The following is a 60,948-nucleotide window of genomic DNA, read 5'->3' as shown; positions in this document are numbered from 1 at the left end:
GAACCCACACTAACAAAGCAGAACCTTGTCTGAAAAGACGCACATTCCTAGTTAATGATGAGCAGCGACCTGGTGGGTGGTGCTGGGGAGAGAAAGGAGGGTTGCGGGGTTCAGAGATACGCCTGGAGCCTCTGAGATCAGGCAGCTGACGCAGAGCGGGGCTCCTGCAGCCCAGAGCTCCCCTCCCGCAGGCCACCCTGATTTCCTTCATTACAAGTAGCTGCCCTGGGTACTGTGCTAAGAGAAATACAGGCTGAGAAAGGCCAGCTAAGCAAGCCCCTTACCATTGCCATTTCCAAATCTCGGAAACGCCACAGTCCCCGAGTTGGTGCGTGTTTCATCTCATTGCGTAATACTACACCACTTGTGTGTAGCGGCTGTGCTATATATACACGCCAGGAGGTAACAGATGGCTCTCCCCACCCCCATCTGTCAAAACTGTGACTATATCACTTCTAACGACCAGAAGGAAGCTGCTGGGGTGGGCCAGGATTCTAAATGCTGCGGAGGTAACTCTGAGCCATGTAAAGTTGCACCATATGTTTTGGGGTTGCTGGCTGCTTATGCGCATGGGGACCGGGTTGAATGCCAGTCTGCACAACCCAGGACTGGCACTCTCCTGGCTGCGGTATGCATCGCGTGAGGGTCTGGGTGCCACTTTTTCTCTCCCTGGAGGAGAATCTGCTGGGGCCACGGTTCTCCAAGAGGGGACCCACAAGGAAAACAGGTTATCCAAAAACCTGCCCCTGATAACATCAGGCCCGTCCAAATAGTATTTCTTTTTTAAAAAAATTTTTTTTGGTTTCATTTTATTGGATAAAGATTAAGAAAGCGCCAGCGTCTGAGAGAAGGAAAGCAAGCCACGCCTGGTGGCACCCCAGCCTGGAGGGGGTCCCTGGCACACGCGGCGAGGCGCGCAGACGGGCGGGCAGACGGGCGGACGGGCGGGAGGGCGGGCGGGCGGTCTACCTGGAGGCGCTGGTCTCGGCCAGGCGGTTGTTCATGATGCCCAGCGCGCCCACGCCGCCCGAGAAGCCGTTCTGGCGCGTGTTGACGCACACGCTGCGCGGGTAGCCGTTGGCCGTCTCCGACAGCTGCTTCTGCAGCAGCGCCAGCGATACCTTGTTGGAGGCGGTGAGGTCGCGCATGGAGATGAGCTCGCCCGATAGGCGGCGGCCCTCGGCGTCGCTGTCGCAGGTCCCGGGGTCGACGCCGAGCGCAGTCAGGCGGCGGCGCAGCCGGGAGCCCGGGGTGATGGCGTTGCGCCGGGCCAGGGGCGCGCCCGGCGCCGGGCAGCAGCGCGCGCAGCAGCGGCAGCTCAGCTTGCGCAGCATCCAGTTGAGCACCTGCTTGATGAGGATGGAGATGACATTGAAGAGCGAGTAGATGCAGCACACGCCGAGCAGGATGAAGAGGAAGTTCCCCAGGCGGTACAGCCCCTGGTTCCGGTAGGCGGCGTGCTGGCTGCTCACCAGGTCCCCGAAGCCGATGGTGCTGAAGGTGACGAAGCAGAAGTAGAGCGAGTCCACGTAGTCCCAGCCCTCCACGCTGGTGTACATGGCCGAGGCGCAGCAGGACAGCAGCACGGCGAACAGGCCCAGAATCAGCAGCACGTGGTACACCGAGGGCTTCCAGCCCGCCAAGCAGTCGGCCTCCGAGAGCGCAGAGCCGCGGCCGAAGGTGGCGGGCAGCAAGCCGCTGCGGCGCAGCTGGTGCTCCCGGCAGGCGCGCATGATGAAGGCCAGCAGCGAGATGATGCGCTCCAGGAAGAGGTTGAAGAACAGGATGGTCCCAGCGCAGCCAAACAGCCCATAGGCGATGAGGAAGGCCTTCCCACCCACCGTGGCGGGGGTGGTCATGCCGAAACCTGTGGAGACAGGGCAAGGGTCAGGGAGGTCCCGGCTGGGCAGGAGGCCCTAGCTAGGGGGTGGGCGCTGTGTGCATGCAGGCGATGACATGGCTCCTGTCTGGAGTGGTATCCCTCGGGTGGAGGGGAATCAGTGTTCAGACATTTCTCTCCCTTAGTGGCACGAGACATTGTTTCTGATCTTGGCAGCCCAGAAACTGTTGGAGGAGACATGGCCCCTCCTGTTGGGGATCTATAAACCAAAATGGGTGAGGCAAGGTGGTCACTAGGAAGGACCCATCAGGACACAACAGAAACCACTGCACAGATGCAAACCACTGAGATGCCGCAAAGCAAGTGTCACCTGCTCTTCCACCCCTCCAATCGGATTTTTTAATGTAACAGTGGCACACCTGGGCCTTGTTAGGAGAGAATGCCATAAAGGCTTCATTTCATACGGGATTTCTGGGGACCAGGTAGAGTGTGTTCAGTCCCGGTAGCTATATTTGATGGTCTCTGAAAAGGGGTTTATGAAACTGACAAAGGATTCTTTGAGGAGGAGGCCACAATAGTCAGAGAGTAAACATGGCTGCCATTGAGCATCAGCTTCTTCTCACCCCAGGACCACGTCATCCTTGCTCACCTCACCAAGGGAAAGGTTTGGGTCCAATGCCGGCCTGTGCTGTGTGTGTCTGGGGTCGCTTTTGTCTTGGCAGTTCTGTTCTGTGCCTGGGCAGCTGCTTATTTGCTTTGAACTCTTATAATTAAGTCTTAACTTACCCACTTATTCAAAGCACAGTCTGTAAAGGAGATTCTTTATCAATTGATCTCTGCAGAAGGCTCTGCTCATGCCATGCAGGGCAGCACAGAGTGGCAGCTCTGCGCCTCCAACCTGAGCTCTCAGCCTGCTGCTGGCTGTAGTCTCTTGGTGGGACGCATGGTTGCCTGACTCTGGTTACAGGAGGGGGTTTCATCTCTTTGTAGGAAGAGTCGCTGCTGCTTGGAGTCTGAGCTGAAAATGAATCATCTGTCTGAGTAGCACTATGGCACCCGTCAACACCTCTGCCGCAGAGGTCAGAAGTTAATTCATACCCAGTGTCAGGAGGGCTACCGGTGCTGCTAGTGGGGTGGGGCCAGCCCCAGGAAGTGTGTGTGTGGGGTGTGTGTGTAGAGTTTTGTCTCCCTGGGCTTACTATCTCCTTAAAAGGGTCTGAGAAAATATTTTTTCAGAGTAATTCCTTAAGCCTGTGTGTTAATCATTCTCTAGATTCCTTGGAGGAAATGCCCACTTGCCTGACCGTGGTCTTGATCTTATGCCTAATGACTCAAGTTAGGAGAAATCTTATGATCATGACCCTCACGTCGAGGAAGATGGATTATATCCCTAGATTTAGAATTTGGCCACAAGAGAATGAAAAACCAAATTAGCAATGTAACCAGGAATTTGATAGAGGAATTTTGCTTCTCTTTAAAGTCAAATTCAAGTTCTTAAGTTCATTAGAAAAAAAAAATCACCTGATTTACTTCTTATGTGCAGGTTTGCTTTCAACGGTTTCAGTTACCCATGGTCAACCATGGTCTGAAAATATTAAATGGAAAATTCCACAAATAAAAAATCCATAAGTTTTAAATTATCCGCCGTTCTGAGTAATGTGGTACAATTTCATGGCATCCTGCCTAGGACGTGAATCCTCCCTTTATCCAGCACATCCACTCTGTATGCTTCCAGCCCATTAGTCACTTAAGTAGCCAGCTTGGTTATCACATCAACCAGTACTGCATGAGCATCTGTCCTCCTGGATGTCCCTGAATGATAGAACCAGAATGAGACCTGTTTCTCAGCCCCCCAGTTCTCCTTCTCTACCGAGGTAGGGCCTCTACAAGGCAGCACCACCAGATATGCAGCTGGAAGATCAACCACCACCCATTCATTCATTCCTCAGCAGACATGTACTGGTGACATAGTTTGGCAGGCCTCATACTAGGCTCAGGGATATGGTGGAAAACCAGACAGATGCAGTCCCTACCCTCACAGAGTCTCTGGGTTGCCTTCTTAGAGGTTTTGTACAGATGCTCACCCCTCTGCTGCCAGCAGCTCATCCCTGAGCCAGGGCACAACTTTTCCCTGCTGCCCCAACAGAGAACCTGGGCCAGAATTTGTCCTGGGGTCTCCTCATGGCCGTGACTGCAGGCCTAAAATGATCTCAAATGCTTGATTGGCTGTGATTGTGGCACTGTCTGCCCAGAAGTGGACAGGCAGGTCACAAGGTTCTCTGACAACACAGAGGGCACCCAAAGCAAATGTCCCTCTCACTGACCCAATTCCTGAGGTCTGAGCTCTGGGGAAGCTGAGGCCCTGGAGTCAGGCTTCCTGCTGAGGCCAGTGGGGTCTCTGCCTGGGCTGCCGCTTCCCAGAGTGGAGGAGTGGTCCCCCCAGCTCTGACAATCTGTGGGAGCCAGGCTGACTTTGGAGAGGGGCCTTGAAGCTTCAGGCAGAGAAAAGACAAACCCAGCCACCCCGAGAACCCCTCCTTCCCCAATCACACCCTGCAGAGGCGTAATCTGTCCCCGGTTTGCACCAAGCCTGCTATTTTGTTTATGCCACAATTGATCTGCCATCCCACTTTGCAAAGAGCAGACACTTGGGGGCTTTATTGTGCTACTTCGACAAAAGCTGTGAAGCTCATTTGCACAGCCTGTCTGGTGCCGCCTTCGCAAATGGGGCCCTAGTGACAGGGCCTCCAGAGTTCAGCTCAAGGAATCTGGAATTGAGATGGGGAGGCCAGCTCTGATCTGTTTCGGTGGCTCTAGGTGGAGCCTCTTTGCCAGATGCTGGACACATCAAATCCCTCCAGCCACCCTGTGAGGGAAGCATCATCAGCCCAACAATGTAGGCCAGGACATGGGCCAAGGGAGTTGAGGGTACTTGCCCATGTTATAGTTTGTAAGTGGCTGAGCTGACCCTGGAGCCCTTCCCACTGTGCTAGAAGACGGGAAGTCTTGGCTTACCACCTCAGGCACCTTGTCCTGTTCGTTCTGTAGTATCAGCTCTGAGGAGGAGAAATATAATTGACAGTCCAATCCAGGGTACTTTTGAGAGTAAAAAGACACTACTAATAATTACCCCTGAACAGCATGTAAAAACCAGGGCTGTTCCAAGTAACTGGAATGTATGATTAAAAAGCAGATTCTGCCCTAGCCTGTTTGGATAGAGCGTCAGCCTGTGGACCAAAGGGTCCCGGGTTCGATTCCAGTCAAGGGCAGGTACCTTGGTTGCAGGCTCCCCCAGGGCCTGGGCCCTGGTCAGGGCTTGTGCAGGAGGCAAACAATCAATGCGTTTCTCTCACATCAATGTTTTTCTTCTTTCCCTTTCTCTTCTACTCTCCCTAAAAACCAATGGAAAAATATCCTCAGGTGAGGATTAACCCCCTCCCCTCCCCCGCCATGCAGATTTCAAGGCAGGTCCCACTCCAGAGGTTTATTTAGGAGGTCAGGAGAGGGACCCAGGAATTTGCATCTAGCAAATGTGCCCTGATGATTCTGATGCAAATGGGCTAAAGCACTTGCATTAAAAAACAATGTTATAAGGTATCCCCAGTGCCCCTTCTGATTGGAATCTGCCCAATTTCAAATACTTTGATTGATATTTCTGTTCTTAATTTTAGATTTATTGAGATACTAGAGCCCCTATGCATGAAATTCCTACAAGAGTAGGCCTTTGCAGGCCTGGCTGCCTCAGCCCTCGCAGCCCTGGCTTCATCTGGAAGGTCGTCTTCAAGGACATCTGGATAGTCGTTCAGCTGTTTGGCTGTTTGGTTGATTTGCATATTATGCTTTTATTGTTATAGATCGTTGACATAAAATGGTAAGCTATTTAAAGTGTACATCATGATGCTTTGTTGATCTTTCCTGACTGCCCAGAGGAGGGATTAACAGCCTCACTTTAATAATCAAGCAGCCTGAAGCTCACACCCAAGGCCAGGTCAGCAGCCAGGCCTTCCAGTGCCCCTCCGTCTCCAAACAGGGAACAGAGGGAGTGTGGGTGGGCTGTGGGGTGGAGGGTGGAGGGTGGGGCTACTGTCAGGCTGCTCTGTGGCTGGAGCTCAGACACTGACTCTCAAGGAGAAAAAGGGAGGCTTCTGGCCATGCTCCATGGAGGAGGGCTGGACCTGAGAGGCTTCCCTAGGACCCTTAGGGCTGTCCATGTCATCCTTATCCAAGTCACTTTCCTGGGGAGGACAACCGGCTTGGATAAATCCAGAACCTTTGGGGAGAAGAGGGGCTGGAAGAATGGCTGGGAAGAGTCATTAAAGCATTCAGTGAGGAGTGAAAATGTGGAGGGGGGTAATAGTGGCTGATGGTGTTGAGCCCTCACTATTTCCAGGCACTTTGCCAAGACTTCATGTGTATCAATGCATTTCATCCTCACAACAACTCCGAGGCACTCACTCATTCTAAGTCACAGCTTTTCCCCTTGAATTTTCACATCCCTGAAATCGGAATGGATCTTACAATCGATGGCCTGAGAGTTTATTTGACAGCATTTAAATTTCTTAATGGTATGTAGTAGTGGTACATTTGTAATCAATAGTTTCTTAGATTTGATGAATAACACTGAGAATGATTATCATCCCCAATTGTGAGATTAATAAACACAGTCATTTAATAGGTAAAGATACTGAGGTTAAATAACTTGCCCAGATCATAGAACAAGCAAGTGGCAGAGCCCAGCTTTGAAAGTAGAGGAAGGAGCTTGCGATGTGATGAGGGAAAAGCCAAACGCACAAGAGTTGGGGAGAAAAAGAAGCAGGTTGCTTCTGGCTGGCACGGCAGTTTTTACTCTGGCTGCACAATAGAATCACCTGGGAAACAAAACTATCCCCAAGGCCCAGGTGCACCCAGACCAGCCTCTTCATACAGTGATTGGGAAAGACAGAGAGGAGAAGGTACTTATATTCAGGCCTGAGGGGTGGGTGGTGGTTTGAGAAAGGCGCGCCCCACTGGGAGAGTGCACAGGGCCGCTATGTGGGGGGTTTGGCTTGGCTGGTCCCCACGGGCAGCTCGGTGCCTGCCCCACAGACAATGTGCAGTAATTCTTGCTGATGGAGTGGGTGAGCCTGTGCAAGAAGGAGAAGGACAAGGTGGAGGGACTGCCTCCCACCTTGTACTGGGGCTGAACTTGAGCTTCACCTCCAGGAGAGTCTCCAGCTCCTCAGCCCGGCATCTAGAAACGGACAAGCACTGAAACCTCCAGCTGCAGAAGCCAAGCTCAGCAAGTCGCCATTCCTGCCGCTTGGGAAGGGCACCGGCACCCCCTTTCTTGGAGAGGTGCGAGCAGAGGAGGCTGGGAGCAGGGGCTGTGGCCTCACCCTCTGGCGCCTCCACGGGAACATGCTACTTCTCCCTCTGAAAGTGGCCTGATGACCGTCTACCTCGGGAGGCTGCTGTGAGGAGTAAAGGAGGAGTTGGTTTCCCCATGCTTCCCACAGTGCCAGGGCCATGAAAAGTGCGTAAAACACAGCAAGCTCAACCAGGAAGCTCCACGTGCGAGGCGTGGCCTTTGCATCACAGCTGAAGTGCATCACGATTTTACCTGATGCGAGGTACAGACAGGCCTTGACTAGGAATTTTGGACGACAAGGAAAGACTCCCCCAAGACAGACTCTATCATTGACTTGCTGCCCTTTCACCTCCCTTTGCCTCAGGAGGTTCCAGGTGAGTTTCCTCAGTGGTTCCAGGTGAGGGACAACATCCCCTCCGGGTTTGCCCTGAGCTGGGGGAGAGGCCCCGCTAGAGGGAGGCACCACCTTCTCCGGTCCCCAAACAGTGTGGCAGCAGGTGGGGTGCTGGCAAATGGCACTCTTGTGGGAAAGTTGCGGCCGGGCTGCTCTGTTTGTTGGTGTTTGTGGATTGGTCTAAGTTGCACACGAGATGGACAGACAGCTCCCCGAGGGCTGCGTGCACGGTTCCCTTTGCTCAGAGCCGGTGCGGGGCTGGGCTGGTACTGGACGCTCCATGACTCAGGCCGAAGAGGCAGCGGCCAGCAAGGCCTTGGAGAAAGCGGGGCCCTCCCCATTTTCCTGTTTGCTTCTGGCTTGTTCGGTGGGGCCTTTGGCAGGATGTGCTCTGTTTGAGGAGGGCAGGAGGGCAGGTGGGGGTGGCTGAGAGGGCAGGGATCTAGGAGGAGACTGAAGCCCACAGGCTGCAGGTGGGTGAGTTCTTACATCAGAAAAGTTTGGGTAAATGGTGAGCAATGGGCAAGTGATCTTGAGAATTGCCTTTGGGCCGTGGCACTGCTTTCCTCGCCAAAGGGGTGACTTGATCCAGCCCCGAGACTCTGCACTTCATCTGTGTGATTAAGGCTTTCTCTCCTCCCCACAAATCATTCAGCAAAATGAGTTATTAAAAGCTGGGTAACCACTCCTGCCTCCGGGGCGGCTCCTCCTGAGTGACCTCCCGGGAGCAGCTGTCAGGCCCTGGGAGCTGGAGCTGGCAGGAGGGTGACTCACTGACAGAGCCCAGCCTTGCCCTGTCCCCTCCTCCCTCAGATCTGTCCCTGTCTCTCTGTGACTAATTCAGAAGTGAGATCACCGCCCCCCGCCCCTCCTCCCCCCTCCGCCCCTCACAAAAAGAGCAGAGCCCTAGCCTCAGCCCAGAACTGTGGTAGAGACTAAATTCAGGGCCAGGGAAGACAGGGGAGGCACTAACTGAAAGCCTGCTCTGTGTCAGGCACTGTGGCGACGGGGGGGAGCAGGACAGGCAGAGCCCCAGCCTGCACAGCCCCGTGTCCAGCAGACGTGTACCACGAACGGTCTCTCCTCCACGTCTGTGCACCTGCCATTCCCGCCTTTCAAGGTCTGCGACAGCTTGACATCCTTTCCCTTCTCTCTGCATCCACGCATCCCCTAGCAGCACGTTCGTTTAGTCATGTGCTGCTCGCGGTGGCCCGGTACCAGTGACTACTGACCCAGGGCACCATTTAAGCCTTTGCGTTTTTCTGTGTTGTCACACAGCCCAGGTCTCAGATGTCCTCTCAGCCTCTGTAATGCAGGCGCCTAGGGGACAGCTGCTAAATTCCTGACAGAAGTGGCAGTTTGTCTAGTGGTCACCAGCAGGCACTGTACCAGAAACTTGTTTCATCTTAGTTTTAATGAATTCACCTAACGTATTCTTGATGCCTGCAATGTGCCAGGAAAGGGCTGGGAAAGGAACACGGTGATGTGTGACATTGTCCATGCCCCGCAACCACATGAACACACCTGACGTTGAATAAAATTGGGTGTACCGCCCTAGCCAGTTTGGCTCAGTGGATAGAGCATTGGCCCATGGACTGAAGGGCCCCAGGTTTGATTCCGGTCAAGGGCACATACCTCGATTGCAGGCTCAAAACCAATCAGTGTGTCTCTCGCATTGCTGTCTGTCTGTCTCTCTCTCTACCTCCCTCCCTCCCTCCTCCTCCCTTCCCTTCCACTCTCTCTAAAAATCAATGGAAAAATATCCTCGGGTGAAGATTAACAAAACAAAACAAAAATTGAGTGTATGGACTCACTACCACAAGGGAGCCGGGGCACCACGGGGAGCTGCGGGGCATCTCAGCCAGCGGGCAGCAGAAAGGACTTAGTCAGAATTTGGGCTTGAGTTAGGCCACTCTGGGGAGGGCTCAAGGAAGCAAGGCTGTGCTGTGGATTGGGTGCTGCAGGGAGCAGGGATATTTCTGGGATTGGGTCTCTTGGTATTTCTTACCTAGGAGGTGGGAATAACGGATAGGAGGTGACAAGGCCAAAGCTGTGATTGGAGAGGAAACAGGAGTCGCTCACCTTAACCAGATAGGGGTGCTGGGTCATTTTTGTGTGTGGTTTGGAAAATGTTCTTCTTGGTCTTTGTTCAGAGATGGTTATGGGTGAGTGGTCTTGTTTCCATCTCACTCGGTCATGGTCATAAAGTAGTACTGTCTGATGCAGGTTGCCGTGTGCTGGAGGGGTGACGTGCCACATCTGAGCACCCCAGCCCTGCTGTGAGTGCCAGGCCCATGCCCTGCTCTCTGGGGCTGCTTTCAACTTCTCAAAATGGTTCTGCGCTCAGCATTCCAGCACAGCCTTTTATTGGATGCCACTCATTATTGCTTTTCAAAGAAACTCCTTCCAATCTTCTACTTTATTTGGCTCTAACTGTGCATGTGTGTGAACACACAGGTATTTAATTCATAGGTGGAGCATGCCTCTAGGTTGTGGAAATATAGGTGATTCTTATTTTAATTATCTTCTGTATGTTGTTATGAATATTTCACACTTCCTGTGGTGCAAATGGGGCAGTTACTACTTTTAAAACCAAAACTTCTCCCCCAACAAGCATTGTTTTTGTTTTTTTTTTAAATTTATAAATAAAAATGAATGCGGCAAGGTCCCTGTTCTCAAGAGAATGATACCCTATGAAAACGACAGCATAGGAGACATCACAGGAAGCCAAGACACAAGAGAAAAGGTCTGGGAGGGCTTCCCAGAGGAGGTGCCACTGGCCAAATAATAAAGATGCCTTAGCCAAGCAGGTGGAGGTGGTGGGGGAGGGTCTGTGGGTTCTGGATTGGGATGTAGAGTCAGGATCACATGGATAAGGTGTCCCAGGGATGTCTTCACACAACAAATATTTACGTGCCAGGCACTGGCTCTCCCCATTAAAGGCCATGAACGAGAGCCCGGAGACCCTCAGCAATAAGGATGCTATTTCTATATTAAGTCCGGTCATCAGGAAATAGCAATGATGGACCCTATTATCCTTGCTCTCCACTGCGACTGAAATGCTTTCACTGTGATTGAATGTTTAACCTCCTGCCTTTGGGAAGGAATGGTAGAAACACCCCTTTGAAGATGATGTCTGTGTCTTTTGCAAAACCAAAGGAAAAAAATCATTTCCCATGTCCCTTACTTAAAGATGCACTAGATTCATTTCTTCTTGAATTCAGGATCTGAAGTGTTGGTTTTCTAGGAGCACTTGTGCCCTGGCTCCCACACACTGAGTGCCAGGGTTTGCTGGCTCCGTGGACACGCAGAGCCAAGGTATTGTGAGCAATTGCTATCGGACTGTGTCCCGGCAGCTGGTACATTTCTCATCAATTTTCGATTATTTTTTGGCTTCCGTAATTTGTCCCTCCCCCTTCTTTCTCCTGTTCACAACGTCTGTTGAATGCCTGCTATGTGCAAGCACTAGACTAGGTGACCACCCTGGCCTCTTTGAGCATACAGTTTGGCTTATTCTAGTTTTATCACTTAAATCTGTTCACATCCTTTGTGGAAGTAAGCTGGCTTTTAGTCACATGTACTAAGCAACAGCAATTTCCAGAAATCTTCAAGTTAGCATAGTCCCACCAAATATATGGAATCTCTTTCTCCAAGGTGGCCTTTAAAATGCAGACTGGCCCTCCTTTGCCAAGGAAGGTTCTGACATGTGTCAGTCTGAAGGCAGAGGGATGGCCTCCAGGGCCTCTTGTTCCCCCAAATGCGTAAGTTAAAGCCCTAACCCTGCAGTAGCTTGGAATGTGGCTGTAGCTGATAGGGCTTGCAAGGAGGTGACTGAGGTAAAATGAGGTCGTGCAAGTAGGCCCTGCCTATGCCTGGTATCCTTATAAGGAGAGTAGGACACAGACACGCACAGAGGGAAGACCATGTGAAGACACAGAAGACAGCCCACCTACACGTCAAGAAGAGAGGCCTAAACACCCCAATCCTGCTGCACCTTGAGCTTGGACTTCTGGCCCCCAGAATTGTGAGCCAGAAGCCCCCGGGCTGTGCACTCCTTCGTGGCGGCCGAGGGAATTGATGCGCCCGTGCTCGGCTGCAGAGGCCTGCATGCTTCCCCTTGCGCATCCTGTGTTTTACAGCAGCGGTGGCAGCAGGAAGCTCAGATGCAAAGCTTGGTTTCTGAGCTGTGATCAGGAGGCTGTGTTTATATTTATCCTGCTAACTGCAGGGGACTATTTATATACAGAGAAATAACCTCCCAGGCAAGATGGGGGCAGCCAAGGAACCAGCTGCTTCCGCCAGACCTGCTGGGCTCCTTCAGCCAGGCGCACACGCTCAGGCCCTGCTCAGGCCCCTGGTCTTCAGGTGCCCTCCCCTCAGGTGTCTCTGATGCCAGCTCTCCTCACCCCCACCGGGGGCTTGGGCTCCAGGGGTGGAGTCTAGTCTTCTTAGCACAGGGGACTGCCCAGAGCTGACTGCTTTTCACAAGCTCTCCAGGATGTGCACGGCCCCAGGAGCAGTGCTTTTGTCCACGAGTCACAATTCTAGTCTCACTCAGATCCAACACAATCCTGGGTATTTAGTAGGTGCTCGATAAACAGAATAAGTGGTGTTGGGTGTTTTTTTTTTAAATAAAATCACAGTAGTCTCCCCTTGTCCATGGCTTTGCTTCGAGTGGTTTCAGTTACCCACAGCCAACCACAGTCTGAAAATATTAAGAGGGAAATTCCAGAAATAATAGATAAGTTTTAAATTGCATGTACTTCTGAGTAGCATGATGAAATGTCATACCATCCTATTCTGTCCGGCCCAGGATGTGAATCATCCCTTTGTCCAGCATATCCAGGCTGTGTATGCTACCTGCCCACTTTATAGCCCTCTGGGTTACCAGATGGACTGTCATGGTATCGAGGTGCTTGGGTTCAAATAACCCTTATTTTACTTAATAATGGCCCTGAAGTACAAGAGTAGTGATGCTGGCAATTCAGACCTGCCAAAGAGAAGCTGTAAAGTGCTTCCTTTAACTGAAAAAATATGTATGTATGTATGGGAAAAATCATAGAGTACATATGGTTGGTACTGTCTGCTGTTTCAGGCATCCCCTGGATCTTGGAACTTATCCCACGCAATAAGGGGACTACTATAGACTCAGACCTTTATAACTGTAAGGTGCCTCTGCCACTGTCCTCCCTTCCTGCTCCGCTTCCTGGGAGGTCTGAGGGGAGGGTCTTCTGGGGGTGGGGCCAGCCACCCTGGGCTTGTTCTGGAGTCTTGCAGCCGGACGGAGCTTTCAGAAGCCTACGGGAGGTTTCAGCTGGACCCTGGCCTCATTGCACACGTTCTCGTTTTATCAGAGAAATCACTGCTGCACAGCGACTCTTGAGGGCCTCAGCAGGGACAGTGTGTAAGCTGAGAGCAGCAACGTCAGGGGGTGGCATCCAGGCTCCTGCTGCCTGCAAAGCACTCAGGTGTGGGGGGAGCAGTGCTAGCCACAGTGACCAGCAGAAAAGACAGGGAAGCTCGCCGGTTTTCAGCGCTGGCGAGTGGAAACACTTCATACCCCTGGGCGGGTGAATGCTCGGGTCAGTCTGCGCCCTGAAATGTGGATGTGATGCCATTAAAGGCATTACTTGAGGCGGGGACTTTAACTTCCTTGATCAGGTGTGTCAATGTGACTGCGGGGAAGAGCTGCCTGGGCACTGTGTCGCAGACCCTGGCGCAGCCACCACCGCAGCGGAGAGCAACCCCCACAACAAGCACAGATGACAACTGCCTTTAGCTCTGATCGCTACCCTGTGCTGCTTTCCTTACTAGGCTTCTATGGGATTTATGGCTTTAAAGGTAATTTTCACACACAGTTTATTGCCTCCCAATTATCTAGGAGGCAGCTGCTATTATCTTTAGTTTTCAGATGCACAGTCTGAGCCTCTGAATGGCATGGTCCAAGGCAAGAAAGTAGGGTGTGTGTGTGTGTGTGTGTGTGTGTGTGTGTGTGTGTGTGTGTGTCAGAATTTGGGTGGTGGCCTCACAGTCGCTGACCCTCCCTCTGCAGGTCTCTGATCTCTGACAGCACTGTCCAGGGCTCTCAGAGTGGAAGCCTGTCAGAAGCTCAGCTGTCCTGCTACGTGCTCCTGCCCCGTAGCTGGACAGACACCCCAAAAGGCAATGGGGTGTATTCCCCCAGGTGTGGGTTCTGTTGGCTCTTTGGGAAAAAAGGACATGGGCGATCAGAGTGGTCATGAGGCTGTGGATGCTGCCCATGGACTGGTCTCCTGGGAGCTGGGCCTGCAAGCTGGGCTGGGGTGGGTCCTCCCTCCTGCTCCTCCCTGCAGCTGTGATTCTAGAGGTCTGTAGAAGGGTGTGTAACATCTTTAAAGTCTTTATTTCCCATCTCTCTGCCAATGAGGGAAGCACCATCCACCCAGCTTCGATTCTCAGAGCAGCTTCTGCTGATGATGGGAGGGGGGCGGGGGTTCTTTCCACCACGAAGGCAGGAAGATGCCCCTGGGAGCAGGGGACCCCCAGATGTGGTGCCAGGTCCCTGGGGCCTGCCTTCCCTCAGCTCTGGGTGGCAATGAAAGGCCAAGCAACATTCTAGAAACACCACCACTAATTTCACCTCTCCTTTTGGACTGCCTTTCCCTTTTAGACGAAAGCAAAGACTGATCTTCACCCTGACAGGCTCACAGACATGCCAGGCCTTCCCTGTACTGCCCCATCCCCACCCAACTCCCCCTTAACACTCACATGATGTCTCAGGGATCAGCTAGGCCAAAGGAGTTCTCACGGTACCAGTTCCTAGGGTAGTCTCAGCCTGTGCCTCAGCCTCGTAACCCGGGGGAGCCCTGGCGCCTCTGTGCGGGCCTCCACCTGTCAGCTCCGAGTGCCAGGGACTCTCCTTTCTCTTCCCAGCCCCACCTTCCCAGGCCCTCGAGATGGCCAGCGCCATTGTCCCAGTGTTCTCACTGAACACATCAGTTCTGTGCGCTTTTCTGCCTGCCCAGCTCATAGATTGCAAAAGTTAGAATTTCATGAGATACATTTTAAATGCCGTTTCTTGGCAGACATGGGCCCAGCATGAGCGCTCTGTAATTTTCCAGCTTCCTGAATGGCCCCCCTGGACCTAACACGTATCACGCACCAAACATAACCCACCTTCGTTCCACCCCCCAGACAACCAGTGACTCACTCACACAGTCTTCACCAGGCCTCTCCTTGGAGGTCCCTGGGCTAAGGCTGAGGGGGATGCAGTCGTCCTCCTGACAAACTACAGCACATCTCCCAGGCTACTGTGCTTCCAAACACAGGGATGCTTGGGAAAGCTTATGTGTACGTCATATGTCAATATAGGAAAAGAGCCCTAACCAGTTTGGCTCAGTGGATAGAGCGTCAGCCTGCGGACTAAAGGGTCCCAGGTTCGATTCCGGTCAAGGGCATGAACCTTGGTTGGGGTACATCCCCAGTAGGGTGTGTGCAGGAGGCAGCTGATGGATGTTTCTCTCTCATCGATGTTTCTAACTCTCTATCCCTCTCCCTTCCTCTCTGTAAAAAATCAATAGAATATATTTAAAAAAGAATACATAGGAAAAGAAAGATCCCAAATTTTGTCCAGAAAAAAAAGACTCGAAGGCAAACTCTCCGTAGTAGTTCTACTTTACTGGTGGAAATATGTGGGAGTTTTTTCTTTTACTTCTTTGTGCTTCCTTCTTTTCAGGTGTTCTATAATAAGTAGATATTATTTTAATGAATTAAAGACAATTCCTTTTGTCATTATTTGTTAGGGCCGGGTCTAACAGGCTGGTGGGGAGGGAAGTCACACAGGTGTGGTCAGATCATCACAGGCAGAACCGAACGAGGAAGGAGGGTCAGTGAAGCCTGAACTGTCAGGGTGGGCTCTGCAGAGGAAGTGGTCCTTGACTGCTACCTGGACTTGGGTTGAGGGAGGGGAGAGGACAGGAGAGGGCATTCTGGGCGGAGGGAGGTACTGCTGTAGTGAAGACTCAGAGATGCACGGTACCAGGTTCTGTTTGACTCGAGATGAGGGTGCAGCAAAGGGGAGTGCTGACCACACTCAGTCGTGGAGAGTTTGGGTCCAGCTTGTAGAATCCTGGAGGAGACCGGGCAGGCTGCTGCCAGAGGATGGACCCCGTGGGAGGCCTGGATATAGCTCAGTGTCCTTCTCCAACTCAGTCATTTGGAACCTTTTATGTCTCTAAATTTCTCATTCAGACAGCGCCAACTATGCCGTGGGGGGTGGAACGCTCACTAGCTCGTCCATCTGAGAAAGCCCTTTAACTTCTCTTTGCCTCAGTTACCTCATATGTAAAGTAAGGATATGAATTGTACCTACTTCCACAGGATGGTGAGGAGTAAATGAGATAAAGTGTGTACAGTGCTTCACAAAGGGCTTGGACATGTTGACCACTTGACCTGTGAGAGAACAAGGAACAGAATTCCTAAAGATAGGGGATAAGGAAGATGGGAGGAAGGGAAGGTGGTAGAATAAAAATGCCTCGATTTCATGAAAATTCCTTTGCTTTCTTTGGGTAAGTAATTTGCTCAGGAGGCCAGCTGGCTTATCTACATGCTCTCTTGAAGAGGAACCCACACCACATTCATCTCCCAGAGAAAGAGACCACTAGGGACAGGGAAAGCTGTAAAGGAAGCAAGAACTTAAGTGCCATCCTGGCCGGTTTGGCTCAGTGGATAGAGTGTTGGCCTGCAGACTGAAGGGTCCCCAGGTTCGAATGTGATCAAGGGCAGATGCCTGGGTTGTGGGCTTGATCCCCAGTAGGGGGCGTGCAGGAGACAGCCAATCAATGATTCTCTTGCATCATTGATGTTTCTATCTCTCCCTCTCCCTTCCTCTCTGAAATCAATTATGTTTATGAACTCAAGTGCCCCCAGAACATCCCCTCCCCCATTCTAAAACTTCTAATGGCTTCCCAGGGCCTAGAGCTATGGGGCCGTGATAATGTGGACTCCTACAACTCTGCAATGATTGCAAAGGTGTCTGAATCTATTTGTTCACTGAGCATTGTTCTCAGCCCTAATAACTTTCTCCTACATTCTTGTGCTATTAGTTTCCAAATATATGTAAATGTAAAACCATTAATGCATTTAAAAGTGGTAGTGAGTTAATTCAGAAGACTTTCTATCAATATGCATTTTTCCTATTAATGGATACCGAAAGTGGTATATGTGACTTCCATCATATGGATTCTGTAAAAACATTTCTAGCATTTAAAGTGCTCCTCACATTTTTTTTTTAAAGTTTGCTCTGAAAGAAGTAGAGCTTTTTTTTTTTTAAATATATATTTTATTGATTTTTTACAGAGAGGAAGGGAGAGAGATAGAGTTAGAAACATCGATGAGAGAGAATCATCGATCAGCTGCCTCCTGCACATCTCCCACTGGGGATATGCCCGCAACCCAGTTACATGCCCCCGACTGGAACTGAACCTGGGACCTCTCAGTCCACAGGCCGACGCTCTATCCACTGAGCCAAACCGGTTTCGGCAAGAAGTAGAGCTTTTATTTATTTATTTTTTTTTATTGATTTCAGAGAGGAAGGAAGACGGAGAGATAGAAATATCAGTGAGAGAGAATCATTGATTGGCTGCCTCCTGCACACCCCACACTGGGGATCAAGCCTGCAACCCAGACATGCGCCCTGACTGGGAATCGAACCGTGACCTCCTGATTCATAGCTCTCCGCTCAACCACTGAGCCACGCCAGCCGGGCGGTCCTCACATTTTAAAAGATTGGTAGATTTCTGGTTTAAGATAATCATCTAATCACCTGAATTTATCTGCTCTCCCCCTAAGACCCTATGAAAATGACGCTAAAGGGATATAAATGTGTAAACCAGCAACAACACTGAGAATGGGGAGGGAGGTTTCCAGTGGATAAGGAATTTCAACATGATTTGTGGAAGGTGGACAGCCGGGGAATGAGTGGTGAGTGATGAGGGAGAATGCAGCTCAGGGAAGGTGACAGCTGAGGAAGGGAAGGAGAAGAAGAACCCTGGGAAACACCCACTGACCTACAGAGAAACACGAGTCCACAGCCCCACCTATGCACACTGATCTTCTATTTTTAATTCTTTAATGGGAATGGACAGCCACAGTTCAGACATCTGGGGGAAGCTTGCCACCCTCTCTCTCCTGGTTCTCCTTCTAGCTTAGCCACTCCTTCATCTTTCAGACACTAAGGTTCAGTCTTCAGATCTCTTCTCTTCTGGGTCCCCTGATCACTCCCTGGAATCAGGGGTTCAGTCTGGCTGTACATTGGAGTTATCTGAAGAGTTTAACAAAACACTAGTTTCTAAGCCCCACCACCAGAGAGTATGATGCAATTGGATTGTTGGAGGGTGGGGGGAGGGGAGAACGGCCTGAGCATGAAGACTTTTTAAAACTCTCCCGGTAATTTTAATATGCAGCCAGGGCTGAGAACCACTGTCTTAGCTGACCTTTGGCAGGGCTTTAAATAACACTTAGGAGTGGGTCTCTCCTCTGCCTGCACATTAGAATAATCTGAAGAACTTTAAAAAATATCAATTCCTAGGTCTGATCCCCAGAGATTCTGATTGAATAGGCTTAGGGTCAAGTCTGAACATTGATTTTTTCTCTCTCTAAGTTTCTTAAGTGATTGTAGTACCACTGCAGCCAGGGTTAATAACTAGTGGTTTATCCTATATAATAAAATGTTAATATGCAAATTGACGGAATGGCAAAACGACCGGTCACTATGACACGCACTGACCACCAGGGGGCAGACACTCAATGTAGGAGCGTCAGTGTGATCCCACAGGGGGAGTGCCACTCAGCCAGAAGCCAAGCTCACTGCTGCCTCTGAAGAAGTGCTAAGGATGTGTGACTGACGGCTTAGGCCCGTTCCCCACGGGGAGTGGGCCTAAGCCATCAGTTGGACATCTCCTGAGGGCTCCCGGACTGTGAGAGGGCGCAGGCTAGATTGAGGGTCCCCCCCCCCCCGCACTAATTTCATGTACAGGGCCTCTAGTAGGCTAATAAGTTCCAAATATGTATCTCAGCCTCTCCCTTGAGTTCTAGACTTGCATATCTAACTATCCAACAGACATCTAACTTGAAGTCTAAGTTGGATAACATGTCAAAATTATATTTTTCAAAACTAAGTTCTTGATTCTCATCTCTCTCCCCCAGCCACCCTCCTCCTTGATTCTACTACAGTCTTCCTCATCTCAGTAAATGGCAAATCCATCCTTTCAGTGGCTAATGTAAAAAGTCTTAGAGTCCTTTTAGTCTTTTTTCCCTCATATCCTGTATCTGATCCATTAGCAAATCCTACCAATCTACTTTCAAAACATATCCAGAATCTAACCACTTACTTTTGCTTCAGGCCATGAGGCTATAGCTGGATCTAGACTTCCCTCCTACCATAAACATCTAGGAAATTGGATAAAATCTACTAAACAATTATTTTCAGATACTGGAAAACTAGTAGTTTAGGATTATGATACGTGAGAGAAGGGAAACAAACAATGTGAGACCTTTGATTGCCCTGGTTTTATGCCTAGAGGCAATTTTCAGGTAGCAATGGAGGGAGGAGTACCCAGAGTGGGGCAGTTTCACTGAGTTGAGGAGACAGATTTAAGTTAAAGGAGGACAAGGCAGCGATAGCAAAGGCAGTAACCAGAGAGGAAGGAACCATCAAGAGAAAGAGCTCCTGAAATTTGCGTCAGGGGTTCTCTTGAATCTTTGGCTGAATAACAGTCTGTGCGGGTATAGGGTGAAGCTCCTCAAGACCAAGGAAAAAAACAACTTCCAGGAAAGAACAATTGCTATAGTTGTAAGCCAAACAATTCACAGATCCAGAAACCACCCAAGTTTCAACCTGCCAGGGTGCCAAGGTTTCAATAAATACACTGAATAGTAGAGACCCCAGAAAGGTTATGCCTGAATAGTGTGGCTAAATAGTTCCAGAGAAAGGCTCCTTTAGACCAGCCTATAAAAAGCTTAAAACCAAGCCTGGAAAATGTCAAACTTACCTACTAGTATGAGGAACCTAAGTTTCTGCCAGAACAAAGTCCAACCCTTTTTGATGGAGTACAACATAATCAAGAACCAACAATGTAAAATTTACAGTGTCTCTAATAAATTATCAAACTAGCAAAGAAGCAAGAAGGCGTAATCTACAAACAAAAGGAAAAAAAATTGGTCAATGGAAACAGACCCAGAAATGCTAGTGATCAGGAAATTAACAGCAAAGACATTTAAACAGCTGTTACAAATATGTTAAATATACTCAAGGATATAAAGGAAAAGATAAAGAAAATGAGGAAAGAAATGAACAAAATGAAAAAGAACTAAGTGGAACTTGCAGAGATAAAAAAAAATACAATATCTGAAATTAAAATGTCACTGGATAAGATTAACTGTAGCTTAGACACTGCAGAAAAAAAAGACTGAATTTGAAGACATAGCAATAACAATTATCCAAACTAAAGCACAGTGAGGGAAAAAAAAGTCTGAAAAAGAGAAAAAGAAAGAAAGAAAGAAAGCAAAGAGCATCAGTTACCTGTGAGACAATATCAGGTGGTCTAACATATGTGTAATTAAAGTCCAAAAATAGATGGTGGTGTAACAATAAAGATATATGAAAAAAAATGGTAACATTTATAAACACAGATCCAGGAAGTTCAGTAATTCCATAGTAGGATAAACACAACGAAAATACCAAAGAACATTGAAATCAAATTGCTGAAAATCAAGGATGAAAAGAAAATCTTAAAAGCAACCAGAGAAAGCCTTGACTGGGTAGCTCAGTTGATTAGAGCATCATCCCAATATACTAAGGTTGTGGGTTTGATTCCTGGTCAGGGCACATACAAGAATCCACCAAAGAATGCATGAATGAGTAGAACAACAAACTGATGTTTCTTGCTCTCACTCTCTCTCTCCAGAGGGGGAAAAAGGGGCACATTACTTATATACAAAGACAAAAATCATAGACTTTTTGTCAGGAACTATGCAAGCCAGGGGGGAGAAATCTCTGGCCCCTATCCCTTGCCCCCTCTGCCCAATCACTCTGCATTATAAACATTCAACATCCTGAGTTCCCACATAAACAAATGAACAAACATTTACTGACCCTCCGCCTATTATATGAGGGTCCTCCCCATGACCCTGTGAGGCAGACGTCATTGTCAGAGTTATATATAGCTGCTAACATGCCAAATTCTGCTCTTTGTTCAAAGTGTGTATGCCAGTAGCTATAAAACACAATGATAAATATCATAGCTCTTGAGCCACTTAGAGCTCATGAAGAAATAATACACACTGGCAATCCTTTTGAATGAGTTTGGAATCACACTGCAGTTCAGAGCTGAATATACAAACTAAGTACACACTCCTCAAGGATTTCTACCCAGAGAGACATGTAAGCTCCCCACAAAGTGGAGGGACAGCTGGTAGTGGGCTGATTTAAATGTTCGAGGTGAACAGCCAAAACAAGGGATTTCACAATTATCTGGATGTTTCCAGGCAGTCTAGAGACCAACAATTTAGACTAACTAGATGCCTAATTTAATGGTGTAACTAAATAGTGACTAATCAGCCAGAATGCTCTTCTAAAGCACTCATCATCACATTACACTTCTGCTCAAGAACATATAATAGCTAAGCTTATTGCTCCTAATGGCCAAGTCCAAATGTTTCTGTCTGGCTTGCAAGGCCCTCTGATCTGACCTAAACCTACCAAAGCAGTTTTACGTGTCCTCAGCTCAGGGTCCAGCTTTGCCATTCACTTTGTGGCCTGGGCCAAATTACTAATTAATAATAATAATAAAAAAAGCTAGCTCACTTTAGAGTGCTTATGAAATGCTTATGAAATGTAGACTAAGCACCTACATTCATTGTCTCATAATTCTCCCAACGACCATGTGAGATAGGCACTCTTATTATTCCCACTTTATAGGTGTTAAAATGGAAGCTTTGGAAGTTCATTCATTTGTTCAGTAAACATCAGGTGCTGGGCTAGGCCGTGGGAATATAACAGTGACTGAGAGAGACAAGAACCCTGCTTTGGTAGAGCAGGAAGTGGCCAATCAGACAACAAACAAATAAACAAATGCATGAGCCAGATGGTTCATGTAAGTGAGATGGACAGTGGCTGGAGGTGAGTGGGGGACATTGCTATAGTCATGGTGGTCAGGGAAGGCTCCTCAAGATGTGGCATTTTAGCCATAGACATTGAAGCTTGAATGCAGTTAAGAAGTGAGTCTAAGAGTCAGGGAGCCGTGCTCCAAGGAGTAAGAACAGCAAGTACAAATGCCCTGGGGTCTAATAAGTCCAGTTTAGCTGAAGTGAGCTGAGCGAAACAGAGCAGTGCCAGTGAGGCTGAAAAGGAGCAGGGCCAGATGATGCAGGACCTTGCAGGCTGTGGTGAAGAGCCAGATTTCCTGCAATGGGAAGTCATGGAAGGGTTTCAAGTTAAGGAAGGACTTGATCTGATTGACACATTGAAAGATCATTTAGGCTGCTGTATGGAGAAGAGGTCATCAAGACGCAGAGAGGAAGCTGGGGGTTGATTAAGAGACTGACCCAGTTACCCCAGCAACAGACGATGGTGGTGGCTGGAGTAGACCAGTTGCCATAGGCATGGGCACAAGTGGATGGAATTAGAATGTATTTTGAAGATTGAACTGAGAGAATTTGATGATGGATATGGGAGATTAGGGAGGAAGAGGTATCAAGGCAGTTCCTCAAGTGCTATTTATTGAGGCGAGGAAGACTGTGATAGGATAGAGTCAAGAGTTCTATTCTGATCTTTTAAGTTTTGACAGGTATTAGACATCTACATGAAGATGCCAAGGAGGCAGTTGGACCTGTGGTCTTGAGGCTTAGTATGGTGGTGGATCGGGGTTTTTTCACCTGGAAGTCATCAGCAGACAGATGGATTTAAAGTCACGGGGTGAAGGGATCAGCTGTATACACCTAATATATACAGCTTTGGCATAAGGATTATTTTGAACTGAAGGCAGTGGAGAAACACCAGACACTCTTCCCCTATCTGCCCCTACTCTTCCCCTATCAGCCTAAATGTAGGGTATACATTTCCTTTTGTGAAGATGTCCCCTTCCCTTCAACTGTACCAGAAACTCTTAATCACCAGAGACACTTCTATCACCTGAAACTGCATAAGATTAAGTCTGCAAAACAAATGTTACTAAAATAACCTTTATCTTCCGTTAGCTTCCCTATATATTTATCTTCTACAATTCACCACTCCTAAAAGCCCAAGCCCCTTTTCCTTTGTCTTATAACTTCTGCACAATTTATTGCTCTTCGTTAAGCTGGTGTATAAGCCCCTGGCCTAATTGCTTTTTTGGGTATTCAATTCTTTTCTATAAAGGCCCATCCTTCCAATATACATACATAATAAGCCCTTTTCCTGTTACTCTGGCTTTTGTCAATTTAATTTGCAGGACCCCAGAAACAGAACCTAAGAGGGTAGAGAAAAAAAGTTTTTCCTCTCCTACCCAAGGAAAGAGTCTGAGGAATAAACATGGGGCCCTTCAACAATGAGGTCACACAGAGGAGGGAATCCAGGAAGGGAAACTGAGGCCAGCAGCTGGGGAGGATAAAGCAGAGTAAGATGTCCCAGAAGCCAAGAGAAAAGTGGATTTTAAGAAGGAGGAATGGTCAGTTGTATCAAATGTTACTGAGCTGCTGAGAAGGTAAGATCAGGAAGTCACCCCTGAATTTGCAGGAAGGAGGCCATTAGGGGCCTTACAGGAGCAGACTCAGTGGAAAGGTGGGGTTGGCTCTTGATTGACGCGGATCCAGGAGAGAAGGGAGGGGAGGAAGGGAGAAGTTGACTACTCCTATGAGAAGATTTTCTGTAAAAGAGAGCAGAGAAATGGAGAGGTAGTGGAGGATGATGCAGAGGTCAAGAGAGGGTGCTATGAAGAAGAAAGAAAATACAGTATGTTTGCATAATAATGGAGGGCAAATTAACAACGAATGGGAGTGGGCAATGACAAGAACAAAGTCCTTGAGAAAGTTAGAGGGGATGCGAGCCAGTGCAGCAGGCATTTGGGAGTGGATAATTCATCTGCCATCATGAGAGAAACCACTCCACATGATGAGTGGATTTGGGGGGGTGAAGATAAGAGTCCCTGTCTGATTACCTTTATTTTCTCAATGAAGTATGATTAGAGAATGAGGGGTATGGGAGGCTGGAAGTGGGAAGAGGGGACACACCGTAAGAAATGTAAAAGGAGGGCCTGACAGCTGGAGCGGTCACTGATTTAAATTCGGACCAGTCAGCATCTTTGCATGGTTTTTCTCCAGCCACATTCAGTAGCTTGAGTGCAGGGGAGGAAACGGTGGAAAGCTGGCATTCTGATGGTGGCAGAGTAGGGAGAGAGGTATCGCACAGGAAGGTAAGGGTCCTTGCAGAGGAAATACAGTAAATCTCAGCTGGGTTGGAAAAGAAGTAAGGACCCAGAGATGCTGGAAACAGTAGTAGGAAAACGCAGGTCTTGTGGCTCAAGGATATTACATTGGAGAGCTGGAGGGATGAGAGGTGGGTGGTCAGAAGGAGAGGCGTTTGGAGTCAAAAACTTTGAAGGCAGTGCAGTTACTGGTCATAGCAAGGGCATAGGTAGAACCAAGTACCTCCTGGAGTGGCACCAAGAATAACATTGTGGATGAGATGGTCAAGGAATGTAAGCTTGGGGTCTTGGGTGGGCCATGCTTGGGAGGCTGGAGGGCGGTGGAGGGGAAGGCAAGGAGCCCGACTTCTTCAGAATGAGCAGCAGACATACCTGGCAACCCCACTCATCAATGACAGAGCTGAAATTCAAACCCAGGACCAGGCCCTCAGCACCTCTTCCCAACCCCTACATCACATGGCAATTTGTCTCCATGATGCAGATGTATTTATTTTAATTTTAAACAATTATTTATTGATTAATTTTAGGGAGAGGCAGGGAGAGAAACCTTGATGTGTTGTTCCATTTATTCATGCATTCATTGTTTGACTTCTTTTATGTGCCCTGACTGGAGATCGAACCTGCAACTTCAGTGTGTCAGGACGATCCTCTAACCAGCTGAGCTACCCGGCCAGGGCTGTATTTATTCTTAAAGTGGAGATATGAACAATACCCACCTGCCTGGCTGAACAATGTGATTCAAAGGGCTTTGTAAGGCGCTTTACATTAGGCACACAGTCCAGCTGCCCTACCAGCTCCAGCCAGTACAGGGCACTCTACCGACTTGAGCTTCTGTCATACTCGATTCTAAATTGCCCACTGGGTTAGGGGTAGTGCTTACTAATTTGACCACCAGCCCCTGTCATTAGGGACTGTGCTGCCTTAGGGATTTGGGGTTTGTGTGAAGCTGGCAATGCCAGTCAGGGGACTTCAGGCAGCAGCTGGCTTTCTGGCACACATTGCATGTTGCAGCTCACTTTGAATGCACTCGGATGCTGGGTTACTTACAGAAGCCTGGGGTGAATTCTTTCGCAAATTGAAGCTTTTTTTTACAAAGTGAATAATTTGTAAATGGGGATTTTCTTAAACTGGAGCCTAGGGAGAATTGGGAATCTGGGAGACAAACATTCATTACCACAAAAATTCCTGGAGCCCCCTGGCTGTGCCAAGCCATGTGCCAGGCACTGGGAGATACGGCAGAAAAGAGCAGAGCCAGGCTCCCAGATGCAGGGAGGGCCAGGTTCTGCAGTCCCACTCCAGGGCCCACAAAGGAGGGTCCTCTTTCCTGCCTGCTTGCCCGGGTTTCCAAGCCTCCCTCGGAGCGGGCTCATGTGCCATCTCAGCTTTCCTTCCTCCATCTTCATTTAAAAATAGAGTCCAATAATCAAAACCTGCATGGTCTCCAAAATGCGCCCTGCCCCTATAGGAAATGCCAACCAACTCAGCATGGGCAGCAGTTTGTGTTTTCCGTTCCCTCTGGGCCTGGGCTGCCCCTGCAGCATTTCTGGCAGGTCCTGGTGTTAGCAGCTCAGAATTCAGAACACTTGGCAGCCAGGAATGAGAGCGTGGCCATTTGGAAAGGACTAGGGAGAAGTCACACAGAGTGAGATTCAGGGTTTGTGTTTATCTCTAACTGTAACTTTCCAGAAAGCTGGGACACCCAATTCCAATAAAAGCCTCCCCGAGTATTTTTGGAGGCATTGTGATGGTGCTGGGTTGTGTGGGAGGAGGTGGTGGTTTTTCCTGGTTTGTGGAACTGTGTTTAGTTACTGATAAAACTTTGGTCCAATTTGTGAGCCAACATCTGTTTTCTAAAGGGTGGGCCATGGACAGGTGAGGGACAAGGCGGAACTACTGGGCTAAGGGGTAGACCTCAGCAGGCTCTTTAGGGGCGGGGGCTGCCGCCAAGGCCAGGCCCAGATGGGGAATCTGAGTTGGTGGGAGAGCTGGGACCAGAAGCCTGGCCTTTCCCAGGACTTTTCCCAGCACTCCTGGGCGATAGGGGCTGAGGCTCAGAATCCTCTGCTTTGGTTTCACTGCCAGGATCCTGCCGGGCCCGGCAGGGTGGGAAAAAGACCAAGCTGACTCAGAGAGCCACGGAGACAGCAGTGTCCGCCAGGGGAGCCCCAGCCAGAATGAGCTGGCTGCCTGCTGTGCACCTGCCAGCCATTGAGAGATCGTTAAACCAGGTCCAGCGGAGGGGCCGGTGCACAGCCAGCCCCTCTGGCTCCAGGGGCCTGGAGGGAGAGCAAGGAGCTGGGAGGTTCTTGGAGCCTGGCCTGGGCCCAGCCTTTTCCATCCCCCACCCCCACCCCCCAGCAGTCACACTCATTTATTTATTCCATCCATTCAACATACATTGATCAATCACCACTTCGTGCCAAGCACTATGCCCCATGATTTACAGAAACTACCTCTTTGCTTTCATGATCTGCATCCACAGACACAGGGCCCTCTTCATAAGTAGTCATTCAGTGCACAGCTGCTGCCATTATGGCTATTACTGTTATTAATCGTGGCAGTGATAAACACTGCTGAGACATAGCTCCTGATCTGGAAGAGGAAGAAAGGAAAGGAATTTCTGACACTATGTGCGGGGTCCTGGGCCAGCTTTTGACATATCTCACCCCACTGAACAGAGGCTTATATAATGGCCAGGGAAAATGGCACAGAAGCAAACACGTAGCATTAAGTCTGGGGGCAGTAAGAGGGACTTCACAGATGGTCTCATTCTAGTGGCCCCATTTGAGCTGGGCCTTGAAGATCAAGTTCACTCAGTAGAAGATGGAGAGAGGGGGAAGGGCATTCCAGGTGGAGAGAACAGCATGAGCAATGGCCTGGAGGCTTAACATGCCAGGAGTTTAGGTGGGGACTGAGGTGGTGACTGGGAGGGGTTGGGGTGAAGTGGGGCAGAGGGTGAGGGGGGATGGCCAGCAGGTAAGTGACTAGAGAGGGTAGTGCACTGGCAGGTGCTTGGTGTCATGCATTCCCCTAACATCCAGGCAGTTGTGTCTCCAGGACATGACCTTGGGCAGAGTCTCTCATAAACCAGCTGGCTGTTGGGAGGCCCGGGCCTGAGCGGGAGTGTCCCCAGACTTTCCTGGCTTATTTGGGTTTCTGTTTCTGCCTCTCCTTGCCCACTGCTGCTATCCCAGATGCAAGGCTAAGAGCCCTCCAGTCATGGGGCCCCCTCTCTGGGCAGCAGCTTGGTGCAAGGGGCCTCCAAAACTCGCTCCAACACGGGTTCCAGAGCTCCAGTGAGCTGCATAGAGCACATGCCTTTCCACCCTCTCCTTCTGCCTGGCGGCCTCCCTCACGGAGAGGTGAGGGTGTGAAGGATAGAAAGAAGGCAGCCTCCAGTTCAGTCTAGCCACTGGGGCTGCAAGGGGCACAGCACAGCCAAATCCAAGTTTCTAAGCTGTGCTTGAGACCTTGTTTCACACCCTCAGGTTCCCTGCCCTTTCTCCCAGCAGATCTGACTGGGATGTGATTCTGCTCCCTTTGTGGTAATGCTCAGGGGCAGCAGAAAGGATTCTGAGCATCCTGAATCCTCTATCCTGGCATTGACTCACTTGCTGTGTGACCCCAGGCAAGTCACTTAACCTCTCTGAGTCTCTCTCTTCATCTGTGAAATGGAATAATAGCATCCTCATTAGTTTTGGGGAGGTTCCTGAGTAAACATGAGTGAAAACACAGTACAGTAAACTGGCAAGCAGGTCCCACACGTGTGGGGAGATGATCAGTGAGGTCACTGATGCTTCGGTCACCCCTCCTGAACCCTAAAACAAAGGCCTTGCCACTGGCATGGTGGAGTATGGAGCAGGAAGATGCTGGCACCTGATCTACCCCCAGAGACCTCTGACTGGGAATGCTTTCTGCACCCATCAGGGGAGCTGTGTTAGCCCAGAGTGAAGCATGCAGGGTGATGCCAGGGCCTGGGGGCCTAGAGCAGCACCGTGGCTCCCACCACAATATGGCTGTTTGCCGCAGTGCCATCCTCCAACGACCTCCACTGCCGTCCTGACACCAGATCCACCTCCGAGGTGTGTGGTGGGACCTGGCCCCAGCCACCTCTGGCTTCTCTGCTGGTCTCAGCTCCACAACCTCCCCCTAAGTCCAAGCACACCAAGAGGCCCCAGCCCACCCAGAAACCAAGACAGGGTGCTGTTCTGGGGATGGGGGGCAAGAGAAGCACTGGGGGTTTAACCCACCACTCCATCACTCATTCAATATTTGCCAAATATGTTCTTTAAAAAGATTAAAGAGACACATGTGAGAAATTATTAAAAGATTCTAGTTGAGGAACCAGAGAAAATGCATTTTCCAAAGCACCCTCCCAGTCCAGTTATGTAACAGAGTAGGACACAACATGCCCCAGAGACAGTGGCCAATCAGAATGAGGCAGATGCCACACTGCAGGGGTGGCTGAGACCCAGAGGGCTGGGCACAGAGTGCGGTGGCCAGGGAGCCGCAGGGGATGAGCTATGCCCCGGTCCCTCCTGTGCAGCGAGGTAGCTCAGGGTTCACCAGGGGGTCCAGCCCAGCTCTGAGCAGCTAACGCTTACCGAGGGCTTGCCAAGCACTGTGCACAGATTAGCTCATTCATACTTAAAGTTACCCCATGGGGCCGGAAACACTGTTATCCTCACTTTACAGAGGAAACCCACATTACAGGTGCATCCGCTCGACAGGAGCACATGTAAGTGGCCGAGTTGGGACTGGAACCCAAGCCCAGGGAGGAGGTGACACTCACAGACAGGGTCCAGAGCATCCTCCACCAAAGTCACAGGTGGCTGACAGAGGAGGCCTAGATTCCCCTAAGGAAGAGCTAGACCTGGTGGCTGGCTAGGGAATGACAGGGTTTAGGATAGAACGTCTGGGGCCAGAGCCAGAAAGGAAGGGTGGCAGCCAAGAGCTGGCTGGAGGTGTGGGCCAATGGACTTCAGTTCTCTCTCCCCTCTCTCCCAGCACCTCCCCTGTACCGTGCAAAGGTTTTCTCCATCCCGTGGAAAGTCTTATGACCTCATAGTCTCAAGACTCTCTCCTTCCCAACCTTCCTTGCATAAAAATCCTGCCACTGCCTCAGGTGAGGTCAGAGGTCAAGATTGTTCTGGGTGCTCACCTCAGTGTCCACCCACCCACCCCTTCCGGTTTGCTGACTGGCAGCCCCTGTCCCAACCCTGGATCCTGAGAAAGTCATTGGAGCGGGGTAGAGGCAAAGGGAGGACCAGAAGTCTGAGGGAGACCCTGGGCAGGGGGTGACCACAGGGGCACATGGCCTTTTGCTCTGTCTCCCAGCTCCTCTAAGTCTGAGGCAGCCATACTATGGCAAGGAGTCCCACTATAATTGTTGGGGGGGTGGGGGCACTGACCTTCACCTTTGAACAGACCTAAGGCCCTGGCCGGGTGGCTCAGTTGACTGGAGCGTTGTTCTATACACCAAACGATTATGGGTTTGACTCCCAGTCAGGGCACATACCTAGGCTGTGGGCTCAATCCCCAGTAGTGGGTATGCACGAAGCAGCTGATTGATGTTTCTCTCTCATCACTGATGTTTCTATCTCTCTATCCCTCTCCTTTCCTTTCTCTCTCAAATCAATAAAAAACATACTTAAAAAGAAAATGGAGAACCCAAGAAACATTTAGCTGTATAACTGTCCAGTCTCTGCTAGGCTTTGTAAAGGTATAGGCTCAGCTCGGGAGAGAGACCAAGCAGTTCCATTGACTCAGCAATTTCACTGCTGGAAATTCAGCCCAAGGAGATACTGCAAAAAGAAAAGGCCATCTGCATAAAGATGATCACTGTGGCATTACTAAAAATAGCCCCAAACAGGGAACCACCCAGCCCCTCAGCAACAGGGGTAGTAAATGATAGCACAGCAGCCAAATGGAACACATATCACGCACCCACTAACACTGGTATGTGAAGGCTATGTGGAAACAGGGAAACACTGATGATAACACCTTGGAACAGATCAGTTAGTTCCCTTCCTTCTCCCCACAAAAGGTGTGACAAAGAACTGCAGAGGAACCTGCAAAGATGAAGAGTTGGGTTAGGGCAGTTGGATCACGAGTGGCTTGCTGTCTTATTCTTTGAATAAATAATTATCAAGTGTTTACCATGGGCTGGGTCCAGTGCTGGGAGCTGAGGATGGAGCAATGAATGAGAATGCATTTCCTGCTCTCCATCTAGAGCTTCAAATCTACTGCTTTTCCCTAAGTGTCCTTAAAAGTTGTCATAGCATCATCCTATCTAATAATAGACAAACATGGTAATTGACCATACCTTCACTACACCTCCCATGGGCTAATCAGCACGATATGCAAATTAACTGCCAACAAAGATGGTGGCTAATTTGCATACTGCAGGCAGGGTGGGACAGCACCATTCCACCTGCCCCACTGCCATCTGGGCCTGCTATTTGTGACCTGGGGCGGTGGGGCGGGACAGCGCCATCCTGCCTGCCCTGCTGCCATCCGGGCCTGCTATCTGCGGACGACCTTCTGGATGAAGCCGGGGCTGCGAGGGAAGCCCAGGTCCCGGGCGCCTCCCAGCAGCTAGAGGGAAGGAAGGCCTACTCTTGCACAAATTTCGTGCATCGGGCCTCTAGTCTTTTAATAAAAAATAGTTGATGAGATTAATATAAGCGAGGAAAGGTGTTGCTCTCCTTCTGGGCAATGTATTTCATTCCTGGTATCAGAACCACTTCTGTCTGGATTACATTCATGTTAGATGAAAGTCTAATGCAAATGTGGTAGTGATATTCCGGTCTTATAATGTTTCCTTTGAAGCGAAAAAAAATTTTTTTTAATCCATGTTAAAAAAAGAGGAAAAAAGTTAGGACTTGTTACTAATCTCACAATTGAATAATTAAGTGTGCCTAATTTTGAAAGCTGCAAGCTAAATTATGCAGTGCTGAAAGTGACAAGTCTCATACCTATACCATCTCGTCTATAGAGCCATGGTTTTAGCTTTATAGCTGAAATATGCTGCCAGAAATCCTAATAAAAAGAAGTAAAAAGATTTCTGTTTATATCAAGCTGCCATTTGAGAAAGACTTTTAAATATGTTCCTCCCTGTGTGTAAATCTGACAGCAGTTGCATAATTAAAACCCCAGTGGGGAGTTTCTTTTTAATCTTTTCAAAGTAAACCAATAAAACATCCTTTAGGATGTCGAGTGATGGATTAATACTCTTTGAATTGTTTAAATATCTTTGAGCTAGAGCACTGCCTCCAAGAATATTGCTTACTACTAAGAAGATACAAGCCACCATCTTTATCTTCAGGAGTTCATGTAGTCACAAGGCACACAGCTAACGACATGCCAATGGCCACACATGCATCTATGACAAGTTACTTTGTTAAATGGAGGGGTGAATAAATGGATACATTCACATTAAAACAAACTTGATTTCAACCCCTTCGGAATATGTGGCGTAGCGTAAGTGGGATAAATAATAATTACCTAGGGTTTCAGTTCAGTGTAAGCAATCAATATGAGTAATTTAGACCACAAAATTGGTTTTATTTTCCTCTATTCAGATTGAGCTATACAGCCTCAGCGACTATTGAACAATCACAGGCAAATTTTCTCACAGGGTCTGTGTTGTATGGACACACGTTTGTGTCTACATGGTTGCAAGCTGCCTAGCTCTGGATATGGGACCCTGTTCACACCGAATGTCAGGACAAACATTCTATCCCATCATGATGTTCCATTTAACCCTCGGTACATACAGCCACACTTGAACTTTCCCTCTATGTCTCCCTCTAGCTGAAGGCCCAATTCTGCCCCCAAACACACACACACACACACACACACACACACACACACACACACACACACACACACTGAGAGCAAGTGGCTTCTGTCCTTGGATCAGAGTTTACTAGAATGTTTCCCACTTGTTAGCATTCCAGTCTCTGATGACCTTTTCGGTGGGATCTTGCCTTCCCAGCTGTCTAAGACCTGCCAGATGCTTCTAGTCAGACTGACCTTTAAGATAAGCCTGTTCCTTCAAGTTTTCTCTGGACTTAATTAGTTGGCAGCCTGATCAACAGAGCGTCCTCCTGCCCAGCCCTGCCCTGATGGCTCAAGAAAGGGCACACCCACACCCACACATCCATTATTTTTATTGTTGTTGCTAATCCTCACCTGAGGATATTTTCTCCATTGATTTTAGAGAAAGTGAAGGGAGGGAGGGACAAGGAGAGAGAGAGAGAGAGGAGAGAGAGAGAGAGAGAGAGAGAGAGAGAGAGAGAGAGAGAGAGAGAGAGAGATGTGAGAGATTGGTTGCCTCCTGCACATGCCCCAACTGGGGCTGGGGTTCGAACCTGCAATCCAGGTACATGCCCTTGATCGGGAATCAAACTGTGACCCTTCAGTGCCCAGGGTCAACACTCTAACCATGGAGCACACCGGCCAGGGCCACACATCCATTATTAAATACTTCAGTCTTAAACAAGAATGTGCAACCCAATGATATGCATGAAATTGGTAGAACAAACACTACTTAACTTGGATTCTGGACCCAGCTGAACACACAATTAACTGTGATCTGAGACAAGTGCCCTCACATTCTGGGCTATATGGGACTGGACCAAAGGTCCCCTCCTTGTTCTAATCATCGATTTAATGGCCCATGTTGGAATATGCTTTCACCTTTGCCTGGTAGAATAAGCTTTAATTATTCAAAACATAGCACCAGGTCTAACATACACAATACATCATGTTTATGTAATGAAGGAAAGAAGGGTTTTTCTATACTAAAGTCTAGATCAGTGATGGCGAACCTTTTGAGCTCGGCGTGTCAGCATTTTGAAAAACCCTAACTTAACTTTGGTGCCGTGTCACATATAGAAATTTTTTGATATTTGCAACCATAGTAAAACAAAGACTTATATTTTTGATATTTATTTTATATATTTAAATGCCATTTAACAAAGAAAATGAGTTCGCGTGTCACCTCTGACACGCCTGTCATAGGTTTGCCATCACTGGTCTAGATGAATCATTTAGCTGGGTCTGCACAACACACACTCAAAATGTTCACACGGCTGCATGGACCATTCATGCTGTTATAGTCACTAATCAAATAAAACTGAGTGCACGTTAATTTCTCTCTTCACTGGGCAAGGTAGCAGATAGAGGATCCTGTGCCCATTTTGGACTGAGTTTTGGCTCCCAGAGCCGCTGAATCCATAAAAGCACCAGTAATAGTAATCATTGTCTCTGAAGACTCAGGGCATTTAAGGGGAAGGAACGATGTGAGCAGAAAAGAAAGTGACATAAGTAGGTCTTTACTTAAATCGCATCCAAGTATATTTTGCAAGAGAAAGCTGAAATGACAATCATGCTACTTTGGGATTCAGCAGAACCTATCTCACCAATATGAACCACTGCCCCAGATCATGCTACTCGTGCTGCTATCTTGGCAATCCCTGCAAGGGGCTCATGCAGTGCTGAGCTGTCCACAAGCAGGTTCTGGTCCCTGAGTGCAGCTCCTCTCAGAGATGAATGTTTTCCTGTAGCAGATTTTGGAAAACAATGTTGGGTCATTCGTAGCACAGCCATACGCTTCTGTGTAGCCCTCCTACACTGCTTGCCTACGTCCAAAAGACACAAATCGAGAAAGAGAACATAGTTCTTTTCCACTTGCCTAAAGAACAGCCATTCCTGCCAGTAGATTAAAGGCTGGGGCTTGGAACAATTTGCCAAAACACTGACTTGATTTTTTGTGCAGAAAGCTTGAGAGAAGCTTTTGAAGCTATAGCTGGGCAGTGAATGAAGAAATTGATGGGAGCTTATCAAAGAAGCCGAGACAGCAGGTCCCAGGAATGGGGCCCGGTCTGTATGAACTCACAGCCCATAGGGAAAGAGGATCCTGCTAACCTTTTCCTTTGTCACTGGGAGAGAAAGGCTGTGGCCTCCCAATATGTGCACAGGTGTGTGTCCCGGTGGAGGAGAGCAAAAGGTGTGTTTACAAAAGGAGGAGCACAAATCAATAATGAGCTATGAACACATGATGTCATCCTTCAGGACGAAGCATCCTCAGTACTTTTAAAGCACTTAAAAAAACACTCTAGTTGCTATAGCAACTTGATGCAGCTCTTTAAAGGGGATTTTTTTGAGGGGGTCATTTTATATCTTCAATCTCCATAACAACATGATATGGCTTTTAAAGGGTATTTTTATCCAATTTGTGTGTTGGAATTGGGCCATATTTGCCTTTTTTAGTTTAAAATAATCAGATCAAGCATGACACATGAAAAATCATTGAAGGAAAGGAAGCCCTTTAGTAAACGATACATACACACTGAGCGCGACATCTCCAGCTGCTCACATCCTGCGCATGGATGCCGTCTTTCTGCCTCCCAGCAGCCATCAGTGATGGCTTACGCTGGTCAGTTAGTCCGTGCTCCCCAGCCTAGGCTGGCATACCAAGCCAAACCAGAACCCACCCATGGAAGGCGTGTCTATGAAATCCCTCACGTATCAGCCCAGTGAATCCAGCCCCCTCCTCCAAAACTACTAGAGGTCCAAACAGCCCAGTGCCTTCTCCCACTCTGGGACTCCAAGCAGGATTGGACACACACACAATTTTGCCAAAATGAAAGCGTGTGTTTAATCTGCACCCTGTACAGTAACTGGGAAGGAGGTCTGTTTCATGTGACACCCAGGGGCCAGGGAGATGGGGGAAATGGGGAAAGTGGGTGAAAGGAGAAGAGACGGTGGGGTGGAATGGGGAGCAGTGGTGGCTCCCGGATCTCTACAGAAGAAGCTCAGAGGAGGGGGGAGTGGGAAAAGTAGGGGGCCTCAAGGAGTACTTACAAAACATTTTTTGTAAGGTGGTGAAACCATGAGCTGTTTATACCAAAAAGAAAGAAGGAGCTTGGCCAGCATGGCTCAGTGGTTGAGCATCAACCTATGAACCAGGAAGTCTCAGTTTGATTCCCGGTCAGGGCACATGCCAGGGTTGCAGGCTTGATCCCCAGTGTGGGGCATGCAGGAGACAGCCAATCAATGATTCTCTCTCATCATTGATGTTTCTATCTCTCTCTCCCTCTCTGAAATCAATAAAAATATATTTTGTAAAAAAAGAGAGAGAAGGGATGATGGCAAGTATAGAGATACTACCCCCTACCCCCCACACACCCTGCCCAAGTTACCCCTTGGTGCTGCTATTGGTTGGAAAAAGTGTCAAGGTAGCAAAGATGAGAAGTAGAGAAATTGGAGGGAAAGTTGGGGGTGGGAGGAGGGCGTGCAGAGGAGGGAGAGAAAACCAAGGGTGGCCGGGAACAAGAGGAGCTGAAGTCTGGCCTCCAAGTCGCCCAGCTTTTCTGTGAGGAGGGGGCAGTGTGGACTCGAGGAAAAGCAGGTGGGAAGGGGATCTAGGAAAGAGATTCTGGGGAGAGTGGTCGCATTGCTTGGATAAAAGGGCTAGAGCAGTGGTTCTCAACCTTCCTAATGCCACCACCCTTTAATACAGTTCCTCATGTTGAGGTGACCCCCAACCATAAAATTATTTTCGTTGCTACTTCATAACTGTAATTTTGCTACTGTGATGAATCGTCATGTAAATATCTGATATGCAGGATGTATTTTCATTGTTACAAATTGAACACAATTAAAGCATAGTGATTAATCACAAAAACAATACGTAATTATATATGTGTTTTCCGATGGTCTTAGGCGACCCCTGTGAAAGGGTCGTTCGACCCCCAAAGGGGTCGCGACCCACAGGTTGGCGACCCACAGGTTGAGAACCGCTGGGCTAGAGGCTGCTGAGGGGAGAACGCGTGGAAAAAGGGAGAGAGAAGAGGAGAGTAAAACGCTGAATGGAGAGAAGGGGCTTTCCAAATTACTTATATGGAGAAACTGAGGCGGCGGGAGGGGCGGGGGGGGGGGGCGGTGAGAAATAGAAAGGAAGCAGAAGGCCCAGGTGCTCACAGGGCCTTTATAGAGGAAAAACGAGTCGCACAGAGGTTCAGGCATGGAGCTGGCAGGTGCTGGCGCGCAGGCGGCCCCCGGGTCTGCCAGTGCCGGGGTGAGGATTCCACCCCATCCGGCCACGCTGCCAGGAGAGTCTTCGCTGGGTAAGCTCCAGGGAGGGGCCTCCCGCACCAGAAGCCAGTTAAGAGAGAGAAGAGGCCGAAGGAGGGGCCCGGGCGAAGAAGAGAGGGCGAGAAGAAAGTAGGCAATGGGGCATTCGGAGAGACGGGGTAGCTGCTGGACGCGGACTCAGCCGCCCAGCATGGGAAGGGGCAGCAGGTGAAAGGCGCGGAGAGGGAACGCGTGCGGGCGTGCTGCTCACCTATGGTGGATACCACGGTGCCCACGAAGTAGAAAGCGCCGGGGAAGTCCCAGCGCGGGCGCAGCGCGTCGGCTCGGACGCCGGCGGCCAGCGCGGCCTCGTAGTGCCGAAGGAAGGCGCGCAGCTCCGGCTCCGCCACTCCGTGCGCCGCGCTGAAGTTGCGCAGGGTGGCGCCCCAGCGCGCCCGCGCCTCCGCCTCGCCCGGGCTCTCCAGCGCCGAGAAGACTGTGGCGCCCGCCACCAGGTAGAGGCCGATGAGCGCCGCCAGCAGCACGAAGCGCCCCGTGTCCTCGTTGAGGTGCGAGCGGCGGCAACAGCAGCAGCAGCAGGAGGGACGCGGCAGGCGGCGGCGGCAGCGGCGGGGCGGGGGCCGGGGGCTGCGGGAGGACATGGTCCGGAGCTCAGCCCCGGGGCCGGGGCGGTGCTCGGGGCCCGGGCCGCGGCATCCCCCCCGTGGGAGCAGAAACGTGAGGATGGTGGCCGGGGGTCCGGGGCTGCTGCGGAGCCCCTCACAGTCTCTCCAGAGCCTGGACGGCGGGCGCCTCCGCCTCCTCCTCGGCGCTCAGGCCGCACACAGGTCCCGCAGCCCTTCCGGAGCCCGGGCTGGGGCGCTCGTCTTCTTGCCCCGACGACTCGCTGGCCCCCGCGGTTCCTCGCCCGCCGCCCTCGGGCGCAGGACTCTGCAGCTAGGTCCCCGCCGCCCTGTGGCCGGTGGCCGCGGGGCCCGGGGCCGCATACTCCCCCCCAGTCAGGCCGCGGGCTGCGGCGGGGCGGGCTGTGCGCCCGGGCGCCTAGGACTGGGACTTGGCAGCAGGGTGCGAACAGAACCCCTGGGGGCGTCCCATCAGGCGTTCCCGGGTCCGCAGCTCCCAGGCGCGGGCTGCGCGGGCAGTCCAGCCCCCGCCCCCGGGCCTGAGCTAGCGGCGTCGGCTTCTCAGCCTCAGCACCGAGCTGTGTCCTGGGAAGCGCTCCCTTTCCAGCTCCAGCCAGAGAACCGCCCGGCACGGAGAGGCGGAGTCACCAGCGCCTGGGGCGGGGTGTTGGGTGGGGGTGGGGGGAGTAAGGAAGAGAGGAAAGGGGTGGGGAGTTGCGCTGCTGCGATGCCTCCCGCCTCCCTGTCGCTCTGGAGGCACTAATGCGGGGCATCAAAGCAGGTGTCGCGACTGCGGTGCTTGCTACCACCCCGCCGGGGGCGCCTCGTCTCCAGAATTCCTCCCTTATCTCCAAGCTGCTGCCAAACTTTGCTCAATTTGATGATGCCCTGCGGTCTCAGGGGCTGGGGGGGTCTCCTCATACCGCGTCTCTCGGGCTCCAGTCCGAAGTTTAAGTTTCCTCCCGCTCGCTTCTCCTTCCTGGATCCGTCCGCAGTGTCAGGTCTCGGAGGGTCCCTTTGGGGGAAATGATTCCGTTTGGGAAGGAGTCGGGGCGACCGAGGAATGAGGGCATCTCCTCCCTCTCTCCACCGAGCGGGGTGGCCGGCGTCAGCACCGCGGACAGCGCATCGGTGCCGCAGCCGCGGGGCGGCGGCTCCAGGGCTGCGGCGACCCACGGTGCCTGGAGAGGCCAGTCACCCTGCTGCGCTGTGTTCCCCAAATGCTCTCTCTTCCTTTCTGCCTCTTATCTCCCCCCAGTCGGGGGCAGGTGCAGTCACTGAAGCAGCGTGCTGACAGGGCGGGGATGCTGAGGAATAGAGACAGGGTAGGAGTCAAGCACGAATAGGGGACCCAGGTGCCACGGAGGAGGAAGCGTCCAGGCCCCGCCCTGCTGCTTGGACCTCCTCTCCCACCCCAGCTCCCAGGACCCAACAGCCCGGGGTCGGGAGCCTGGATAAGAACCTGGCTGCGGCAGGGTGTTAGAGGGAACTCATTAACTGCCCCCCACCCCCCTCATCCTGTGCCTACAGGTGAGGGATGTGCTCTTGGGGGGCGGGAGGCATCATCGCTCCCTATGCACTGCGGCTACTGGAGAAACGAGGGTGCTCTGTGCTATTACTGCAAGAGCTTCTCTGCGGGTGGGTTGCATGCTGGGTCACAAAGTTCTGTGGTGAGGAACACCTCTTTTCTGTCCGTTCTCCTTCCACAAGAGAGGGAGACCCTGATGGTGATAAGACTACACAGATGCCAGAAGATAAAAGATAATAATGGTGCCCTAGCTGGTTTGTCTCAGAGACAGAGCTCTCCGCAGACTGAAGGGCCCCGGGTTCAATTCTGGTCAAGGTCACGAACCTCAGTTGCAGGCTCAATCCCTGGCTCTGGTTGGGGCTCATGTGGAAGGCAACTAATGGATGTGTCTCTCTCACATTGATGTTTCTCTCTCTGTCTGTCTCTCCCCCTCCCTTCCACTCTCTCTAAAAACCAATGGAAATTCTTGGGTGAGGATTAACAAAAACAAAACAAAAAGATAATAATGGTGACTGCTTAGATACCCTAGGTGGGTGAACTTCGGCAAAATGCAAACCTGGCCTACCACTCCAAATACCTGGCTGTCTGGGCTCCACCCTAAAAAACACTCAAGCTAAGGTCGAGCCAGACTGGCAACAGTGTCAGTCCCCTAAGGATCAGGGTGCTCACAGTGGTCCCACCACTCACTGGGCCCTCTGACCCCATGCCCCAAGTGCAGACACGGGGGTAGAGGAAGGAGGAGCTGGCTGAAAGCTGAACGGCATCTCACTTGGAACACTGATTTTCTCAAACCAGGACACACTGGAGTCTTGGATCATCCTAGAAGTGTTTCCAGTGTGTAGATGGAGCCAACTGCTCCTGTGTCAGGGAGGGGACCGATAGGGAGAGATTCCACCATCACTATAGTCAGAATCAGGCATCTTGGCACTGGGTGGCATGTGGCTAGTTTTGCAATGATTTTTCTTAGAAAGGGGCAGAGGAACCTTTGTGTGAGGAGGAGAACACCTCATCTTATACAAGCACAAGTTATTTCCACTGCAGCAGACTATTGTTACTATTGGCAAAATGTACTTCAATCTTCTATCTATCTATCTATCTATCTATCTATCTATCTATCTATCTATCTATCCATCTATCTATCCATCTATCTATCTTATCTATCTCTCCCCCACCCCAAGACTTTGGCTCCCCTAGGCTCTCACTGGTATCATCCCAGCCAGTTCCCCCATCCATGCATACCCCCATCTCTACAAGCTCCTTCAGCAGGGAGGATGGCCCAGACATGGGCCTCTGAGGCCAGATTCCACTTGACTGGCCAACCTCTGACAGAAGCCCTGAGAAATGTCATTCTAGGAGCTTGCCCTGGAGTCTCTGATGCAGCTGAAGGACACTGTCAGACCTCCCAGACTCCCAGGGCAGGGACAGAGTGCTTCCCTGCAGTGTTCTGTGCCTCTAGACCAGCTCCTTGCCCAGTTGGCAGGGACCTGTCTCATTCCCCAGCTTGTTATTCTAGCCTGATTAGCGTCAAACCTCTGGCATCAATTTCCACTCTGAATGACCTAATCAATTTTTATAATAGCAAAATGATGAGTTCCCTGCACATACGCATAGGTCCTTTGGGGAACCAGCCCCATGATGAATGACACTTTTGCCCACTGAAGCAACATTTAAGTCACTGGATTCCAGCCGGCTATCCTAATGCCTTTGCTTCAGCCCTGCATTGCTACTATAGCTTCCTAAGGATAGGGCCTTGCTACCTCAGGCCTCTCCCCACATAGGTCCATCTTGCCTGCACCTTCCAGTCTTTGCTGTGATTATGCCCATTTGATCTGATTAAGTGACTAATGCCCCTAGACCAGTGGTCAGCAAACTGCGGCTCGCGAGCCACATGCGGCTCTTTGGCCCCTTGAGTGTGGCTCTTCCACAAAATACTGACTTCTGTGCATGGGCCACGAAGTTTCAATCGCACTGTACGTGCACGCCCGCACGTGGTATTTTGTGGAAGAGCCACACTCAAGGGGCCAAAGAGCCGCATGTGGCTCACGAGCCGCAGTTTGCCGACCATGGACCTAGACCACAGTCTCTAATGGCTCCCCCAAAGCTATAAAAAATTTAGTCCTGTAACACTTGAGGTTGTGATTCCCAACAAATTATTCCAGCTTCACCTTCTACCTCTTACTTATCCCCCAGGTACTCCATACTCAGCCCAATCACCGGCCATTTGCTTCTCTTATTGCCCTTGATAGAATGCCATCTTCTTTCTCCTCCTCTTCAAGTATACAGCTCAACTTAGGCTAGACCTTTTTGCCAGTAAGCTTTTTCTTTGTGGGATATCTTGACCCAATCACTTTGATACCATCACTGCAACCCTAAGACCATTTAATTCTGCCATGCCTTCGAGAACTTTAGGCAAGATGTGCGTTCTCCCTCGGGGAGCATGCCCATGCCTTTCTCTTCCCCCTCTGCTTCCCCGACAGGCACACATCTCCTAAACTCTAAGGGACCTCTTGAGACTTGCAATCGGGAGCAATGGGCAGCGGCAGCTCTTTCCAGGCTAACCCCCTGAACCTGTTCCCAAGGCCCCCTTTTCTCTGACTCTCCAGTGAACCAACAGCAGCCCCACCTTGACTCACTTCTTTCCCATAACATTTCTAGAGCCACAGCAGCCCTGCCTAGTCTCTCTTTCCTGTTGCTTCTTCTCTCCTAGGCCCTTCCTTGTTTCATTGTCTTCAGCTTTAATAAACATATACCCCCCCGGCCCCCGCCAAGAAAAAATAACTTCAGACAAGACACCTAAAATATAGCCTCCCTCTCTCTCTCTCATAAAAGAAAATATAATGGCAGAAGTCTTAACCAGGAAAACAGTAAGGTAAAATGCATTCAACTGGCAATTTTACTCCTAGATATATACACAACATAAATCAAAATATACATCACACAAAAATTTATACATGTATGTTCATTGCAACATTATTCATAACTAGAGGCCCGATGCACAGATTGGTGCACCGGTGGGGTCCCTTGCACGGGTGCGTGATCGGGGCTGGGGAGGGACCATGCGAGGGCTCCAGGCTGTGTCCAGCCCATTTTGCCCAGTCCTGATTGGCTGGACCCCAGCAGCAAGCTAACCTACAGGTCAGAGCATCTGCCCCCTGGTGGTCGGTGTGTGTCATAGCAACCAGTCGAACAGCTGGACACTTAGCATATTAGGCTTTTATTATATAGGATTGCCCCAAAGTGGAAACAACCATATGTCCATCAATTGATGAATGGATAAGTACAATGTGATATAACAATGATTTTCAACCAGTGTGCCACAAGAATTTTTAAAACTTGCAACTATTAGGGGCACTGACCTCTTTTTCTGTTAGACTGTCAAATAAAAAAATTAAAACAGCCAACACAACAATCGCCATCTGGTGTGAATGAATCAAAATTATACCTATTTTTTTGGTCAGATCAGCAAAAAATATAACATATATGTGTGTGTCTGTATGTGTGTATGTTTATTTATTTATTTTTAATGTTTTTTATTTATTTTTTTTTAAGGGAGAGAAATATCCATGATCAAGAGAGAAACATCAATTGGCTGCCTCCTGCATGCCCCCCAGTGGGGATCTAGCCCACAGCCTGGGCATGTGTCCTGACAGGGAATTGAATGGGCAACCTCTCAGTACATGGGATGATGTTCAAACAATTGAGCCACACTGGCCAGGGCAAAAAATGTCATATATTTTTTGGTGTGCCACAGAATTTTAGTAATTAGTTTATGTGTGCCATGAGATGAAAAAGTTAAAAATTGCTCTGATATAACCATATAATAAAATATTCAGCAATAAAAAGGAATGAAGTACTTACAGATACATGCTACAACATGAGTGACTCTTGAAAGCATTATACTAAGTGAAATAAGCCAGTCACAAAAGATGACATATTATATGATTTCCTTTGTATGCGATGTCAAGAATAAGAAAATCCATAAAAACAGAAGTAACTTATTAATTGCTAAGGGCTGGAGAGTTGAGGAGGAATGGGAGTGACTACTAATAGTTATGAGTTTTCTTTTGAGGGTGATAAAAATATTCTAAAATTGATTGTGGTGATGATCGCACAGCTCTGTGAATATGTTAAAAAGCATCAAATTGTATGGCTAAATGGATGAATTGTATGGCTTGTGAATGATATATCAATGAAGCTGTTAAAAAAAAAAAAACAAATACAAATGTGAGCAAATCTTTTTTTGGGGAAAAAAAGAAAATAGAAAATAATTTATCCCCCCCAAAATGATTTCTTTAAAATAGAAATATAGAAACAATTTAATTGTGCTAAAGAGAACATTGATAATGAAACTAAAGGACTTGGCTCCAGAAACTACTTTCTCTCAAAAATTAATCTGTGTTGGTAAAATTTTGATGGAAAATTATGCATTCCAGGTAGCAGATGTCCTGAGTGCTTCTAAACTCTTTGATCTTCCATATGTCAGAACTTCACTAATATTCATTGTTTGCATTATTCATTAGCAATTAGTTGTGTAACAAGATATAATAATTTATATAAATGTCATATATATTATATATATAATAATAAAAGCATGATATGCTAATTACACTGGACATTTCGGACGTCCTTCCCAACAAAGCCGCAGCAGTAGGGGCCAAGGCAGAGGCAGTTAGGGGTGATCAGGCAGGCAGGTGAGCAGTTAGGGGCAATCAGGCAGGCAGGCATGCTAGTGGTTAGGGGCAATCAGGCAGGCAAGGCAAGTGAGCAGTTAGGAACCAGCAGTCCCAAATTGAGAGAGGGATGTCCGACTGCTGGTCGGACCAGGAGTCGGACATCCCCCAAGGGGTCCCAGATTGCAAGAGGATCCCTGGGCTGAGGGATCCCCCCTCCGGTACACAAATTTCATGCACCGGGCCTCTAGTATATGTGTGTGTGTGTGTGTGTGTGTGTGTGTGTGTGTGTGTGTGTGTAGATAGATAGATAGATCTATCTATCTATCTGGAGAAGTTGATTATTTCTATCCTGTGAAGGGTCACTTGAGTTGCCTTCTCAGTTGTGAAAATGCAGAAATCCTCCTTTTCCATTCTCCTGAAATCAGGGTTTCATAAGACCTTTTATGTCTTCTGTGATTTGGCAAAAATTTCCTCACACCATGTTTTACAGAGCTGAGAGCTGGTGGCTGAGGAGGAGTAAACCAGCTTTTCCTGGGGCCTTCTGGGACAGAAGGAAAAGATGTCTGATCTGTCTTCCTTGAATTCAAATTGGTGCATATTTTTTTTTTGAGGTCAGAGCACTTAGCTGAGGAAAGATATGGGCAGTGTCTAACTCAGCCCCAGAGCTGGAAGAAAGGTCCCTTGGAAAGAAATTATTGAAGCAGAGGAGTCTGACTTGAAGCGAAGCTCAGACAAGTGTCTACCTGCTTCGGTGGCACAGGATGTAACTCATGCTGGGTGGCCCGTAGGTCCATCTCCCTGGCACTGTGTGGGATTTGAAAATAAGAGCTGAGCCTAGACTTATGACCTGAGAGCAGAGCAGCCTTGGTGCCTAAGGTTGCCCTTCATGGAAAAGTTCATCTGAACAGCCGTAGATAAGCGATGACACAAACAGTGCAGAGGCGGTTCCTATAACAGGGTGGCCTTGCTCCTTCTCTCTCCTTTTGACATTTAGAGGAGGTGGTTCCTTTGGACTGAATACAACTCTATTTCCTTATCCTCTATCTAGATGTTCTACACATTATTAAAAGTGGGTATGCAAGCCTCCAATTATTATTGTAAAACTGTCTATATCTCCCCTCAAATCTCTCAGTGTTGATTAATATATATATATATATATTTTTTAAACATATTTTTATTGATTTCAGAGAGGAAGGGAGAGATAGAAACATCAATGATGAGAGACTCATTGATTGGCTGCCTCCTGCATGCCCCCGACTGGGGATCGAGCCTGCAATCTGGGCATGTGCCCTGACTGGGAATTGAACCGTGACCTCCTGGTTCATAGGTCGATGCTCAACCGCTGAGCCACACAGGCCGGGCAATTAAATATATGTTGGGGCTCTGTTATTTGGTGCATATCCTATATAGTAAAAGCCTAATATGCAAATCGACTGAATAGCAGAACAACCGGTGGAATGACCGGTCACTGTGACGTGCACTGACCACCAGGGGGCAGACACTGAACACAAGAGCTGCCCCCAGCCTGCAGGCCCCACGTCAGCCAAGGCAGGGGCCCCCCAATTGCCCCGCCAGTTGCCCCACAGATAGACCCTGATCGCCAGCCAGGCCTAGGGACCCTACCTGTGCAAGAATTTCATGCACTGGACCTCTAGTGTTTTTATAATGATGAGGTGACTTTGAGGATAGAAGCCACATTGATGAAATGAGCTTGCATAACAAAGGAAAGTCCACCTTTAGTCTTCTTTTATGGGAGAAAACAAACCTTCATGTATTTAACCCATTGTTGCCACTAATATCCCAAATATTCAGAAGTTCCAGCTTGAAATCAGTCTGCTGTAAGAATATAGACCTTCACATGTGGTGAAACAGGCCTGATTCCTTCTATCTATTTCCTTTTTTCCCCTCCCAATCCTGAATATCCCCTCTTCTCTCAGGTATCTTATGTTTTGTGGTCTCTTTATGGCTGACTTTGCTGTAAAGTCAATTCTTCCATGTTCTTGCAATTGAGAGAACTAAAATGTCAGCAACTATTCTAATTCAAAAACACTAGGTTATCAGAAATAAAAGCAAAAACAAAGCAGAGAAGGAGGGCACGAGTAGAAAAATGCTTTGGGGTTGCCCCAGCTAATGTCTCATTGTTCCCGTGAGTCAGCGGTCTAAGAATATTGAACTGAACTTTCGAGATGAGAGCATTTGTTGCAGCGAGGCCACTCTAAGAAAGAGGACTAAGCCCAAGAGGAGAGAGGAATGGAAGGCGGCATTGGAAACCAGGCAGTTTTGGGAAGCAATTGTTCTCATAACCAAACCATTCTTCATATTATTAACTTGTCTGCAGGTTGCAAAACACAGGCAAAGACAAGAGATTTGTTCATTAGACATCAATTAAACCCCTGGGCTGAAGATGGGTCACAGTACAGATCACACTGAGCTTAAAGCACTGACAGGAAAATGTGTTAACTCTTTCCCTTGCTGTGGCCCAGAGATGAGCCTTGGTCAGTAGGGATATTAGAGGGTGGGGGGGAGTGAGGGTGGTGTCCAGAGAAATAGGATTAATAGAGACAGGTGTGGGGATGGGGTGGGGAGAAGACTCTTGGGGACCCCTTCCAGGTGTTACATAAGTAAATGGGGTTCTGGGGAAACGGTGTTCCTTGTGGAGATAAATTCTTCTCTGCAGATAAACATGAGAGTGTGGTCAGCCCACTTTGATTTCTCCCTCTCTCCCTCCTTCCCTTTCTTCCTCCCTCCCTTCCTTCCTTCCTTCCTTCCTTCCTTCCTTCCTTCCTTCCTTCCTTCCTTCCTTCCTTCCTTCCTTCCTTCCTTCATTTCATCTATGTGACAAATATTTCTAAACATTTACTTGGTGCCAGGCAATATGCTATTAAAGATCCTGACTCATTTCAAATTGCCTTTATTTTAGGATGGGGCAGGAAGGAGGGCGGGAGTGCATTGAGGGCCGTCAGAATCTCAGATAAGGAAGCTTAGGCCCCTCAGCCAGGCAGTCAGAGCTGCTCACATCCTCAGTGCATTTGCAATCTTTTTTTCTTTTTTTGCATTTGCATTTGCAATTTTCACCAACCCAAATGCCCACGGACTAGCTGGACTTGAAGTAGACTGTATTCTACCTCCATGTGGTCCTAGGCCTTCTCCACCCAATATCTGGGCACTGGGCCTGGGAACTTGCAGGCTCACTAGACTTCTCAGGTGAGTCTCCTGCACCATGGCATTTGTGGGCTTGGGCCCTGGGATCAATTGAAATGGGCCTTACAGGGTTAGAGTCTGAAAAAATACTTGGCCATTTTCCTGTGCTGTGAGGAAGGTACATGAAATGCAAAGCGAGGGCCCGTTTTACCTCTCACTTGCTATGTGACCTTGGCTAGCCTCCCTCCCCCCTCCCTTCCTTCATGCCACCTATGGGTTATTGCTTGAGCCAGATGTACCAATAAATTCCACCTTCTTTGCTGCAGAATCATAATTATGACCAAGTAACCTGGATGCTCAGCTCAGGGGCAACGGGGGGATGTCATTCAAACCTTTCTTATGATTGACTCAATGAGACACCTCTTCAGAGTTTGAAGAAAACATCTTTTTTATCCCATACTCTCCTCCCCTGTTGTCAGGGGGGTTCCTGGAGGCCCCAGAACCTGGGATTTTGGCTCTCCCAGGATTACAGCCATGAGTGTGCATCTGCATCAGCTCTAGGGCCCCTGAGGAGGGCGGCCTGCAGCCCCAGGGAGTGGTAGTTTCCAGACCCTTCTGCTCAGCATTTAGCTCACTGCCTTGTAATAGAACAATTGAGATGTGAGAGAAAAGTGAGAACGAAAAAGGGAAAGGGAGGGACCAGCTCTAGAAAAGTTTGCCAGAAAGTTCCAGTCTCGCCCTAAGCGGTTTGGCTCAGTGGACAGAGCGTCAGCCTGTGGACTCAAGGGTCCCAGGTTTTATTCCAGTCAAAAGCATGTTCCTTGGTTGCGGGCACATACCCAGTAGGGAGTGTGCAGGAGCAGAAATCTCATCCATGTTTCTAACTCTCTATCCCTCTCCCTTCCTCTCTGTAAAAATCAATTATATATTTAAAGACTGGAATATATATATATATATAAAGTTCCAGTCTCTTCCCTGCTTGTTGAACAGGAAGGAATGTGCTGAATAAATGCCCTCTTGCAGGTTGGTTACAATCTGGGAGGTGTTTTCTCATTATATGAGTCCTCATTATGCTATATGTAAAAAGCACAATATACTATAGCCTGAGAGTAAAAGGCCAGCGAAGCACTGGCTGGATTCACCTGGGGAACTGTGGCTGCCCTTGACATTTCTTCTGAGCAGATTTTACCAGGAGTAAAGCCCAGGGGGGGGCTGGGGAGGCCCCATGAAAATGCCAAGATTCCCGTGACTCTCTCCTCTTCTCCCTGCCCTGCACAGAAACTATATTTCAAGGGGCTCATTTGCTCATTTCTTTTCCCAACAAGTATTATGGGGCACCAATCACATGCCAGGTATGCTGCTGGGTGCTGGCTATAAGAGCCAAATTGTTCCTGCCTTCACAGAGCTTTGGGCCTTTGGGGAATAATAAAAATCACACAAGTATAAAAGAAAAACAAACATGTGACAATAGCTATGAGGGAGAACTGCATGGTTCTGTGAAAATGCAGATAGGGGAGCTGGGCAGGGCCAAGATGTACGGGCACTGACCAGGAGTCGGGTGTGTGAGTGCCAGAGAGAAGCTGTCTAGCCCTGGTGTGTCATCTGTAATACAGCCATCATCTGCCTTGCTAAAGACCAGATTTGAACTGATAGCAATAAAAAAAAGTCATCATGTCCTAGTTGGTTTGGCTCAGTGGATAGAGCATCAGCCTGCGGACTGAAGGGTCTCGGGTTCAATTCTGGTCAAGGATACATGCTTGGGTTGTGGGCTCAATCCCCAGTGGGGGTTGTGTAGGAGGCAGCTGATCAATGATTCTCTCATCATTGATATTTCTCTCTCTCTTTCCCTCTCCCTTCCTCTTTGAAATCATTAAAAATACATCTATTTTTAAAAAATAAAAGTCATCATTAGGATTGTTCATAGTTAGACTATGACTAAAATAAATTTTCAAACCCTGTCATGCACACGGGCTCATTGGTTCATCATAAAAACCTCCCGGAGAGGGGCTTCCTTTTGGTGGAATGTGCCCTGCCCGGCTGGTGAGTGGCCTAGGGGACTGAGCTGTTGGTCATTTCTGCTGGTGAGGGAGAGGGAATGTGCTGGACATTTTTTTTTAATGTGTGGGTTGTATTTATTCCTCTTGTTACTTGGATTATACTTGTTACTCTTGAGTAGAGTGCCCCATCCCTGGAAACATCAGGAAACACTAGACGGTAGAGCCATTGAAGACATCACTGTGGCCATTTCAGCAGAGAATAACAAGACAAGCCCCAATTAGTGGAGTTGCTTATGTTGACTGCACTTCAAACAACTGACTCAAACTCTCATCTTCAGCCCCAAGAGACCGTGAGGCACACTGCTATGTGGAAATTGCAGCAACCTCCTTCACCCCAAGATGTGACAACCATCCTTGTAATGAGAGAATTCTCAGCTGAGAAACTTAAGACGTGCTTTGCAAAAATGGATTGGGGAACCAGTTAGTCTATGAAAAGTTCTGTAAATATTTCCCCTGATGAATAAGGAAATCCCCACTCACTCATATTACAAAAGAGAATTTCAACCGCATCGCAGACAAATTATGTGAATAATTTGGTGTAAGCTAACATTCTCTTAGAACATGCTATATTGCTGGCACTATTCTAAATGCTTTATGTAGATTAATGCATTTAGTCCTTATAACAACCCTATAAGGTGGATATTCCTGTTGCCCAGATTTTATAGATGAGGAAATTAAGGCACAGAGAGGTGAGGCAATTTGTCCAACGTTACACAACTAGCAAATGGCTGAGCTAGAACTTGAACCTACGTAGCTTGGCTCAAGTCCATCCAACAAATGGGGCCCACGGGGCTGTGGTTAGTGGACAGGCAATCAATGGGAACGTGCGATTTTGGCTGAAACATTCCCAGTGGGGGACACAGCACACAGAGGAAAATCTGCATTGAACAGGATCTCACAGGAAGTTAATTTGTGATTGTAAAAGGTTTTCTGCTGTGCAGTTGCGTGTTTTCCCTCAGAGAGGAGATAGTCTGCATGGACTATTTTCATACATTTGTGAACTGACCAGGTGGGCCAGGGTAAGGGTTGGGAGCTGGTGGGGAATGGAGTGAAGCTTAGTGGGCTGGGCAGAGTGAAGGTACAGGCATTGAGGACATCACACTGGAGTCAACATAAGCAACGTCACTACCTGGGGCTTGTCTTTGTTGTTCTCTGCTGAAATGGCCACAGTGATGTCTTCAATGCCTGTACCTTCTAGTGTTTTCACTGTTCAATTCCCACCCCAGCCCCCATACAACTATAGTCTTCATCTGCCTCCTGCCCTTTCCACCAGCATGCCAGACAGATTCCTCCCACATGACAGAAAGACTGCAAATCACCTCCTTTGTCCTCTAGAGAGAAGTGCCCTGTTTCTTAGGCAAAGAGCTAGACAGTGATGGTTAATTAAATTTTCAAGTAAGTAGACAGTGGCTTCCTTGGTTCCTGATTTTGGGGTGGGGGGGTGGGGGGGGAGGTGTCAGCACTAATTATTTAAAAAGAGCGTTGTAGAGACTCAGCAAGTAAGTTGGATGCTTGCCTGGCTTGGGCCCAGACAAAGGCCTGGTACCCACATTCTCCTTGCCCCAGCCCCATTCCCACATCCTTACTTCCTCAGATGCTCAGAAGAAGGGCACTGGAACTCCTCCCCTTTACATACTGTTGATGTTGGTCAGGGGCTGAGGGCTGGGATGGGGGCAGGGGGACAACTACCTGACCCCCAGGCAGTTCCCCACCCCAAGATCCTGAGCTCTGTGAGAAAAGCTCTTTTTTTTTTCTTTCTTTTTTTCTTAATTTAAATTCTTTATTGTTCAAAGTATTACATAAGTCTCCTTTTTCCCCCATTGACCTCTCCCTGGCCGCCCCCACCCCCAGCACATGCCCTCGTCGTCCCCGCCCCCCCATTTGTGTCCATTGGTTATGCTCATATGCATGCATACAAGTCCTTTGGTTGATCTGAAAAGCTCTTTAGGCCCAGAGACGTGGCTCAGTGGTTGAGCTTCAACTTATGAACCAGGAGGTCACAGTTTGATTCCCAGTCAGGGCACATGCCCAGGTTGCAGGCTTGATCCTCAGGAAGGGGCGTGCAGAAGGTGGCCGATCAATGATTCTCTTGCATCAATGATGTTTCTACCTCTGTCTCCCTTTCTGAAATCAATAAAAATATGTTTAGAAAAACACACACAACAAAACAGAAGAAAAAGAAAAGCTCTTTAGGATGGCAAGCCCCGAGGGTTTTGTGCCATGTGGCTTCCCCTGCCCTGGAGACACTCAGGCTCTCATCTCTAAAGCCGTCTGTATCTCCCCACAGAGGTGCCCTTCCTACAGAAGGTGGGCCACAGCAGGCACACAGTGCCTACAAAGAGGACTCCCTTTTGATTGGTTCATTGATTGTGCGTGTCAGTGTCAGGCGTGGGCAGGTGTGCAGGAGACCCCTGTCCCATCATTACCCTATCCCTCAGGCCTCCAAACACTCTGCCAGGTGCAGGGCAGGATAAAGACCCAGAGAAGATGGAATTCCGTGTGTGTGTGTGTGTTAGGGGAGAGGGGCTGGGGACATCCATTCATCAACCCAGTCAGACCCGCGCAGCCTCCTCTCTGGCCCCTCACTGCTCTCTGTCCCTCGGGCCTGGGGTATGGACAGATGAGGGCCAGTTTTTCCAAAGGGAAAGAGAGAGCAGGGTCCATCAGAACCTTCCTTCCCACTCTCCACGGAATCAGGGGTCTCTGGCCAGTGGAGGACCTGCCAATCATGCCGACCAGGAGTCTGTGTTGCACTTCTGAAGAGGCAAAGCAGGTGACTGCCTATGGGGTACGATTAAGGCGTAGGAAAGGGTCTGTGCCACCCTCAGTCTATGCCTCTTTTGTTCCTGATATCCCATCAGTAGCAGCTCTCACCTTTGGGTTTAATGGTTTAAATGTTTATGGGAAGAGGAGAGTGTAACACTTGAAGACCCCTGTCTTCGGCATTGTGTTTCTCCTAGGGCAGAAAGGCCCTAAGAGGCACACATCTCCCCCCCCAGGCCTGGAGCAGGGGGGCGTGGAGGCCCCTCGATCGATTGGGGCTGGTCTGTAGGAGACTAACTTATTTTGCTGTGAGTGGCACCGCAGTGCATGAGGAGCAGAGAGGCAGGGGAAAGCGCTAGGCTTGTTGTGAGTGGCTGCTGTGAATTTTAATTCAATCCCGTTTAGCTGGCTTATTGAATCAATGTTGGGGAAACACAGTGCTCTCCTGGGAGGAGAGGTGTTTGTTATAAATAGAAGGTATTGTCTCTGCCAGGCAGTGGGGGGACGTCCTGTCACTCAGCAGAGCTCAAGGCAGTCTGGAGCCCAGCCGTGGGCTGCAGGGCTGCCAGTTACTGCTTTCGCTTGCTTGTCCCAAGAGAAAGAGCCCTTCCTCCATTCAGGGCTCACCACCAGGGGCCCAAGCAAGCCCAGCACCCTCTCTGGGCCCTTAGCCCCTTCTCTGCATTCTCAGGGGGCACTTGATAGGGTTCTACCCCTGCCCATGAACTGACAGGAATCAGAGATTAGCACTCTCCACTCAAACCCTGAACAAGAGTGCCTCCCCTGACACGCCACCGTGTTCTATATTTATTTATTTAGTTAGTTTTAATATATATTTACTGATTTCAGAGAGGAAGGGAGAGGGGGAGAGAGAGAGAAACATCAGTGATGAGAGAGAATCATTGATCGGCTGCCTCCTAAATGCCCCTTGCTGGGGATCAAGCCCACAACCTGGACATGTGCCCTTGACTGGAATCAAACCCGGGACCCTTCAGTCCCCAGGCCGATGCTCTAGCCCCTGAGACAAACCAGCTAGGGCCATGTTCTAGATTTTAAATAGCTTTATTGAGATATAATCTACAAACCATGCAACTCACCCATTTAAGTTTATGATTCAACGTTTTTTAGTATATTCACAGATACATGCAACCATCACCACAATTTTAAAACATTTTATCACCCCCAAAAGAAACATTGTACCTTTTAGCTTTTACCTGCCACCCACCCCCACCCCCCATCTCCGCAGCACTCTCTCTATAGATTTGTCTAATATGGGCATTTTGTGTGAATGGAATTGTATAACATGTGGTCTTTCTGCCTGGCTTCCTTCACCTGCAATAAGTTTTCAAGGTTCATCTCTGTGGTAGCATGTGTCAGTGCTTCATTCCTTCCTACGGCCAAATAATATTCCATTGCCGGATACACTACATTTTGTTTAATTTGTCACTTGATGGACAATTAGGTTGTCTCTACCTTTTGGCTATTATGATCAATTCTTTTTGTGCGTGGACATGTGTTTTTATTTTTGTTGGCAATATATCCAGGTGTGGAATTACTGGGTCAGGTGGCAACTTTATGTTCAGTTGTTTGGGGAACCCCACCATGTTCTTAACAATTGTTGTCCATAGTTAAACGAGGGCCTGCTAAGCAATCATTCAAGAAATACTTATTTGGCTTTTACTCTGTTCCGAGCACTGTTCTGGAAGCTGGGGAAACAGCACTGAGCAGAGGTCAGTGGGAGCTTTGCCACTGTAAGGACTTTGGCTATTACTCTGAATGGAATATAGAGAACTTGGAGGTTTTCCCCCCAAAAAAGTTATATCGAGGTATAATTTACAAACAACAATCTGTACACATATCAAGTGTACAACGTCACGACATCTAACATGTGTATGTGCCCATGACATGATCACCACAGATAGTGAGCGTCATCTCCCAGAGTTTCCCTGTGCCCCTTTGTAATTCCTCCCTCCTTTCCCTTCCTCTCCACCCATCCCCAGGCAACCACTGGTCAAACTACAAATTAGACACATTTTCTAGAATGAAACAGTGTGCTCTTTAGTGTGGCTTCTTTCACTTAGCATAATTATTTTGAGGTTAATTTATATTGTTGCTTGTACTAATAGTTTATGCTTTTTTATTGCTGGATATATATGGCTTGTCCATTGAAAGGATGTATGACAATTTGTTTATCCATCCCCAGTTGATGGACATTTGGGGTATTTCCAGTTTGGAGCTATTATAAATAAGGCTGCTATGAACATATGTGCACAAAATAAGGCTGCTATGAATATATGAATATTTGTGTGTGTGTGAGCGCACAAGTCTTTGAATGGACATATGCTTTGGTTTCTCTAGAGTAAACGCCTAGGAGTGGACTGGGTCTTATAGTTTAACTTACCAGAAACTAACAAGCAGTTTTCTAAAGTGATTGTACCATTCCCTACACCCCCACCAGCAGCGTATGAGTGGTCCAATCACTTCACATCCTTTCCAACACTTGGGATGGTCAGTCTCTTTTACCCATTCTAGTAGGGATGTAATGATAGCTCATAGTGGTTTTAATTTGAATTTCTCAAAGGCTAGTGATGTTGAGCATCTTTTTATGTGTTTATTTGCCATCTGTGTCTTCTTTGGAGAAGTGTCGGTTCAAATCTTTTTTTTTTTTAAATTTTTTTTTATTCCTCACCTGAGGATATTTTTCCATGATTTTTACAGAGAGTGACAGGGAGGGAGAGGGCGGGGGATTGAGCCTTCAACGGGGTACGGGCCCTTGAGCAGAACTGAACCAAGGACCCTTCAGTCCACAGGCCGAAGCTCTATCCACTGAGCCAAACCGGCCAGGGCTGTTCAAATCTTTTGCCAATTTAAAAAAAAAAAAAATGTGTCGCTTGTTTTCTTACTATTGAGTTTTGAAAGTTCATTCTATATACCAGATATAAGGCTTTTATCAGATATATATAAATATTTTCTCCCAACCTGTGGCTTATCTTTTCATTCTTTTACGTGTCTTTCAAACAGAGGAAAATTTTTATTTTGATGAAATCTAATTCTTTTGTTTCTTTCTTTTTTGGGTCATGTTTTTGGTGTTAGAGAAAACTTTGCCTAACCCAAGGCACGAGATTTTCTCCTACAAAGTTTCTAGTTTTTGATGTACATTTAAGTGTGTGGTCAACTTTGAGTTAGTTGGTGTGTTTTTTATATGGTGAGAGGTATGGAGTGAAGTTCATTCTTTTGCGCCATTTGTTGAAAAGACTGTTCTTTCTCCTCTGCATTACCTTTGCACTTTTGTTAAAAATTGCTTGTCCTTATACATTTAGGTTTATTTCCGGACTTCCTATTCTGTGCCATTGATCTATTTGTCTATCTTTATGCCAATACCACCCTGTCCAGATAAACTTTATAGTGAACTTGAAGTCAGGCAGCTTTCCTCCAACTTTCTCAAAGTTGTTTTGGTTATTCCATGTAAATTTGAGAATTAGCTTGTCTATTTCTACAAAAGAACCTCCCAGGATTTTGATTGGAATTTCATTGACTCCATAGAAAGATTTGGGAGAATTGACATCTTAACAACACTGAGTCCTATGAGCCATGAACACAGTGTATCCCTCCATTCGTTTGGGTCTTTGATTGCTCTCATCCATGTTTTGTAGTTTTCAATGTGCAGGTCTCTGCAGGGTATCTGTGCTCTCACGTATCTTAACATGGGATGGTCGCCGACTAGGTAAGCTCCAGGTATGTAGCAATAGTTATTCTGGCTGACTGATAGAGCAGAACACCTCTGGGGCCACTTGCTAGGAATAAACATGTGATATCAGCAGCTGCCCATTTTCCTTGCCAGAGAGCACTCTGGGGCTGCCGCTTGGGGATTGATGAGCCTTTCTGGCTGCCATCCTGCAGAACTGCAAGATCAGCCTAAATTCCTTGGAGCTTCATACCCAACCCAAGCCTGGCGCTCTGATCCCCAGAAGCAGGGCTGAGCCTGTCTTGCAGAAAGCCTGCGCCTTCCTCACAGTCAGCTTTGTGCACATCTTTCCTGACACGGGCTCGTCACCTCAGATCTGCATGTGTCCACTGAGTCATTTTCTTGGAGACGACTCTAAGATTTTCCAGGAAAACACCCACAGATGAGGAATAGCCAGATCAGTGCCGTTGATGCCAAAAGCCAAGAAGTAGTGGTGTCAGAGCGAGTCTGGAGCCCAGAAGAACTTCTGGGGATTCTTCCACCGGATGTTTCTAAGATGAATTAGTTCCCCTCACCCAGGCCCCATCAGCTCATGCTGGGTTAAAGCCATAGATGCCAGGCTGGCCTCCTTGCCTCTAGACTCTCAACTGAAAATAATTTCTGCATGGAGTGGGCTAGTTTTATCCTTATACTTCTTATGTGCATGAAATTGATCTTCTGCTCAAGAACCATCTGTGACTCCCCAGTACCCTCAGGGCAAGGTCCAAACTTCTTGGCCTGGTAGTCAAGGAAGCTCAACATCTGGTCCTTCCCCATGTGCCCCAAATACTCTGTTCTAGCTAGACCAGTGTTCTCACTGGCCCCGGCATGCTCCCACCTCTAAGCCTTTGCTCATGTGTGCCTGTCCTGCCTTGTCCCTACACTCAACTGCCCAAATCTCATCTTTCCTTAAAGATCAGTAGACAGGGCTTGGGCTGACTCTATCGCCCCAGCCGCAGACCCTGCTCAGCCTTCTGCAGGTCAAGCCATCAGCATTTGAGCTTCCCATATGCAGGCTCTGCGGGGGTTGGGCTTGCACCCTCTCCAAGGTTGTACTGCCTGGACTGGGATTTTCTCTGAGTGTGAAGCTGCAAGAAGCTGCTTCAATTTTCCTCCTACTCTCTTTTGATTCCTGAACGTCCATGCGAAAAGTGTCAGCCATAGGTGCGAAGGCTGATTAAGTCTGGGGCTGGTGCTAATACAGCACCGCGGCTAGATGATACTGGATTAAATGAGTGCTGCGGTCCTCTGCCGACTCGACACCAGGAGGAGCAGGTGACAGCCTCGGATCTTCTGGAGAGCACTGCCCGCCCAGGTGTGAGCCCCTCTTTCAGCTTTCCTACCTGGAAAGCAATCCCTAGCCATTCTTGCCAACCTATTCACTCACTAAGCCAGAGAACATATCTTGTTATGAGGGATTTGAGCATGATTTTCTGCTCTCAACGGGCCTCCCACATCAAGTCCAATAACTGTCACCTGAACCCCACCAACGAGAGGGCAGCGGGTCTTTTTGGTAGAGTAAGGCACTGCCCTCTCTATGCTCCTGGTCTAAGTGCCTACTGGTAGCTGTGAGGGTGGTGAGTTATAATCTCCATTTACAAATAAAAACACTGACACAGCTCCGCCCAAGTCCACCAGCTTCCTCTTCAACCAGATGGCTCTTCAAGCCCTTCTATGTAGATATCCCTGAGCCACCTCCAAACCTCAGTGTACATGAGTTTATCTGGCCTTTCCCCGGGTGGGAGACAGGTTGCAGGCCTGTTCTAGTTGCTGGGTTTCTGCATCTCAAGCTCTGGGCACAGAGGTGATGTTAAGTTCGTCACCTATGTCCTGAGCTTTTGTGTACCTGGGAGCAGGTGTGCAGTGAACAGCCGCAGGCCACCGCTGTTCGCCCCTCTCGGGAAGCTGGTAGACTTTGCATCGTGCATCTGGCACTGGCTTAAGGAGCTATGTGGGGGATAGATGCCAAGTGCTGCATTTGGCTTGAGGTCTCCCAGCCTGGAAGAGCTACTGGCATGCGTCCTCCCTGCTGCCTCGCCCTGAGTGTGACCTGAGAGTCAAGTGTCTTTACTGGGCGTTTCATTTGTTTCCAATTCTTACACTATTATTATGAATGATGCAGCAAGGGTTATCTTTGTGCATGCTGTCTGTCTTTGAAATGGCCTCAGTGAAGCCAGACAAAGACAGGAGGGATGTTCAGAATCCAACTGAATTTAAATATATTCGAGAGGTGTGGCCCTGCCAGTTTGGAAGAGCATGAAAAGAATTCAAAACAGCATTACAGGAGTTTCGGCGGAATTGAGGAAGGAATAGGGGTGGGGGCTCAAACCAAACTTGGTAATTAGGGAAGGTGTAATCCAGGGCCCACAAGCTGAGACCACCCTGTTAGGAGGGTGTGAACTGGGAATCGCAGTTTAAGCAAAGCTACTGTATAATTGGGCTCAAATTGTCCCTATTGTCATGAGAAAAATCTCCTTAGGAGTCTATAGCTCCAGATCTCATGTTCCAGCCCCAAATGTGGTCTAGGGGTAACCTCAGCCTAGCAAGAAAGCCATCCCAGTTTGCATGGAATGGTAAAATCATTGTTCCTTTAGTGAGTTAGAGTTTTTAACCCAGGAAATTCTTAGAATTAAGTATGACCATGAAAAAGCAAATCAAAATCATGCATTAGTAACCTTCTTTTATTATAAAGTTTAGACATAGCCTATGTCAGGGGTGGGCAACCTTTTTGTAAGTGCGTGCCAAAGCCAGCAAAATCTCTGACTCAAAATTCTTCTGCGTGCCAACCCTAATTTTTTGAGAACATGTTACGCCTACTTGATATCTCTTAAGGTGTACATATATGAAGAACCTTGAAGAAATAATAAAATTCATTCGAGCGACAAAAACACAGTATATGATGATGAAAATACATTTATTTTTTAATGTATACATGTACACTGATAGTCCGACAGAAAACTTTATGACTCCGTTTGATATTATCAGTGGGACTTTTGCTGCTGCATCACTGATGACGAGATTTTACATCAGGTTTATATTTCGTGACCTTCAGAGATATGCACGAGCTACTACTTTCATCCGTCAGGCTACTCCTATTACGAGACTTAACAAAATTCATCACTGAGAACAAAGCTTCACAAGCGTATGTGGATGAAACCAAAACACTGGTCAGATCTAGGAAGGCAGGGAGAGTTAAGGCAGAGGCATAGAAATTGCTCTTCCCCTCTCTCGTCAATCCATGTCTATGGTCTTTAAGATAACTTGTTATGTAAAATTATTTATTTATCTAAGAGGCAGCTACACTGAATTTATCTGAAAAATAAAAAAGTCAATATTAAGAAAAAAATTGTAAATGGAAGATTATAAGAGAGGGTTTCGTGTGCCAGCAAAAGTTACTGGCGTGCCATGTTTGGCACGCGTGCCAGGGGTTGCCCACCCCTAGCCTATGTATATTTGTGGGTTTCTTTTGTTTGTTTGTTTTAAATATATTTTTATTGATTTCAGAGAGGAAGGGAGAGGGAAAGATAGAAACATCAATAATGAGAATCATTAATCAGCTGCCTCCTACACACGCCCCCCTGGGGATTGAGCCACAACCTGGATGTATGCCTCCCGACCAGAATTGAACCCAGGACCCAACATAAGCTAAAAATCAACCACTTTTTATTTGATTTTTAAAGTGTTTGCTTAGCGTACTGATAGATTAGCCCATGAGTCAAATCCCCTGCCCATCCCCTACAGTAGCTTTAAAAAAGTGACCGTGTTAATGTTGCCCCTCTTCCATCAGGCGAACAAGTGTGTGTGTGTGGGGGGGGGGCTGCTCATTTCAAGGGGAGGAGCGCGTGGGACTGGAAGTGCTGCTGTGGGCCGCCAGCTTGCCCTGACAGTCCCTTTGAAGCTATTCAGGTTTTTATTAGCTATTTCCTCCAGGTCCTTCCAGGCTCCATCCATCACCCAGTGCCAACGTTCCATTTTTAGGCTTTTATTATGTAGCCCCTTTCACGCAGGCACCTTAATCTAAATCAGGTAGCTATTGCTGCACAGTAAACCATCTGTAAACACAGTAGTTTAAAGCAATGACCACACATTTTTCTCATGAGCCTTTCATGTAGGCCGGACTTGGAGGGACAGCACATCTCCTCTGCACTTTGTGTCAGCTGAAGGCTGACATGAAACCCCCTGGAGGCTTACTCACTCTCATGTCTGGCAATGCATCCCATCCCGGCTGCAATGCATCCCCACTGATTCATCCATACTGTCTCCCTGTGGCCTGGGCTTCCAAGGCCGAGTTCCAAGGCCAGTGAACAGAGAGAGAAGCAGATGGAAGCAACATTGCCTTTCCTGGCCTAGCCTCATCCGTCACACAGTGTCACTTTCTCCACATTCTGTGATGAGGTCCTCACTGAGGCCCCCCCGATTTCAAAGGCAGGGGAGGAAATAGACTCCAGCTCTCGGAGCAGCCATACGGTTCCCGAAGACCATGTGGGACCAGAGATGTTGCTGTGACTGTTTTTGGAAACTGTAATCTTACCCATTTCTGCCCGGGTCTGTCATTGGCTATGGGCTACCCCAGGGGGATGCAAACTTTCAGCTGGGAAAAGTAAGGACCAGGGCTGTCTGCCTAAGATAGTCACTGGTGGGGGCTGTTCAAGTAAAGGCACATGGAAGCTGGGGACGGGGTGCACAGAAACTCCTAAGAGTAGGTCTAGGAACCCTGAGAAGTGCTGTTTCAGGATGATAATAATACAAACAACCGATGGATCAGAAGTCGAGGTGAATTATATGCCTATCCCTTACCTCATGTGATCACAGGCATCTCAGCCTTTCAAGGAACACTAAGTGACAGGACATGTGAACCCAAGATCAGCTAGAGGCTCATTTGTAACCAAGAGCTGGCCTGACCTGGCATGTCCATCTCTTAAATCGGGTGGTCTCTGACCACTGAAGGGATGGACCAGTGGCCCTCCCTTAAATCATACTGTTACTCAACCATGACTGCTTTTGATCCGACATAAGCTAAAAATCAATCACTTTTGCCCTAGCTGGTTTGGCTCAGTGGATAGAGCGTCAGCCTGAGGACTGAAAGGTCCCAGGTTCGATTCCGTTCAAGGGCATGTACCTTGGTTGTGGGTACATCCTCAGTAAGGGGTGTGCAGGAGGCAGCTGATCAATGTTTCTAACTCTCTATCCCTCTCCCTTTCTCTATGTAAAAAAATCAATAAAATATATTTTTTTTAAAAATCAACCACTTTTTTTTTTACTCATGGTCCTACATGCAAGCAAAATGAAGTCTTTGTCCACTGTACATGTTGTTTCAATAAGGTTTTGATAATAGCTAACAAGATACAGATATGTTTTCTTATGTTGATCTCACAATAACTACTATGTAGAGTGGGTCTTACCCCCATTGTACAGATGAGGAAAGTGAGGCCCAGCAAACAGTTTGTCTAAAGTCAGTCAGCCAGTAGCAGACACAGCTGGGACTGGAAGCCAGATTGGACTGGACCAGAAGCTGTGAGGATCCAAGGCAGAGGAGAGAAGGGGGCCAATAGTGTCAGAGGGAGGGTGGGAGGACTCAGCAGGTGTAACATCATTAGGCTGCGAGCAGCCCCAGGATTTGACAGAAAAGCTGCTCCAATTTACCCTCCAGGCCTCATGTGTGCTGCACAGTGGTTGGTGCTCTGAAAATAGAAGGAAAAAAATCTAGAGCAGTGATTCTCCATCTTGGGTGTGCCTCAAGGGCTTGTTGAAGCACAGGTTGCTGGGCCCCATCCCCACAGTTTCTGACTCAGTAGGTTTGGGATGAGGCATGAGATTTGTAATTAAAACAAGTTCCCAGCTGCTGCTGCTGCTGCTGCTGCTGCTGCTGCTGCTGCTGCTACTGATGCTGATGCTGATGATGCTGGTATGTGGTCCTCACTTTGCAAACCACTGACTTACTGTGTGTCTCGGGACAGGATATGCACCTTTACATGAGCATAGAGAGCTTTGCTAGATGGGAGTAAGAAGAGGCTGCTGTGATAAAGAGACCCAAGGAGAAATCAATGGCTTAAAGAACACAGACATTTCTCCCATAGTGACAGCTGCAGTGGGTGCTGTGGGGCACCCAATCCCTCCTTCAGGACTGAGGTGCCATTTCCCCAGTTTCCTGAGGAGGCGTTGGTTGTTGAGGGCTCATAGGTCCCTCTCTGGGAATTGCCCTTGGTCAAAGGAAGCTGCCTCATGCAAGCTACACCCCTTGCAGGGGCAGCTTGCATGTAAGAAGGACTGGTAGATATGGAGGACAGAGTCCTGCCCGCCTGTCCCAGTCTAGA

General features: G+C 48.6%; 1 protein-coding gene across 1 annotated transcript; it reads right to left on the bottom strand.

Annotated features, from left to right (window-relative positions):
• Positions 1-923: 923 nt before the first annotated feature.
• KCNK12 (potassium two pore domain channel subfamily K member 12) lies at positions 924-37,359 on the bottom strand. The gene is made up of 2 exons (XM_036334649.1): positions 36,376-37,359; positions 924-1,867 (listed from the first exon to the last, which is right to left on the bottom strand). Exons 1-2 carry the CDS (start codon positions 36,764-36,766, stop codon positions 966-968), a joined length of 1,293 nt encoding a protein of 430 aa, XP_036190542.1. The 5' UTR covers positions 36,767-37,359; the 3' UTR covers positions 924-965.
• Positions 37,360-60,948: the final 23,589 nt, after the last annotated feature.

This window comes from Myotis myotis, unplaced genomic scaffold (assembly GCF_014108235.1).
Source record: "Myotis myotis isolate mMyoMyo1 unplaced genomic scaffold, mMyoMyo1.p scaffold_m19_p_14, whole genome shotgun sequence".
In the NCBI taxonomy this organism is placed as follows: domain Eukaryota; kingdom Metazoa; phylum Chordata; class Mammalia; order Chiroptera; family Vespertilionidae; genus Myotis; species Myotis myotis.
This window is presented reverse-complemented; position numbering and strand designations above follow the sequence as displayed.

Coding starts and splice junctions, on each gene's coding strand:
- KCNK12 (XM_036334649.1), bottom strand. CDS start 36,766: ATGTCCTCCCGCAGCCCCCGGCCCCCGCCCCGCCGCTGCCGCCGCCGC. Junction 1,868..36,375: donor CACCGTGGTATCCACCATAG/GTGAGCAGCACG, acceptor CTGTCTCCACAG/GTTTCGGCATGACCACCCCC.